Source organism: Pinus tabuliformis, chromosome 3_1 (genome assembly GCF_031772625.1).
Source record: "Pinus tabuliformis cultivar Carrire ecotype Pingquan chromosome 3_1, CPIR1, whole genome shotgun sequence".
In the NCBI taxonomy this organism is placed as follows: Eukaryota; Viridiplantae; Streptophyta; class Pinopsida; order Pinales; family Pinaceae; genus Pinus; species Pinus tabuliformis.
In genome coordinates, this window is record NC_142301.1 from 860074236 (window position 1) to 860146324 (window position 72089).

Genomic DNA, 72089 nt, shown 5'->3' on the forward strand with positions numbered 1-72089 from the left:
TGCAACCGCCCTTTCCAACTCACCCACACATGTTTCAGCCCTATCCCTCGCTTCTTTCTTTTGAATCACTTTGGTGATTTCCATGATTACACCAGTCCTGTTAATGATGTTTATCACCCTTAATTCATCAACTGATTTTTCATTTAGGAGTTTGATAATTCTCTCAGCAACGCTAGCCTTCTTAACATTCTCCTCTTTGGCTTTCTAGACGCAGAACTCAATGGTTTTTACCGCAACCTTATGCTTTTCAACCAATTTTAGATGTTCCCATAATTTTTTCATTTCTGAGATTATTTCTTCCCATATTATTTGTCTGCCTTCAATCAGGGCCATATTACCCTTCAATTTGCTCTCCAACACTTTGATTTCATCCTGCGTTGCCTAATATTTGTTGTTTATTTGATCTACATTTTACTGAGTGGATTGGAGTTGTTTTTCCTTATTTTCTAGTGTGTGTTTGATGTTTTCCAAGTCGATTTGAACATTCTTCCGCTCATTTTCCGACAATTGCAGTTCTATGAGAACTTTGGTTAGCTGCTCAATGGGATTTTGCGGGTTGTTTAGTACAACCACGACACAAAGATGGGACTATATCTGTTGTTTTATCTTTGTCACCCACACTTTTAGGGTTATTGCCTCATCATTCCTCTGAATTAGTTCTTTGGCCATGATTTCCTTCTCATTTTCAACTTGAGCTAATTCCCTGGTCTGCACATGCTCTGCAACAAGCATTTTAAGTTGTTACCTGAGTGAGTGTATTTCTGAATACGAGTCCTTGATAATAGCCTCTACAATGGCTTTGTCATTAGGATCCACTCCCATCTTGATGATCAGTTCTTTGTAGTTTTCATTCTGATTTCTCTAACAGCTTCTCGACCTTGCTAACAATCAAGGATCCCTTGCTTAAATTGCTATATAACATCTCCCCTACATGCTTATGTAAGTTAATATTGTCCTGCAATGGGAAACTGGTCATGTCGAAAGACAAGTCCACAATTTTGAACTCTAGTCCAAAGGGGAGCGTCTACACTGAGGGATGATATAGGTAGAATTTCATTTTTCTTCTTTCTAGGTCCATCGCGTTCAAGAGCCTGGTCTAATATGGTACTAAGTGGGATAAAAACTGTGATGAGATTTCATCCCAAATTTTTTTGTTTCTTTCTTCTATTAGCTTCCCTTCCTCCCATTTAGGACCTACCACTGATGTGTCCTCCACAGAACCCAAGATTTCCACTTCAGTAGAATTAGAGGTGGTAGGTTGTTGGGGTCCTCTAGCTGCACCTAGAAGCCATGTTGATTCGACCTCTCTATAGTCAATTTCACCTTGATTTCTTCTTCTCCCTGCTCCTGAATTTTTTCTTTCTTAGTTGAGGATGCATCCTCCATTTTAGTATCCCCTTCCTCATCAATTCTTCTTTTCTGAGTCTTTTCTTTAACGCTCGGTGTCTCAATCTCCATCTTTGTGTTGATAGGCCATGAATCAGAGTTAGCCTTCCATTTTAATTCTAGCCTAAACTCATGCTCATAAGTAGAAGCATTGATGTCCTTTCTCTTTTTAGAAATAATTCCATGAGGATCATAATGCCATACTTCTCCAAGTTCAAAATTCAATTCCTTCAACATAATTTCCACTTGTTGGAACTCCTACCTAGAGTTCACAACGAATGGGCCCACTGTCATGGGAAGTTTAAACATAAGACTCTTTTTGGCTTGGACAAAATGGATCTGGTATGTATTTAAGCTTTATCTGATGAATTCCAAAGCAAAAATTCTCATGGGCATAAATATGGGTAATTGATAGGGAGGAAATTTAGATCCATATACTCGTATTTCAATATAATCTTCGAACCAATACCAGTCACCCACCGTAGTATCTTTGCTGAGCTGAAGGATCATTTTCTGTTGGCATAAGATTCTAGGAGGGGAGTCTCCGTTGATAATTTTGTAACCAGTGGTCATGAAAGTAGAGATAAAATGAGTAAATCCTTCATTATCAGGTTTTTTCTTCAAAGAACTATCCCAGTCCACCACAAATTTCCTTTGTTTATGGGAGTCCATGAAATTGAGGCCTAGGTACTCAAATTCTTCCGTATGAGTATAGAAGAAAAAAAACAAATATAGAGTAATAACTGAAGGAGGAAGCAAGGTGAAAATGTTCACATTGGAATTTGATGGCTTTGGCCAGGAAAGAGGGTATATCAAGGGTAACATTTGACTTCATCATTTTATGTAAAATTCCTAAGACTCCTTTGCAGACGTTTACCGTATCATCATCCTCGAATAGCCATAGGATAACAAAAAGGATAGGTTGCACAGATTCTAAAAATAGGGTGACGGGAAGGGTTTTCGAGCTGACGGGCAATTGGGCATTGGCGGCCATAATTAATTGGTGAAAGAATTATTTCTCTCCAACTGAGAGCCCAACGTATTCATATGAGAGTGTAGTCTCTATAAAAATTTTTGGCTTTGGGGTTTTTGGATAAAGGAAGACGTCATGAATTAATTCAGGGGTGACCCCCAAAATTTTCTACTCGGTGGAAGAAATACAACAATTTTTCTCCTTCACAAATGTAGCCATTAGCCAGGCTATGAATTATGGTAAATGGTACATGGTGTGGGTGATGAGGTGGTATAGCCGGTTGATTTATGGTAGCATCGGATATGCAGTCTCAAAATTTGTAGGGAAGCTTAGACACATGCATTCTACAATACCCAAAAATCGTTTTGGGGAATTGCACTGAGAGACAGTTTTATTAAAATAATTAATTATTTCTAATGGGTGCCTAAGTCTAAAAGTAGGAAATTAAAACAATTAAAGGGTATTAATCTAAATGTGGGTGAAACTTCTAGAAGAAGACGACGATCAAGCCAAAAATGATCTGAGTCATTGATTAGAATCTAATATAGGCCGTTAGTTCTCAACAGAAGGATTATAAGAGGAGGCTTAATGGGCATTCAGAAGATACATCAAGTGGAGATCAGAAGATCGAATTTCTGAAGCAGAGTAGCTGCCGGAGAGAAATTCGAAGTGACCTTTTGCAACAAGGGGCAAGGATAATATTTGGTGAGGAGTTTTCCTGGGCCAGAGAGTACAAGGCAAAGAGGACAAAACGACATCAAAAGAGAGGCTGACACTGACCCACACAGTGGCAGCGCAAAGCCTAGAGGGAGATCAAATTCCTGTTGAGGAAATCGAGTTTCAAAAGCCGAGAGATGGGGTGTGAGACCAGAAAGCTAGAAATCGAAGTTTCTGGTCAGCAGAGGGCTAGAAGGAGGAGCATCGCAGTCCCTAGAATAGGTGACCCAGAGAGTGCGTGGGGTTGACACAATTTTGTGCAAAAGATGACATAGAGGGACACAAAGCCTCTATTCTAGTGAGATCAGAGTCAGATTCTTCCAGGGACAGAGTGAGAGCATCTCACTACTTGTGTTGTCTGGTTTCTCTCTATATAGGATAGCTAGTTGGGCATCCAATGAATTGTACTCATAATTACCACTGCATAATAATAAAACCCTCAGTTGTTGCACCTGTTTTCCCACAAAGGGTTTTTCCGGGGACATTTGTCCAAAAATAACTGTGTAGATGTGTTGTATTTCTTTCTTGTTCACTTCCTTTTTTTCGCATTTTATTTAAATGGTAAAGGTTGCAGTGTATTAGTTTCAGTGTTTACTATAGGAAACAATAAATAATTTTGTTTAATAATTAACAAATAGAAGAAACATAATCAGTTGTTGCATGAGAAATTTGGGCTTCCAAATTTTCACATGGTATCAGAGCTGCAAGTGAAACAAGAGAGCATTCCAAAAGAGCCCAACGCTAAAGGAAGAAGGGAGTTTGAAATTCCTACAGAGGCAGTAATTTGAATTCCCAGAGGGATTGCGCAGTTCATGCTAGGAGGGAAAGATCTTCATGGTAAATCTCTCTTTGAGTGAGTCGACAGAGAGGCAGGATTTCCAGATCGAGATTTGTCAGCGGCAGAGGGAGAAGCACAGTAAAAGCTTCAATGAAGAGGGGTTTTTGGTGTGACGTAGTTTTCTGCAGGCAACTTCTAGGCAAAAAGAGGTTACAGGGAAGAAGAGACATTTGGGGGAATTTCTTCCTAAGAGAATTCCTAGCCAGGGAATTTGAATTCTCATTTGCTGAGCAACAACAGGAGAGAGGAGGTCATTTGAATTTTTTGATTGACAGAGATGGCATCTAGTGGATTGAGAGATTAGGATAGGTTGGATGGGGCATCCAACTACGTGATCTGGAAGGCAAGGATGTCATGCCTTCTAAAGGAGCATTTTCTCAAGATCTACGTCGACAACATCATAGCTGAGCTGCAAATCCAAATCTGCTCAAGAAGTACAAGGGAGAAATGGCAAAGACCAAGAGAATTATCCTCGAAGGAGTGAAGGATCATATAGTATGTTAGATCACTAGCAAAGACACTACCAAGGAGATGTGGGATGATTTTTTGATGCTATATCAGGGATCTTCCAAGCAATGGAAGATGTACTTGGAGCAGAAGATGAGATCTATGCAGATACAGAAGAGGGAATACATTGATCTGTTCCTCACTAAGCTTCAAGAGACCCAAGATGAGATGACAGTTGTGGGGTTAACACCTCAAGGTTCTGAGATGGTAAGAATGGCCCTAAATTCAGTTTCTGAGGAGTGGCAAGTTTTTGTCAAGAGCATCCTAGGTAGGGTGACTTTTCCAGATGGGGATGGAATGTGGGCAACTCTTAAGCAAGGGGAGCCGAGGAGAGACTTGGTCAAGTGTAAACTTGACGGAAGCAACGACAGTGGGTCGAAGCAAAAGGACGAGGAAGAGAATACAACCCTCGCATCCAAGGGGCAACATGAGTAGCATAAGAAGGAATATGTTTCAAAGATCAAATGCTTAAGGTGTGGTGAATTCAATGACTACACAACACAATGTCCTCTAAGGAAGAAGGACAAAGATGAGAAGCATGATTCGAAGATTGCATCCGCGAAGATTGAGGAGGAGGAGTTCACCATGGCAGCCTAGGCATCTTCAGGAGGGAGGTGGGGAGATCTAGAACTCTAGTTCGAAAGGACTGCAGTTGGGTAGGATCCTTTAGGAGCCCACCTCCCGGATCAATACCTTGGGAACCTAAATTAGTGTCAGTTGGTACAAAGGAGTGTTGGAGTGATAATTCAGTGGCTAGGAGCTCCAGAGACTGAGCAACACAGAGCTAGAGTTGACAACAGTGCAATTGGCATAAAGCAGAGTCAGCAGCAACGCAGAGGCTTCAGAGGGTCAGCGTAGAGACTAGCAACAGTCAGAACTCCAGCAACGAGACGCATCATACTGAACGCTTGTTCAGTAATTTAGGATGCTTTTCCGTTGCTGATCTAATAGCAGCAAAAATTGGAGGAGATTGCAATGCAGATGCAGCATTGGCAGTGGCAATGCCAGCATCAACACGAATGCAGAATTGAGAGGGAGTTGCAGTGTTGATAGTGGTAGGGTCAGTAGCAGTACAAATGCACCATTTGCGCAGTAGTTGGTGGACTGGATGTCAGACATCAACAACGCAGAAGGAGATGTTACAGAATAAAGTGATGCTTCAACGGGTTGCATTGTTAGAGCACATTCCTCGCTAAGAGGGAGTGTTGATTTCTGGTAGCATCGGATGTGTTCTAAGTCTCAAATTTTGCAGGGAGGCTTAGACACATGCATTCTACAATACCCAGAAATCGTTTTGGGAAATTCCACCCGGAGGCAGTTTTATTAAAATAATTAATTATTTTTAATGGGTGCCTAAGTAAATTAAAATAATTAAAGGATATTAATCTAACTGTGGGTGAAACTTCTAGAATAAGACGAGGATCAAGCCAAAAATGATCTAATCCATTAATTAGAATCTAATTCTGGCCGTTCGTTCTCAACATAAGGATTATAAGAGGAGGCTTGATGGGCATTTGGAAGATACAACAAGTGGAGATCAGAAGATCAAATTTCTGAAACAGAGCAGCTGTCGGAGAGAAATTTGAAGTGATGTTTTGCAGTGAGGGGTAGGGATAGTATCCAGTAGGGAGTTTCCCTAGGTCAGAGAGTACAAGACAAAGAGGACAGAACGACATCTAGAGAGAGGCTGATGCTGACCCATGCAGTTTTGACGCAGTGACAGTGCAGAGCCTAGAGGGAGATCAAATTCCTATCGAGGAAATAGAGTTTTAGAAGCTAAGAGTTGGGTTGTGAGACCGAGAGGTTGGAAATCAAAGTTTTTGGTCAGTAAAGGGTTAGAAGGAGGAGAAGTGCAGTCCCTAACAGAGGTGACGCAGAGACTGCGTGGGGTTGATGCAATTATGCGCAGAAGGGATGTAGAGCCTCTATTCAAGTGAGATCAGAGTCAGATTCTTCCAGGGATAGGGTGAGAACATCTCACTAGTTGTTTTGTCCAGTTTATCTCTATCTATGATAGCCAATTAGGCATACAACAAATTGTACTCATAATTACTACTACATAATAATAAAACCCTCAACTGCTACACCGATTTTCCCACATTAGGTTTTTCGGGGACATTTGTCCAAAAATAACTGTGTAGATGTGATGTATTTCTTTCTTGTTCAATTTCTTATTTCCGTATTTTATTTAGATGGTGAAGGCTGTAGTGTATTAGTTTCGGTGTTTACTGTAGGAAACAATAAATAATTTTGTTCAGTAATTAACAAATAGAAGAAACATAATCAGTTGTTGCAGTAGAAATTTGGGCTTCCAAATTTTCACACAGCCCAGACTTAATAACATAGAAAGCGTCTTCTTTGTTCAGATAACAACCATAAAATTCAAAAAGAAGGTTAGACAGATTTAGAGGGCAGAAGGGGTCATGAATTTCCCCTTCGGTGTCCATGAGGGGTTCAAAATGGCCAAAGGGTTTTGGTTGTTGTTGCTTAGAGATTTTTGATGAGTCCTTTTTTAATTTAATCATGGTTTCCAATTTTACAGGAACATGGTACCTAGGAATTACCTGGCGAGCAGAGGAAGTTGAAAGCTGATGGTGCAACAAAGCTCTTACGATATGGGTTTCCAGTCAAGGATAACTCACGACTTCAGGTTCTAAAACATGGAATGGCTTGTGCATGAGAGTGTTTTAAATAGAAAAGTTGTTTTTGTTTTTTAAATTACAACAATCAGCGTGCATATTATAATGGTTAGTTCATGGGGATTTTAGGCAGGAAACATAATTAGATGGTGCAGGGAAGATACATGGTAGAACTAGATTGGGCAAAGGACAAGGGTGGAAAGGAGATACATCAATTTATTTTCGCGCTTCTTGACAAGCTCGCTTGATAACGGTCTTCATTGCTGATGTTCTTCGCACGTTGACCTGACATGTGTCGGACCCTTTTAATCTTCCTAGTGGGTTGCCTAGGTGGAGTTGGATTGAAGGCTCATGCCCCTGGAATTAATAACGACCATTGATTTGTAGATATTGCTTTGTTGACTCTGACCTTTCGGGGGGTAGCGTTGGCTTAAAAACCATGTTTGTCCACCTACCGGAACTCCTTTCGAATGCTATTGATTTATGATGGGAAATGATCCTTTTAATAAATGTCCGCTCTTTATTCGTTGATAACTGTGACATGTGGAAAATTCACTGCCATTTAGCGGCTTCCCCTTACTGGAAGCAGTGTTTGTCACCACTGAGCTATAACCGGGTAGCTCAAGCGCCTTGCCCCCCTAAAGCCTGGAAGCCTGACTCCCTTTAGAATTCCATTAGAAATGGGGTTCTTACTCCTCTGGGGTCTACGACCGGGATGGCGCAATATTGATGCTCGCTAAGCCACATGTCGACCCATGATTGTTCCAAATGTCGTTTATATCTAGGTCCTTCATGTTCCTGAAAACTTCGAAATTGTCAGCCATGTGTTCAACTTCCATTGAGCAGTTTGTTGACGTTATCTTTGCTCCATATTGTGTTTCCATATGTATGTCGAATGAGAAAATGCCTGGTCCCTGACTATGAATGGTGCAATCTTGACTTTTTTTAGGATTAAGTTAGCAAAAAGTTACGAGGATACGAGATTGCTAGGTCTCCATTCTCTGTTGTGGGGTTCTATCAATAGATGCTCCCGACTTTGACAATTGACAAATTTCTGATCTCTGGTCCCTGGAGCCTTTTATAATTAGTTTCACGAGGAGAAGCAGGATTTCAGGGTTCCAGGTTTTCGACTTTTACGTACTCATCCATTGTTCTGAAAACATGTCTAATCTCTGCTATGTTTTACACCCCATTGCTTCGGGATGTAATACTTAGGAAATGAAAAATGAGAGTACAATAGAATGTAAGTGAAAAAAACTATAATTTGCTTAGGAATTGTTCCCTAAAAAACATCCTTGATAAATGTAATAGACAAATAAAATTAGGGAATATATTTTATTATGATAAATTACATGTTATAACCATTCAAAATATACATCACACTACTTATCCATTAATCCATTTATATTCTAAAATTAATAAGAAGGAGAACATTTAGCTTATTTAAAAAAACTACATACCCATTCATCTCATTACTAAATTGTTAAAATATTCAAAACATAAATTTACTATAGTGCATCTACTAGTCATCCAAAATTCTTTAACACAATATTTAGGATAGGGTATGAATAAATTACCTACACTTCATTCTTCATGTCGATCCACTCTATGTTATATACTCAAATAAGTTGATAGCTACCATATGGGGAGCTTTAGTGTTATCATTATTTATGCTTTGAACATTCAAGCTAAGATTATGCTATATTTTTGCATTTCATTTAACAAGATTAATAATCATAAATAAAAGGAATAATATGCATTGGTAAAACCTCTTTATGAAGTTCCAAACTAATAGTGTTCATCAAAGTTCCAAATTAATATTGTTCATCAAAGTTCCAAATAATATTGTTCATCAAATCTAGGAAAATAACTTTCAATACATTCAATGAGATAAGTGATTTTTTTTTTTTTTTAATACATAAGTGAGTAGTATTGTATTAAAATCTGTGCCTAGATGTGGCATATACTCAGGAATTGGAGTAACTGATTGCTCTTACAAACTGATCCTCTAGAGAGGAAATGTCTACTGATACCAAAATCCTAACTTGAAGACATACAAAAACAGAGTGTTGATATGATAATGATTTACAAAACTGCCCAAGAAGGAAAACATATTTGAATTTTGAGCTCATCCCAAGAGAGAGTTAGGATCCCCAACTAAAGGCCTGTTGAGGTCCGGGAGAAGAGTTCCTTTGCGTTTACTAGAGGCACTAGACTTAGCATTGGTGTTTGTCCTGGAAGAATTTTAGGTTTGAAGAGCTTCGATCTGCTAGCGTAGTGTGTCAACTTCATTTGCCTAGTGAGCCATGTTGATTTTGAGCTCTTGTATTTCTTCCTCTAGGATGGTGATGAGGTTCATCTATTCATGCAATTTCATTTTAGTTTCCATGATATCCAAATTCAAGGTCTCTTCTTGATGGGAGCACAACAAGCATGAAGGGTGACCCCCATAACCTGAATAAGTCTATTTGTGAATCTTCATTGCCACCTGAATAAGATAAAAAGGCCAACAAATCCCAACTTCCACATACATGAAGAATTTAATTCGAGGTCAACTATATCACAAGGGGAAGGTTGAGAGCCTAAAATACAGTTTTCTCTAAGGAAAGAGAGGAGAACAATCATATTACATAGGAGTAGAGTACTAGAAGAGGCTTGTAGGTTACCAATGACATACAGGGATGGGAACTCAGGTGACATACCAAAAAACAGACAAAAAGGAGGAGTAAATGGTCCAAGTATGAAAAAGAGCCAAGACTGGAACCCAATAAAACCTTGTTTTTTTGCAGAGGGGAGATAGGGAACCACAAGAAGAAAAGAGACATGCATTAATGTAATTTCATTTCAAGTGATTTGGACATACTTTTCCTTATTCACTTTAGTAATTTGAGATGAAGTTTAAATATCCATAATTTAATATGGTATTAGTGTCAATTGAACTTATTATATTATGGTGTTGTGGAAACCGAATTCTTTGGTCCTATTGTGAGATATGAAATTGAGAAGGAAATGACAAAATTTTCAATCTTGTTTTCATGATTAAAACATAACAATGATAGTATTTCAAGGCTCATTGAGGTTTTTGAACTCTTTGATTAATCAAATAGATATAATCAAAGTGTTTTCATGAGTATGTGTGATGTTTTTATAGTTTGATGTAGAATTGTTCATGATAAGTGATGTGTCTTGACATCCAATGGACCCCTTCATTCCAATGCATAAGAACCATTTTTGACTTCACAATCTCTTTCAAGGTTTTTCTTAAACAATATTTAACATCAATATAGTGGAGTGATTTGCATAGTATGAGTTTTTTTATCACGGGATTTATGTTATTTCATCTTGCTTTTTAAATTACTATTATTTAGAATTTTTTTATAATAAAAAATACATATTTTATATTTACATTATAAGGGGTAATAGAGAAGTGTGACATGTATAGATTTAGGGTGGTGGTATTGGAAATTATAAGAAAGCACAAATCCTCTCTCAAACACCACACTTGTGGAACATTGCATATGTATCATTATTTCACATAGGGCACTTCTCTACAGTAAATATTTCTTTATGGAATAAGTGAAGAAATTGAGCTTTGTTATAGAATTTAAACCCTTTCTCTGTGAGATGGATGTGTTATCTATCATTCACAAGCCAATCATTTCTTAACATTTTTGATAAATTAAAAAGTAAAAATGATTGCAAAATTACAGTTGAAAAGAGTTACTTTCATTCATTGGTCCTTTGCTTTCTTCAATGTTCCTTAACAAAAAAGGTTTGAACAACAAAACAATGTATCCTAGAATGCGTCTTAAGTACAATTTGACCAAATAACTTGATTGTGAGCCCACAAACATAGTTATTCATAGTATTTTTTCTCATACTAAATTCATACTTTTATAACAAATACAAGAGGCATGAATCTATTCAATTATTCATGTCCTGAATATTCTATATGAAATTTTGTGAAATAGTTTGACTACAATAAGAAATAATACAAAGGGTACATGAGAAATTTGGTGCTTCAATAGTTAACTCAATTATAAGGTTTCTCGTTATCCTTTTATGGATGAATTTCATATGAATTATGGTTGGAACCCTATTTTATATGATAAATCACTGACTCTTACAAATTGTTGAAGTGAAGACTCTCTTGTGCACTTTAAAATATAGATCTCATATAAACCAATGATTTTCAACTTTTAATTAAATTATGCATATGACTCACAAAAATATCAATACATAATAATGAAACTCCATTTCCTCCTTATCCAATAGTCCTTAACATAACCTCTTTATATATCAGCACAACATTATCGTTGAAAGCTCCCTTAAAAACATCCAAAGAAATTAATTTAATAATAAACATGTATTTAACTACCCTCCAAAGCACACTCTCCCATCATACATCCATTCAAATTTACCCTATCCTTGAAAAAAACATAAACGCCTTCGGTGTTCCCTTTCCCCATTTGGGATTTGGGAGTATGCTAGTATTTAATTAAAAGATTGTATTAAAATATTAATAATTACTTAAAAGATGCGATTAAAAGATGACATGCCTTTTTTGGCCGCAAGGTTTTTGACAAGCTTTTTAGTTTTGTTTGCACATTTGTAACAGGTGTGGCTTTTGGTGTGCGCTTAAAACATGCTTCATCAAACAAAAATACCATAAATTCAACGTATTAATCTTTAATTGAAAAAATTATTAAAGTATTAATGATTGGATTTGTCTATAATGCACTTTTTGAAGATTCCGGTGACGGAATCCGGCGGAAGAATTGAGGTCAAATCTTGATTTCTTGCAGTTAAAATGGTTTTTTAACTGCATATTTGGATTCAGCACCCTTAAAAACTCCTGGGACGCTTTCATTGTGCAGAAACTAGCTATCAAACTTGCGATTCCAATAATTCTTGCCGGATTTTGACCGGAAAAATCCGCCGGAAAGACTTTCAAAAAGTCGCGTTATAAACAACTCCTTAATGATTACTTAAAAGATGGGATTAAAAGATGGCATGCTTTTTTGGTTGTAAGTTTTAAATTGGAGATTTGACAAGCTTGTTCCGACTTTTAAAGTGATCTGGTACATTTGGAATAGGTGTGGCTTGCTGTGTGCTTACAACATGCCTCGACCGCTATTACTCTCAACCCTGGGCTCTTAATGCCTTTAAGGATTCGGACAGGAACCACCCTGAAATCCTGCTCGCTCCAATTGGAGTTGTCAAGGAGTTGTCTAGCTAAGGGCAGTACCCTTAGCATTCTGTATATCTCTGTAAATAAACCAATGCTGCTCCTCTAAAAGGGATTTTCCAGAGGCAGGTGCCAGACATCTCTATAGAGCAGCATCTGGAGAGGTCTGAAGAAGTATGTCAACCTATGCTTACATCGACCGCCTCATTCAATTCCATCCGCAATTCCGCATTACGTCTGTGAATGCCCACAGACTGCTCATCACCACCGTCATGTTCCTCGAAGACTTGTAAGCGAATTCTCTAATTCAATACTTTAGTTACCATCTGCGTTCTCTATTTCCTGTTTTTCAGCAGTTATATAAATTCCATTATTTTCATGAGTCTCAAGATTTTAATATCGGTTTTGATTTCGTGAACAGAAATTATAGGAACAGGCTGCTCATCACCACCGTCATGTTCCTCGAACACCTGTAAGCGAATTCTCGAATTCAATACTTTAATCACCATCTACGTTCTCTATTTTCTGTTTTTCAGCAGTTTTATAAATCCCATTATTTTCATCCGTCTCAAAATTTTAATATCGGTTTTGATTTTGTGAACAGAAATTATAGGAATTCGTATTACGCGGGTAGGAAGCGTGAGCAGCGAAAAAATAAATAGAATGGAGATGGAATTCTTATTTCTGATGGGTTTTGGAATGGCGCGTGGCAAGTTCACCAGTCTTCCATAATTCATATTCTTTCTATCAGGTATTTAAATGTTTCTTTTCCGAGCATGTTTGGATAACCAGAAGATCTAGAAGTGATCAAGGTTTGTCAGGTGTTTAGTTGTGTTCTTATTTAATTATTAGGCTTGCATTTTTCCGTCCATGTGTCAATCAACATCTATAAGGCCCACTGGTACTTGATTATTTTTCTTTTTTTCCAGATAGAGTAACTAAGGGAATTAGGGTCTATGGTTCACCTGCACATTTCTTACATGTTCACCCCGAGTCTTTTAAAAGAGTTGGTTTATTGGTTTCACTAGGTTTCCAAGTGCTAAAATCTCATGCTCAACAAATTTTTGCTGTATAGGTTTGTCTGTCACCCAATTCGTAACAATATGATAAGCATTACACGAAGGTCTTATCTCTTATGATGTCCATCTATTACACAATTGAAGGGAAGTACTGCCACCTTCTACAGGAACTTGAGAGTCTCCCTCACTACTTTTTTCCCATAACCAGACCAGAGATGCCTAGCATTTTTTATAAGGAAGGTGTTAGGGCACAAATCTCAGCCTCTTTAGGGATGTACTCAGACATACCCCATCAGATGCATCACTTGTTTCTTCTGTTCAGTTTTCTGGTGGTGCAAGTAATAGGCCCTATGTGGCCCATCGCATCTAGACTCTTCCAGGTGGATCATTTCAATCTTGTTTTCCAGCTTCCTACTGTGGGCTGGAAATGACAATTAGAGATTCATACTTTTTTAGCTATCAGATTGGTAAGGTCTTGAACCTCTTCTCGACATTGTCCTGACAGGTTGTCATTCTTTGAGAGACTCTTGAAGAGCTCTTGTCCTAGAGCCTAGATTGGACGTCATAGAACTAATAGATAGTGTAGCTCTAGTAGAGCGTAGAGACACATATAGGTTTCCTCTGTCCTAAGTTCCTGTCTCCATGCTTCTTTTGAGTAGCAAGTCATCAATTCAGAGTTTCTTTTCCTTGACCTTGAGTGGTAGGACTCATGAGTGGTGGACTCCTTGCATTGGAGCGCACCATATGATCTTGCCGAGGATTATGTGGAAGGGGCACTACTCCAGTGCCTTTGTTGAAATCCATGCTACCCTAACTCTGTTCTTACAGATTTCATTGGAGCCTGCCATCTTTGTGATACCTTAGATTTTAATCTTTCATATTTCATGTTTGGTTTTCATATCCCTTAATGTGAGAAGCATTATGAATTCTCGTTTTTCTTTGGTCCTGTTGCATCATTTTCCAGTGAGCCTCAATATTCTTCTTGCTTTGTTTATGAGTAACCTAACTGGAAACCACCAACGAAACCAGAATTGATCCCTCCTTGGTGGTTTTGGACCTTCGTTCTGATATGGCTTGGAATCTGGTAGTCACCACATGCCTTTGGAATAACCATCCGAGTTGGTCATTTGTAATTAATTGCAATTCTGATATAACTGGCACTGGATCTGGTCACTAGAAATGATTCTGTCAGGTCAGAATTAGTCAAGAAATGATTCCAATATGACTATCAAACAGGAAGCACCTCCTGCACCTGGAAATTCTGCTATAGAAAATAGAGAAACTTGCTCTAATAAAAATGTTATACGTTATCTGAACACAGAGGCATCTGCTTTATATCACCTAAATTTTTTTATACTGAAATGGGAGATATCTCTGAATGGTTTGGGGGATGTATGTATGTTGGATGTCCCTTAACCTGACATACGTGGCACCGGTTTTGACACTTATATTCAAGATTAAAGAAGTTACATCTTATACTTGCTTCTGAGAACAAAAACTAAATAGACCATAACCGTCCCTAATACTGTCCAAAAAAGGTTTAAAACCAACATTCTGTATAGCATGATTCTATTTTATACATATCAAAAATGCCTATTATAATGCTGAAATAAAGCTATTTGAAAGATCAAATGAAAAAAGTGCTATTATCATGAGATAAGCAGAACACCTCCAGAACAGGCTATAAAGAGCAAGGAGAAGACCGGTGCTGTTGTCATTTTGATCCACAGTGAAAAGCAAGGTTATGTAAGAGAAGCCCAGGTTTCTTGGGGCTGGTCCCCATTTGTCCTGTTGACTGCCATTTTTAAGAAAATTTTAGCAACATGAACTCCCAGGTTTGAAACCTTGTCTGCCCAGTGCCAGATCATAATGTTCCCTATATATGTGAGTGAATGATATCTGATTGGAATTTCCTTTAAGAAGACTGACCTGTTCCATCACTGGGTGGAGGCAGATATTATGCATTTCTGTTTTCCCATTTATCCAATCAATTGACAAATTTGAATCTTTAAAGACTTGGAACAGTTCACCGCTTGCTCTATAGCAGTTCTTAACAAGGCTGCCAAGGCTTTCAGTTCTGTCCAATTATTTGAGCCCCCTTCCCAAGAACCAATTTGAATGAGAAGTAAAGTAAGTTAGAAAGAAATAAAGCACCTCCTGCACCACACCCCCAAGGGTTTCCTTTACATTTACCATCAAAGAAACTCCAAGGTGTCTTTATGTGTATTTCTAAAGTCCTATTCTGTCTCACAGGCTTTGGGCTTGGAACCAATTTAATCTCATCATAAACAATACCTAATTTTATAGAAAACTTTGGGGTGAAAGAGTGTTCTTCAACAATAGTGGCATTCCTTGCCAACCAGGTTCTTCATGCTGCAATACAAGGAAGGGCCTTATGATCTGCAATTGAAGTGTTTTCCACCTGGAGTTTAAGTACACTAGTGAGGTATTCTCCACACTTTCCATTGTCTCCTGCTAGAGTTATAAACTCTTTCTATACCTCAGTAAATGGGCAGTTTGTAACAATATGCTGTGCAGATTTTTCGTTATTCCTCCAAACAATTTAGAAGCTGGGACCTTGCCATGATCTCCTCTGGAGCACATCCTAAAATAGAATCTTGTTTGCTAAATCAAGCTTGCAGAAAATCCTAGATTTTGGAGGATCTTTGAGCTTCCAAACAGGCTTCCACTACCAGGTTAGCCACTTGTGGATCAACTTCTGAGCATCCAAACAGGCTTCCACCACCAGGTAGCCATTTCTGGATCATCCAAAAAGCTAGTTGAGTATCCTGATTCCTAACTTGGCAGTTTAATCTCCACCTGCAGGATCTTTTGACCAAAAAGTTTTCATCTATGTCCAGCGTAATGAAGTTTCTTTGCAAATTTTTGATGAAAATGTACCACTCTTCTAGTATTGGACCATCTAAACCAAGAAATCTCTGATAATCTATGTCGACCCTCACAAGTTACAACCTACCTTTCAACCAAACCCTAATCTGATACTTCTTCCATTGCCAAATTTCTGGCAAAGCCAATTTTGAACAAGGTGGGCCAATGCGAGGACTTTCCAAGTAATAGATACATTAGCAGTAGGTTTGATTGTTAGCGTTATACAATCTTCTATCAACAGGGGGACAATATAGTTGGCGAGAATAACATGCTTCCAGAGACCATCATTTTAATAATCCTCCAAATTTTCTTTGTTGTGAGGGCCCTGCCAAATTAATGTGTATTCTGCAGTCTCCATCCTCCAAACAGCTTTGGTTTAGCCAGTCTATCCCATTGTAACACAGGTATTGAGTTCTTTCCTTTATTCTTTTTCCATAAAAAATTGAAACGTTTCTCTTTGAATTTTTTCAAAATTCCCACAGCAATATATGACAAAGAGAACCAATATAGCAGGTTTGCCTCAAGTACACATTTAATAAGGTCAATGTGCCAACTAAGGAAGGCCACCAAGAACAAATCCAATAAGCGTTTTGAGAACAAAGCCAAGGTACTTCATATTTGAACCCCAATTTATTACTTGAAATGGGAGTAGGTGCAAAAGATCCCTTTCTCAATATGGAGATAGAGAGCCAACTAAGACTGTTATTTTTTTTTTTTTTAAATATCTGACAGACCCATATCCTTCGGATGCCCAATGAAAGATCCATTGGATATCCAATGAACCTTTTGACAAACATTCATCAGATATCTGATGAACCTTTCAACAAACATTCATTGGATATCTGACAAACATTCTGAGAAACACTTGCTGGATATCCGACGAACATTCTGATGAAAATTCATCGGATATCTGATGAACCTTACAAGAAAAATTCATTGGACATTTGATGATAATGTGTTGAAAATAACAACTGTCGATGATGATCTCCAATGATGCAATGTCCAATATCAAACGATAACAATGGTCGGAATTTTGACGATTGTTTAAATGTCAATAGTACAACAGTACCTGAAATGACATTTAGTGAGACCTCCTTTTGTCGTTATAGTGTGGAAACTTCACTGAAAGAATGACAAATGACCGTAAAAAATTGGCTCAATTTTTATTAGTGCCAATTCTGTTGGCATTATGATTCAGGTGTTGTCCTTGATGGCAAACTCATTCAGGTGGTAAATCAAGAAGGACGCAGGAAATATGTTCAGCAAGTGCGTCCCCGCAGGTATACCATACAGAACCCACGTCCAGGGACGCAGGCCAGCCGTTCAGGAGGTGCGTCCGCCCAGTGCACACATTTCAAGGCGGAGAAAAGCACGTGGGGGTTTCTTGTGTGGTATCTAGCCGACGGTTTTGTGCTTCTATGGTGTCGGCTCGTGGTATTGTTCCACGCTTTGGGGAGAAGCTTGCCTATATAAAGCAAAGGAGTTCATTTGGATTTAGCATCATCTTGGTTGAACATCTCTTGGTGAGATCTAGTCCAAATCTATAAGGGCAAATCTTCTAATGGACTACGATCTATATGGCGCATGATCAGATCTGTGGATCTGAGTGTTTGGGTTGGTTCTGAAGTCCTCTTATCTTCTATATCTGAAGGGACGCAGATTCAGTGAAGGGAAAGTGCGCCGGGACGCAGTACAGTAAAAACTCAGGTGCGTCTCTGAGGCAAAGGACGCGGCGCGACTGTGGTATTGGGTGCGTCTCTGAAGCGAAAGACGCGGCGCGATAGTGTTTCTGGGAGCGTCGGTCGCAGAAAAGCGCAAAGGAACAGTGCGTCTGCACGCAGAACAGCATAAGGTATACTGCGTCCAGTCGCAGGCCACAGAAAGAAAATATGCGTCCCTGTCTTAAGATGATCTGTTGACTGTATATTTCTGTTCATAAGGTGTTCTGGGTTGTTTATGTAATTACTGATCTGATATCTGTAGTAGACTGTATCTGTTGTATACTTGTTGATCATTTGATTCTTCATGAAAAGAAGTAGGGGGTTGTAGCTCCCTTCCAGGAGAATCTGGAAAATGAGAAAGAGTTGTAGCTCTTTGCAGGTTGCAGCCTGCGTGCTGGTAAAGGACTGCACCAGTACAAAATCATTGTAAAAAGAATTTCTTGAAAGAAGATAGAGACATATTGCAGCAGGTGGTTTTTCTCCCGCATTGGGTTTCCACCTTACATCTTGTGTTCTTTGGTGTGACTGTCTATTTTCTTTATTCATGCTCATTGTTTTATGGTACTGATATGCAAGAATATTTCAAAAGATCAAATAAGGAAGATTTGGTAAATTGCTAGATAATACTGATTCACCCCCCCTCTCAGTATTATTTCCAACAATTGGTATCAGAGCAGGTCCTTCAGAAAAGCTTGATCGCTTGAAGGTAGATCGTTCATCATGAGCAACTACGAGAGAGAAGCATCAATCAGGCCACCCGTCTTCGATGGGACAAACTTCAATTATTGGAAGGTAAGAGTTACTGCATATCTTCAATCTCTTGGTACAGAAGTTTGGAACATTGTAGAATCAGGCTATGCCTTTCCTTCAGCTACTCCTACAGATCCAGCTGAGAAAAAACAGTATGAAACAAATGCAAAAGCAGTCAGTACTCTATTAGGAAGTATATCTCAAACAGAGTTCATGAAGGTCATGCACTTCAAATCAGCAAAAGAGATATGGGACAAAATGATCACTAGCTATGAAGGAGATGAACAGGTAAAAGAAGCTAAACTTCAAACTCTCAGGATTCAATATGAGACTCTCAAGATGTATAATGATGAAAGTGTGGCTAATTATTTTCTTCGGGTAGATGAGATTGTTAATTGTATGAAAAATTTGGGTGAAGAAATAAAAGAGACTATAGTAGTTCAAAAGATTCTAAGATCTTTATCCCCCAAGTTTGAATCTAAAGTATCTGCAGTAGAAGAAAAAGAAAATCTCCGTGTTCTCACTATGTCTCAGCTGCATGGAATTCTAACTGCTTATGAAATGAGAAAGGGAGGTCCATCAGACAGAAGGGAAGCTGCTTTTAAAGCATCAGGCAAAGAAGATCACTATGAAGCAAGTCATGTTCCAGAAGAAGAGGAAGAAGAATCAAATTTTGTCAGAAATCTTCAAAGGGGTTTTGGAAGGTTCAGAGGTAAGCTACCTTTCAAATGTTTTGCTTGTGGAAGAGTAGGTCATTATGCTGCAAAATGCTCTTATAAGGATAAAGGAAAGGAACCAGTTAGATGGAACAAAAAACAGAGTGCAAATAAGAAAAGCTACTACACCCATGAAGATAGTGATGGCTTATCAAACAGTGATGAAGATGAACAAGGTAACAAATATAGATTGTTAATGGCATTTGAAGATGATGATTATGAGGATGCTGTAGATGTGGATAACCTTTATGATGAAATTACTAGACTCAAGAGATGTATAGAAGAAAAGAACATGATTATTGATACTCTACAATTTCAGATTGATGAAAAGGAAAAACATCTTGAAAAATTAGAAGGTGAAATTGTTGGTCTTAGAAAAGAAATTGAGAAAACAAAAACTATTAATCTCAAGTTTGTCAAAGGATCTGAAACGTTGAATGAGATTATCAGTGTGCAACGGTCTCCACTAAGTAAGACAGGTCTGGGCTATAATGGAGAAACTTCTCAAGCATCCACTTCAAAAAGTTATCTTGATGCAGCAAGAAGAAATGAGCAAGAGCACAAGGAAGATCATCAGGTAAAGCAGGGACAAACGTCAAACAGAAACTATCAGGGGCAATCCAGCTTAAGGGTGAACAAAAGCCACAACCAGCCACAGGTAAAATCTTCCAATTTGATTCAAGAATAGATGAAAATAGAAATTACAATCAGTTGGCTGGTAGATTCAATAATCGCAGAAACTTCTTCAATGGACAATGCTTTTCTTGCCATAACTTTGGTCACAAAGCAGCTCAATGTGTTGCGTATAAAACAATCATGACTAGGGAAGCTCAAAAGCAAAGAAGTATGACAGGGATTACAAAAAGGACCTATAACAAATTTTCAGCTCTTGAAAATGAAGTTGAATGCTCTATTTGCAATAATTTTGGACATGAAGATTTTGAATGCAGAAGCAGGTTTCCGGAAAGAAGGTACAAGAACAAAAAAGGGAACAAACCTCAGGCACCAAAACATGGAAAATAAAGGAACCTCAAACAGAAAGATGTGGGATAGCATTCTATGCAGAAGGACAAGAAAATCTATGGTACATTGACAGTGGATGTTCAAAGCATATGACAGGTGATAAAGAAAAACTTGAATCTTATTCTAATTTAGAAAAGGGAAAGAAAGTCTCTTTTGGAAATGATACTCCTGCAACTATAAAAGGAAAAGGTATTGCTCCTTTAAAAGAAGATGTTAAGGCTGGAAATGTTTTGTTTGTTGATGGACTAAAGCATAATCTTCTAAGTGTAAGCCAGATGTGTGATCAAAGAACCGAGGTTATATTCAGATCAAATGGATGTCTTGTTCGTGATCTTGATACAGGTAAAACAGTTCTCAAAGGAAAAAGAATTCCAAATAATCTATACATATTTGATGAAGGACAACAACAATGCTATCTAAGCAAGGATGAAGAGCACTGGTTATGGCATCGAAGGTTGGGACATCTAAGCTTCTCACAAATAAGGAAAGCTTGCAAATATCAGGCAGTTCGCGATCTTCCAGATATCAAAATTCCTGACAACACCATATGCAGATCATGTCAGTTTGGAAAACAGACCAGAACTAACTTTCCAGAGAAAGAAGGATCAGCCAGCATGCCTCTTGAGCTAGTACATACAGATGTATGTGGACCATTCAGAAAAAGAACACCTAGAGGAGAGGAATACTTGATATTATTTATTGACGATTTCTCCAGGTTTGTTTGGTTAGGACTTATGAAGCACAAAGATGAAGCTTTCGAAAAATTCAAATCCTTCAAAGCTTGGTTGAAAATGAATCAGGTCACAAGATTAAGTGCCTCAGATCCGACAGAGGTGGAGAATTTACTTCAAATGAATTTTTCGATTTCTGTGATGAACATGGGATAAGGAGAGAATTTTCTACAGCTAGAACTCCTCAGCAAAATGGAGTAGTGGAAAGAATGAACAGAACAATCCAGCAAATGGCTCGTGCTATGCTTGATGAATCAGGAACTCCTGCAACCTTCTGGGGTGAAGCTGCACATGCGGCAGTTATTATTCTCAACAAGACAAATGTCCGAGTGAACAGCACTCAAACTCCTCATGAGCTCTGGAGTGGTAAAACTCCTTCGGTAAAGCACTTCAAAATCTTTGGGAGCAAATGCTATATCAAGAATACTGAGGAGTAGCTTGGCAAACTTGATCCTAGAGCAGATGAAGGAATTCTTCTTGGCTACTCTCCACATAGCAAAGCATACAAATGCTACAATAAAAGACTTGGCAGAATTGTTGACAGCATTGATGTAGTGGTTGATGAGAAGGGATACATTCCTAGGCAAATACATCGTGAAGACATTGAAGAAGATGAAAGCTACCCTCAAAGACAGAATGATGAAGAAGAAGAACCGCAAGAACAATCTCAAGAAGGACCTCACGAAGAAGCAGAAGAAAGAACAAGAATAGAAGAAAAGACTCCATCCAGATATGTTCAAAAGAACCATCCAGAATCTCAGATCATGGGACAAAAAGAAGCAGGTATACAAACTAGAAGAACAGTTGCAGAAGCTTCAAGTTATTTGGCATTACTCTCCTCTACTGAACCACAAAATGTGAAAGAGGCATGCAAAGATGAATGTTGGGTGAAAGCAATGGATGAAGAACTTGAGCAAATCGAAAAGAACAACACTTGGGAGCTGGTTCCTAGACCAAAGGATAAGAATGTTATCGGAACAAAATGGGTTTTCAAAAATAAATTGAATGAAAATGGAGAAGTAATTAGAAACAAAGCCAGACTTGTTTGTAAAGGGTATGCACAGCAAGAAGGAATAGACTTTGAAGAAACTTTTGCTCCTGTTGCAAGACTTGAGGCCATCCGAATGTTTCTTGCTCTCTCAAGTTGTCAGAACTTCAAAGTATTTCAAATGGATGTGAAATCAGCCTTTCTGAATGGAGACTTGGATGAAGAAGTGTACATTGAACAGCCAGATGGTTTCATTCTTGGAAACGATCCAAATCTTGTATGCCGATTAAAAAAGGCTCTCTATGGTCTCAAACAAGCTCCAAGGGCTTGGTACTACCGGTTGGACAAATATCTTCATCAACAAGGTTTTTCAAAAGGTTCAGCAGATAACAATCTTTATATAAAAGTTGAAAATGACAAATTACTAATACTTGTTGTGTATGTAGATGACATTATTTTTGGCAGTAATGAAGAAGCTATGAGTCAAAGCTTTGCCTCGGTCATGCAGAAAGAATTTGAGATGTCCTTGCTAGGAGAACTGACATACTTCCTTGGTTTGCAAATCCAACAAAAGAAAGGAGGAATCCTTTTATCTCAAACCAAGTATCTCAAGCAGATTTTGAAGAAATATGGCATGGAAGATGCAAAACCAGTATGTACACCCATGGTCAAAGGATGTAGTCTCAGTGCAAATGACGAATCTGCAGCAGTACATCAACCAACCTACAGATCTATGATTGGAAGTCTACTATATTTGACAGGTACCCGACCAGACATCATGCATGCAGTTGGAATAGTTGGAAGGTTTCAGGCAAATCCAAAGGAGACTCATCTTCAAGCAGTGAAGAGAATCTTCAAATATCTTCAAGGGACTCAAAATTATGGCCTATGGTATCCTAGAGATACAGATCTCACTCTTCATGCTTATACAGATGCAGATTGGGCCGGAAGCGTGGATGACAGGAAAAGCACAAGTGGTGGTGCATTCTTTATGGGTCCCAGACTGGTATCTTGGTTCAGCAAGAAACAGAGTTCAATTGCCTTGTCTACAGCTGAAGCGGAATATGTTGCTGCTGCATCTTGTTGCACCCAACTTCTTTGGATGATGCAAACTTTGCAGGATTATCAAATCACTTGTACACCTCCTATTCCTATCTTATGTGACAACACAAGTGCAATCAACATCTCAAAGAATCCGGTTATGCATTCAAAAACCAAGCACATACCAATCAAGTACCATTTTCTCCGGGAACAAGTACTTGAACAGAAGGTCAAGTTGGAGTATGTTCCTTCTAAGGAACAAGTTGCTGATATTTTCACCAAACCATTGCCCAGGGACACTTTTGAATACCTCAGGCAAAAGCTGGGGGTTGTTGATGCATCATCTCACTGTTGATCATCTTCCTATTGATGGTATAGGCTCAGGGGGAGCACATAATGCATTGTTGGCATTATGGAGAAGGAGATCTTGGAAATAGCTGCAATATGTCTCTGTCTCCTTCATGATGGATTTCTGGTTACAGATCTGGAGAAGCATGAGCTTAGGGGGAGCATACCCTTTGCCCTTGATGTCAAAGGGGGAGAATGATGAAGCTGAAGATTATGTGGTTGCCATCAAGTCCAAAGGGGGAGTTTGTTGGCATTATGATTCAGGTGTTGTCCTTGATGGCAAACTCATTCAGGTGGTAAATCAAGAAGGACGCAGGAAATATGTTCAGCAAGTGCGTCCCCGCAGGTATACCATACAGAACCCGCGTCCAGGGACGCAGGCCAGCCGTTCAGGAGGTGCGTCCGCCCAGTGCACACATTTCAAGGCGGAGAAAAGCACGTGGGGGTTTCTTGTGTGGTATCTAGCCGACGATTTTGTGCTTCTATGGTGTCGGCTCGTGGTATTGTTCCACGCTTTGGGGAGAAGCTTGCCTATATAAAGCAAAGGAGTTCATTTGGATTTAGCATCATCTTGGTTGAACATCTCTTGGTGAGATCTAGTCCAAATCTATAAGGGCAAATCTTCTAATGGACTACGATCTATATGGCGCATGATCAGATCTGTGGATCTGAGTGTTTGGGTTGGTTCTGAAGTCCTCTTATCTTCTATATCTGAAGGGACGCAGATTCAGTGAAGGGAAAGTGCGCCGGGACGCAGTACAGTAAAAACTCAGGTGCGTCTCTGAGGCAAAGGACGCGGCGCGACTGTGGTATTGGGTGCGTCTCTGAAGCGAAAGACGCGGCGCGATAGTGTTTCTGGGAGCGTCGGTCGCAGAAAAGCGCAAAGGAACAGTGCGTCTGCACGCAGAACAGCATAAGGTATACTGCGTTCAGTCGCAGGCCACAGAAAGAAAATATGCGTCCCTGTCTTAAGATGATCTGTTGACTGTATATTTCTGTTCATAAGGTGTTCTGGGTTGTTTATGTAATTACTGATCTGATATCTGTAGTAGACTGTATCTGTTGTATACTTGTTGATCATTTGATTCTTCATGAAAAGAAGTAGGGGGTTGTAGCTCCCTTCCAGGAGAATCTGGAAAATGAGAAAGAGTTGTAGCTCTTTGCAGGTTGCAGCCTGCGTGCTGGTAAAGGACTGCACCAGTACAAAATCATTGTAAAAAGAATTTCTTGAAAGAAGATAGAGACATATTGCAGCAGGTGGTTTTTCTCCCGCATTGGGTTTCCACCTTACATCTTGTGTTCTTTGGTGTGACTGTCTATTTTCTTTATTCATGCTCATTGTTTTATGGTACTGATATGCAAGAATATTTCAAAAGATCAAATAAGGAAGATTTGGTAAATTGCTAGATAATACTGATTCACCCCCCCTCTCAGTATTATTTCCAACAAATTCTTGATCTAAAGTGATTTCTCCAAAGAGAAGAACAAAAGCTCAAGACAAAATTCTCTTCATAGATCACATTTTTCCTATTAGAACAAGAGGTCAAAAATATCAAGAGGTCAAAATATCCAAGACCAAGTGATGATGCTAAACAAGATGATCTTCTCTATTTATATGAGGAGGAACAATGTCTAATTAGCCTAAAAGTCCCTAAATCTCAAGTAAAATTACAATAATAAATTGGGTTACAAGCCAACCCTTTAGCCAAAATATAAAATCAAGTGAAATTCCCACACGTGTGAGCCGAATGCTGATGTCCTCCATGCGTAGGGCTATATGAGGTATGTTGAGGCTTTAGAGTGCAATGAGTGGTGTAGAAGCTCTCTAAAATCATGGTGTGAAGGTTTACCTTCACATTTATGTCAAATTCTCTCTGTGGGCCCCAAATTTCACCTTGCGGGTTAGAATGTGGTCTCTTGAGTTTCCAACAGGTTAATGTGCCCACATCTGCTCCAACGTTGAGGGCTTTCCAGGTGCTACTAGCCCTCCCATGTCTTAGAAGGTGAGACCATCGTCATATAGGCTATGGATCAATTTCTATATCTCTAAGAGTCCTGTGGCCGACCATGGGCATGCTGGGTTTTAGTGTATGTCATATTGAAGAATCATCAGATAGCCTGCAAAGTGGCAGAACATCTTGGTGCAAGAGGTGTCCTTGGGTGCAAAAGTCATGTTGGTATGGCTTAGAGACCCAAGGCTCTCAACGCCTCACCTGTGGGTGTCAATATGGTCCTCCAATGCCTTGAGTACTTGTGATTAAGGTGCCCAAGACTTGGGCTACTAAACCAGTTGACAATCACAACATAGAGTCTAGTGAAAGCAACCAGTCATTAGGTACAATAATCATTTTTTGCATCCAAGTGAACCAAGATTGAAAGCAAAGGGCTATTTAACACTTCAAATAAGACTTTCCTTCCAAAATTAGGGCTTTGAACTCGTAATGGTGTTACCGCCCTAGGCAGGAGTGGGTAATGGATAACCCTATTAGGCGTTTTCAGCCCCTAAGGGGAAGTAACATTTCCCTGGTCCAGCCTTTAATTGATAGGTGTTAGTGAATAATAATGATGAAACAGAGGGGAGAAGACTTCATGGTTAAGTGCGATGGTCAAAGGGACTAGCATGATGGGGATCCTCATCCTTGGTGTATAGGTGTGAGGAGGGAGCAATCATGGATGCATGAGTTAACCCCTCTTATTCGCCCTTTACTATTTCTTGATTTTCTTTGTATTATTGCTCGTATCTCAAAGGGTTAGAGCTTCCTTTGTATGATGTATGATAGTTATTACCTCCTTAATGACGAGGCATCTTGTTGCCCATCAAGGGTTGGGACATGCAAGGGTTTCTTTATGGCGTGAAGGAGCAACATGTGTTCAGGAATTAGGTGATGGCCATAATTCGTAAGGTAGAGCTCATGCTAGGCTTTTTCCCATGTGCTAATGTGTATGTCCCAACCATATTTTTGCATTTTTATATTCTTTTGTTTTACATTGTGGCCATTATTTGCTCTTTCCTTTTCTTTTAGCTGCATCAACCTCTTAGGGCAATGTTTTGGGCCCTACCTAGGTATGAGGATGTATGGGTGCCAATCCTAGAGAACCAATGGTTAGTTGTGTTGTCGCTCAGATTGTATAAGCACTGCGACAATGACTCAGGTCAGGGGCTGTCACTTTGATCCCCGACCTCTTTGTTCTAGCTGTTTCCCAACAACAGGCTATGGGCGGTAGTCCTTATGGAAATGTGAAGATAGAAGACAAGTTGGCAACCAACAAGTTCGGGAGACATGAATGAATGGCCTAGCTACTTGGTTAATTTTAGCAAGACTTAACAATTAGATTAGATTTGAATGTCAGACCAGTGCCTTATCAAGTCAACTTCTTGCTTTATATTAATTAGAGGTCAAGTAATCGGATGAACGACTGATGCTTAAATGCTCAACTAACCTCAATGAAGTGCAAATCTTATCAACTAGGTGAAATGCAAAATCTTGGTTAATTTTAAGTTAGATGCCTATTCTAGGTGTAACCTTCCTCTTAACTGTTTCGGAACTAGTCTCTAGAGTAGGTTGTGATACAAAGGCCAACAAGAAGTGAACAAAAGCTTGATTAACGATACCTTTTGTTAGGTTCTATTCACTCGATGCCTCCGGCACTGCAGAGATTGTGGCTCTAACGGCTGCAAGGTCGCTGTGTTAACCACTAAAGAGGCGCTGAGTCCCTCAAGTTAAATTGAGAAAGGGTTATCCTATTATCTCTATGAACCAAGCTTATGCTTGGAGGTAAATTATTAATGCAGCTAGACTCAGGATGCAATGCAAGATGGATTGAGTGATTCTTGAGTTTAAGTTTGTTTAAGTTTAAGTGCTTAGTTAAGATTCAATCTTTAAATTATGACAATAAGTACTTATTAATGAAAACTAAGAGACGATCTTTAACCACAAGAGAATGTGCTAAACTATCAATTGCCAACGATAAACAAGATATGCCAATGATATAATTTGCTCAAGATACCCCCACAGATATTCACCCAAATAAATTATAATTAACCAATTATGACATTTAGCCAACACAAGGTGCCAATACTTAAGATGATCAATGAGATTAGAAACCTTTCAAGATATTTAGACAAGGTAAATGCCAATATACCAAGGATTTAAAATGACCATAAACCAATGATGGCAAAAGAGAAAAAGAGCTATTATCCAATGATTCCTTTTGAGATTAGCAATGTTCTTTAGACGATTACATGCTCAATACAACTCGAGAGAGAGCTATTTCAATGATGCACCAAAGAAACTTGAACCATTCAACATGATGTGATCTAAGATTAGAGTGAATCTATTAGATGTGATCTTATGAGGAATTTATCAGAGTCATGACCACAAATGTGTTAGTGCACTTAAAACAACTAGAAGCCAACTTGCTATAAAACCATGAAACGAGAACAATTATGATTTATAGAGCATGAGCAAGGAAAGTTCTTATGTTACTTATGTCCCAATCACATTCAAATGAGCAATTATTAAACCCTTTAGGACAATAGTATGTAAATTCTAATTCAAAGCTCTTTCAAATGCAAAATGAAAAGCATATACTTAGCCAGATATGAGAAATAAGGACCCAAATGAAATTATGATATCTTAGCCCTCTTAAGATGCGCTTTTCATCGTTATATCAGATCTGATTACACTTTTTATGTAGAGATAACAGTCATTAAACAACTAGATCTATGCCAAGAGATTAATGCCTAAATTGCTTAAATGACTCAACAATGTGCTAGGGATCTTAGATATGAATTTTATGCTACTTAAATGTGTTTTTTACCACTGTTATGAGTTATTTAAATTGCTGAGGTAAAACAATGAAAGGTAAAACAATGAAATGAGCAAGGGTTTAGAGGTCAAACCAAAGGCCTTACGCCTTGAAGATCACTTGCCAAAATTTTCCAGCACTTGAAAACACAAATTTTCAACTTCTCTGCAATATTCACCGATGATTAGCTTCAGAAAATCAAAATTTACCCATAGAGGCAAGGGGAGGGAAATGAGACAAAGGGATGAGGGCAAATGAGGGGGCAGCAAACCTCCTAGAGGCTGAGGCTAAGGTCAAAGACCTACTACACAAGGGAAGGAGCCCAAAAGGGCTCACGACATGCCCAAGAGGGCTGCCCCTTGGTTTGAAAAGGGGGTTGAGAGTCCCTAAGGGTATGTGGCCTAGGGTTGGGGCCTCAAAGAGGCCTGTGAAAAAAGGCTTAGGGGAGGCCGAGATGCCTAAAACCCACGGCAAGAGGAGACAGAGGGATAAGGAGGAGGAAGTAGGGAAGAGAAGGGCTAGATAGAAGCAGGGTAGGCCGAGAAGAGGGGAGACAGAGGGCTGGAAGGAAGGCCGAGTGGCCTAGAGGCCACGACTAGGCCTACCAAGGCCTAAAAACACCATGGCAAGGGATCAAAAGGCAGGCTGAGGCCTTTAGATCCCTGCTGCTAACCCTAGGAGGCTAGAAAAGGTTGATACTGAGGCCTGGAAGGGTGGACAGCTAGGGAAAAGGAGGACGCTGGGCCTAGGAGCCTTGAAAAAAATTGAAACCCTCGCCAAAATTTGAATCTTGCTTTAGATTTTCAATTTCACCGCACAATCTGCAATAGCTGGCCCTGCAAAAATTATAGAGACGATCTTACCCATCCAGGGCCTAGATCTAGCTCTAATCCAACAAATTTCCTTGGATCTCACTTGCACAAATAAATTTACAAGTGCCTAAAACCCCAATATATACAAAAATTCAAAACATCCGAAAACCCCAAACCCCAACTGCAAACAAGGGTTAGAAAAATAAAATTTATTTACAAAAAAATACTATACAAAATATAGTTACAAAATATACAAGTGTACAATGTTTAAAAAGACTTTTGAAGAATAGAAATTTTATAGACCTTGGTAATGGCTAGATGTATTTCGAAAGATAAATGTTAAACATAAAATATTCATAATCGAAACATGGTTAGCTTGTGCCCATAGCTTGTTAACTTGGAGCCCAAGGGCCGGGGAACCTGCAAACTCTATATATTTTCTCAAGAAGAAACCATTAGAACATACAATGAAGCAGATACCTAAGATAAGCCCAAAACTTACCAATAGATTGTTTCTATCATCTACAATGAAATAACGATTTAATTATTATTTAAAGTGCAATATAGGAATGCAAATACCTAGCACATACCTCAAATCAGCGAGACAAAGACACCATGAACTGCACCCCAAAGTCTTTTATTATGATGATCAAAACGTTCCTAGCGAGATAATGGCTTTACACCAGCATTTACAAAGTTACATTAGACCAGAGCTCAAGATCCAGATGAAAAATAGAAGCAAAATGCCTTCTATTTATAGAGAAATTCTTCCAAGTGGAAAATAACGGCTAGTTGGTTTGATCCCCGTCAAAAGAATCTCTACCGCTGATAAAACTCTAATGATTTTTTAATCTACATTGTCGAAAATATTTATTCTTGAGGAATTTTCGAATTTTTCATTAAAACCATTTTTTATTCGTTCAAAAATAATTATTTTGAGCTAATTTCTTAAAAAATTGATTTTGACTTAACCACAAAGGTCCAAGGGTCCAATTTTTCTTGAAATTTCCAATATTCCCTTGGTGGGGGACCTCCAAAAATTAATTTCTTTTAGACCAACAACTCTTTCCACTTGGAGAATTTTATTTCTCTAACATTTTAATTTTTGACTTTAATTAATTAATTTTATGGCTTAGGATTTTATTATATGAGGGGATTAATTATTTTTCCACCCTCTAATATTTTAGCCATGGTGTCTAAGTATGAGGGACCATCTGCTAAAATATTTTTAACATAAGATTTTACGAAATCAACCCTCAAAGGGGGAATACCCGTTTGTATAGACTCTCAGAATACTTATCGAATTCTGCGACACTATGATCTAGTAGACCAAGTGATCTGTAATAAAATAATTTAGCCAAATAGCTTACATTATTCCCAAATCACTTTACAAAAGCCTCTACTAAAACACTAGGACTCACCTAAGACTTCAACGATAAATTCCACCCTAGCTTTGGGGTGAGGCTGGAGGGAAAAACTCTGCTAATCATCCGTGTTTAGAAACACAGACGAATCAGTGAGACGAAAAACTTTTTAGAATGAAATTCGTCGTCAACTAGGTTGTTACATAAATACATGGTCTTACTAGCATTATTTACATTACAAACTTGTAGAATGGGTTTACAATGACACAGAACAAATTGTTGGCTAATGATTCTGACTTTGAAAAAATTCCTTGAAGTCCTCAAATCTTGCTGCCTTGGAATGTTGAAAAAATGGGTGCAACAAGTTGAACCTGAAGAATGGAAGTGGAAGAAGTACTTGTAATGTAAGATGGAAAATGGTAAGTATGGAATAGGGATAGATGGGACTACACTATCTCAATCAAGGCTTCCCAAGTAGTGCCCCTCCTATACCTATTAGACCATTAGGGGAGGTTCCATTGGACTAGGATCAAATAATAACACCCCATTTAAGGTGAGGGAACGAGGTCATGGTCAAAACCATTCTTCCTTCTAAGTCATCCCATAATCCATCTTAAAAGTCCAAATACAGACAAGCATAAGCACCCGATTGCAAAATGAATAAAGCACCTTTTGATTGGAGGCTCACGTTCGTTCATGTGCTCTTACCAGATGGGTAACTTATGACTAATGCATGTGGTGTAGGTACAAATGGCACATCATCATCGATTATTGGTGGTGTCAGAGGTTGTTGGCTGGCCGACTGGAAGAGATGATGGGAGCAAATTTTTCCTCTATAGGGTTACCCATTTCGATGGGTAACATCTGGCTCCAATTGGGACATGAGCTCACTGTAGAGTGCATGATCCATGTACTTGAACGGGGAGTTCATGAGAACTCCAACAATCCCTGGGATTGCAGATCTGTAACTTGCTCGTTGCAATCAAACTGTTTGGGGGCATGTGCTCTTGGTGTAGGGTATTGCCCATCTTTTATATGAGAGTATAAGTCCTTGCAGAAAATAAAATCCAATCTAAATGCAAGCTAATGTATATGATACATGATATGAATGATATTTAGCATGCTCACACAATATGCAATGCACCTACACTAGTATGCTTGGTATGTGAAAGTCAATCTCCAATAAATAAGGTGAGGCGGCTCCCTTTCACCAGTGAAGAAAAAAGTTCACCATCAAGTTTGGCAATGTAAAAGTGTCCGACACCTACTTTTCCATGGATCTTGACAGGAATAAGGTCCTTATTGATCAAAACAAGATCCCCAACTTGGAAATATCTCTTTGGTTTTTGAACTCATTGCTTCTTAAGAATGGTTGGCCTTGAATTTGGCTTTTTGATATGGCAAAATTCTTGAGAAGTGGGAGGCTTAATAGGTTTTGAAGGTTTACTTAAAGGGTTTTCACTAATAGTTCCATGGCTACGATGGGTGGGAGATGGAAAGGGGTCCACATCTTATATATGACTTGAGAGTTGGGGCTCCCTATAGAGGACAAATAGGGTACCATCAGGCTCAAGAATGGTGGCATGTGATAGATCCATTTGCAATTGTCCACCAATCGAGGCCCTTTGCTTCCTTGATAGTATCATCCCCCAAGCATCAGGTACATCAACGACAACAATATCCATTAGCACCAACATATCTTTGTTAGCTGCCAGAGAGACCTTTAAATCTTTGATAAGACAATTGATGGCAATTGATCTAGAATCAAAACCACACACATTCTCATATGGCCTAGTGATTCCCAACTCTAGTTGGTGCATGACCTTCAATGGCATGACATTGGTGGATGGCCTTGAATCAAGCATGCAATTGTGAAGTATAAGCTTATCAATCACTATGGGCAATAAAAATGGCTGATGACCCTCATTCCTCTTGTTAAGGTATACATTTTGTAATATAACGGGTGGGCCATTAGGCTCATCATCAAGACCTAAAGCCTTTTTGTTTTGGTTCCTATGGGGAGGAAGCTTAGCCATCTCTTTAATGGGAACCTGCACATTAAACTTATACAAAACACTACCCATGTCAACATCTAATTCAATTTCATCATTTTTGGGTTTCGACTTGGGTTTGCTTTGAGGCTGCACTCGGGGATTATCTTTCCCTTAGATGGATTAGAGCTTGCTTGGGCTTGGTCATTATTCTTTCTAGAGTATTGCAGACCCCTAAATCTCCCACTATTCTCCACAACTAGGACATGATCCATTTAGGTGGCATTGATTTGGGCTTGGCTAGGCTCTGAGTGAAAGTAGGAATCCCCAAGAAAGATGTTGAAAGGATGAGTTTCACCTACATATTCATATGCTCAGGATTTTCCTCCTCTTCATCTTGCTCATAAGGAATATCCTCTTGAGGCTCCTCAGAATATTGATCCCAAGGTGACCCTCCTTGCCCTACCAGGTTGGTTTGAGCAAGAGTTTTCGGAACATTCTGTTGCATGTTACGATGTCCTTCGATGGTCTTCCTAGGGAAGGATTTGTTCTTAAATTGGTTCTTAGGTGGAAAATCAGACCTATACCCTCACTTTCTTTCTAATGCAGTCATTCTATTCATAAGAGTCTTTTGACCTTGTGTGATTTCAGTGGTAAACTTTTCTATCTTTTGGGCAAAAGCTTGAATGATAGGGTCAATTTGAGAGCTTGGCTTTGCCTTAGGTTCAATTCTAAATGTGTGGTAATTGAACATGTTAATTGTTTCAACATTCACATTTTTTTCAACTTTGACCACTATCTTCTTAGCGTTGGCTAGGGTATTGGGGTTTTTGTCCTTGAGGACATAAGTTAAATGTCCTCGACAAGCCTTGATATACCTATCAAGGATGATAGTTTCAGAGGGTTTAAACCTATTATGAATTTCCCTAAGAAGGCTATCAAACCTTTGAGTGAACTCTTTGACATTCTCTTTGTTAGTTTTTGCTATAGATAGGAATCTATGAAGGGCCATGCTTCCATCTACCTCTGTTGCCAACCTTTTTTGAATGTATCGTGGATTGTATCCCAATCAGTGATGCTTCCTTGGGGTAGGCTAAAATTTGAGTCCCTAGCATCATTATCAAGTGAGAGGGCAAAGAGCATCATGATAATATCGTCATGCTCAATATGCCTAGAACCCACTGCGCAATAGAAATTGTGAACATGTCTCTCAGTGATGGTGACATTGGTGCCGTTGAACATGGGTATCCACTCATGATATTTAGCAGACAAAGGATGAGGGGCATCAAGGTGGTTACTGAAGTCTAAAGGCCTAAAGGTAATGAAATTCCAAGGTCTACCCATGGATATAGTAGGATTGGGATTAGTGCCAAAGAGTTGTCTAGCTATAGGGGTAGTTGGTTTGACAAGGGAAGTGCTAATGTTAACGACTCTTTTAGTAGTGTTCCTTGTCCTTAGAGCTATGATTCTTTGAGGAGGACCTTTCGGGGATTTAGAATGGGTTGGTTTAGGAGCTGCCAGAAGAGGATCTATCTTCTCGTTAGATATTTTCCCTCTTCGAATGAAAGAAGCTAAATGCTTCAAGCTATGGGACTGTAGACTTGCTTCCTCCTTGGCAACGATGCCAAAAATGTTGCCGCAAAATCTAGTAGGCCTTGTAGAGGGGTATTGTGCAAGGCAAATTGTAATAACCCCAGTCATCTTGTAAGTAGGTAGAAGTTGTGTTGATGGTCTCAGTCATGGTACATTCAGTCGATCACCTTGCATTTGGTAGAATCATTGTAATTATTTGGTTGTCAGTGTATACATATGGAAGAGTTAATATATGTGACTATCCATATATGTATGTATGAACATGCCTAAATGCTTAGTTATTAATTGGAAACAAGGTAAATACATATAAGTCATGTACATGGTTTTTGTAAACCCTATATGGCTATATCAAGAAAATGTATGTATTTGGTTACTTTATACTTCACAAGTGAATAATGTGAATGTAGTTGGTTATTTTAGATTACATATAGCTAAGGTGAACTTCAAGAAAATAACTACACTTGGCCTTTGAAGATGCCATTTGCCCTCAAGTTTTTTTGGGGTGGTTTTTGTTTTTGATGCGAGACAGTTGGGGCTAACTAGGGAGGGAACCCTAATTAATCAAAAAAGGGGATTCAAATGGAGAAAAAAGGAGAGAGGGGAGTGAGGAGAGGAGTAGAAAAAAACGGTGGAGGAAGAGAAGTTATAGGAGGAGAACTGGCACCAGGAGCGCTGGAGGAAAAAGATGCATTAGCGGGGTTAGGCATATTGTGACACCAAGCAAAAAAGGGTGAGCCAACTTCTCTGTGAGGGCCTAGTGTAGAAGGTTGGAGGCATACTCAAAATCTGAAGCCATCTCATTGCGGGAGAAAGGACGAGTTCTGCCATAGATTTTGATGGTTGAATCTCCCAAAACTATGACCGAGTTTTTAGAGAAGAAAAAGTGACGAGTTCAAGGAGTTTAGTAGCACAAGTTTACTGATTCCAAGCTTAAGGTATTTCTGGTGGTGGGTCGATCTATATAGCCAAAATAAGGGCCGAAATTTTGTGTTGAAGTGTTTGCTTACGTTTGGTGTTTAGTCGTGTATGCCAGTGGCCCGATTTGCTTGTAGAAAGGCAATTTGAATCTCCAATCAAGGCTAATCTTCATATTCCATTGTCGGTCGAAGTATTTTCACCTCCCTGGGTTGTATAATGGTTGATGGACAAGATATACACTTTGCTAGAACCTCACCTCTCTCAATTTAGAGTTGCGTTTTTGTTGCTGGACGTTACAGAGGCTTGTAACAAGGCATTTCTCTTATGAGTCCTTGGGAATACAGTGGAGTTGCTATCTAATACCAGGTGCCATCTTTCCTCTCTGTTCTTTTATCTTCAAGTTTTATATGAGTAGGAACTATAATATGGGTGACATCTCCAAATGCCAATATGTATGACTTTTCTAGGTCTAAAATATAATGCATTTATATTTCACATGAGTATATGGAAGAAGCATTGAGCATAAAATTGGAAACCCGGAGAGCTTTGTTCGATGGTTAGGGTTCATAGTGTTCATTGTGAAGTCAAACTTGTGAAGAAAAGGGGGGTACCTGCAACATTCTACAGTCAAACTGTTTGACATAACCTGCCACTGAGAAAATTAACAATAAAACTCGGGAAAATTCCCAAGACCGTGGAATCTCCAGGGAGGGATTTTATAGTTAGGACATATTCAACTCAACAAGCTTTGCAATGCTTGCTTGCAATGGTGTAGGTGGCTTGGTTGGGCAAACCACGTGTTTTCTTAACTTAAGAAACCAACTGTTGCGATTCTAAACTGGTTGTGTGTGCATCTAAATCAATTGTCATTGCATTGATGTTGTTCCCTGTTGGAACTATCATTGAGACACTGTACTGTAGGAACAGACAACTGTATAGCCTTTTCATTGTAGTAGCTAGGATATCGGGCTTTGATTTCAACGAGACAACTTGACTGACTTTTGTGATTGCGTCTATGGAAGTGAATGCCCAGGTACTGCTTCCTGAACTAGGGTTGGTTAATTTATGGTCAATGGATAAGTAGATCTGGAATTGATTGAGGGTGGAGGCCTTACCTATGGAATCGCTCATTGGCTAAAGGGTGGAGGCCATTGACTGCCTTGGATTAGCCTTCCTCAATGAGGGGGTTAGTAGACTTCAGATTCGCTATGTAGGGTGGAGATTGGGCTAGATCTCTGGACTCCCTATCCCTGAACACTGTTATGCTAGAAGGATGGCGATTGGGTTAGATCTTTGGACTCCCTGTACTAGAACACTGTTATGCCAGAAGGGTGGAGATTGGGTTAAATCTCTGGACTCCTTGTACTTGAACACTCTTATGCTAGAAGGGTGGAGATCGGGTTGGATCTCTGGACTTCTTGTACCTAAACACTATTATGTCAGGATGGTGGAGATCGGGTTGGATCTCTGGACTCTGTGTACTTGAACACTCTTATGCCAGAAGGGTGGGGAGCAGGTTAGATCTTTGGACTCCCTGTACCTGAACATTGTTACGTTAGAAGGGTGGAGATTGGGTTAGATCTCTGGACTCCTTGTACCTGAACACTATTATGCCAGAAGGGTGGAGATCGGGTCAGATCTTTGGACTCCCTGTACTTGAACATTTTTATGCCAGAAGGGTGGAGATCGGGTTAGATCCTTGGATTCCTTGGATCTGAACACTGATATGCCAGAAGGGTGGAGATTGGGTTAGATCTCTGGACTCCCTGTATCAGAACACTGTTATGCTCGAAGGGTGGAGATCAAGTTGGATCTCTAGACTCCCGATACCTGAACACTCTTATGCCGGAAGGGTGGAGATTGGGTTAGATCTCTGGACTCCTTGTACTTGAACACTGTTATCTCAGAATGATGGAGATCAGGTTGGATCGCTGGACTCCGTGTACCTAAACACTGTTATGCCAGAAGGGTGGAGATTGGGTTCGATCTCTGAACTCCCTGTACCTGAACACTGTTATGCCAAAAGGGTGGAGGTCAGATTAGACCTTTGGACTCCCTGTACCTGAACACGACTATGCCAGAAGGGTGGATGTCAGATTAGATCTCTGGAATCCTTGAATGTTGGTCATTGGGATAGTCTTCATGAGCTCGGGGGCGACAACTGCAATAGCAGCCTGTCAATGGTTGGGAGGAGAATTGTTGGCTATGTTCCAGTGCCCATACTAAATTCCACAATACGGGCTGATGCATTGACTATGATAATCAAACATGCCTGGACTGTTTTCTAGTTTGAGTATGCATGGTAGGTTGATATAGACTAATAGCACAATGAGTGTTAAATACAGCCTGCCATTTCAAAGGACAATATACTCTCACCAATGAGTATACCATACATACTATGGCTAGATATTTTACAAGCCTCTTTTGTTGCACTGTTATGCGTTCAGTGGAGTTCAGATATTAGCTACTGTATCAAATCAATCATATGTACAGTAGGATAGCTTACTTATGGTTGAGTATTTTGTTTATTGAGATGTTTTAGTTAGTGCCTCTGTTACATTCTCTGTCCATTGTAGTCATCCTTATTGACCCTACTAAGCTTGGGGTTAACTCCCTCCCATGCTTGGATTTCTTTTATATTAAACCCTGTCTCTATTGAGCCTATTGCTCTCAATTAGTAAATTGTAAAATACACAAGTGTCAGTGAAATGCACAAACACCAATTACTCTGAAATTCTACTCGGGGCAAGATTCACCTCAATTCCTTCTTGGGAAAAGGAATCTTCCATGTTTCCCGCTAAGTAAGAAGATGGTGACCAGCCGAAAAGGATATTGACCAAAAAGAGGAGCTGGCACAAGCTTCTTCTATTGCTGAGAAGTCCTCCACTTGCATTAAGTTGCTCAATGTTCCTTGAAGGATTTGCTAGCTAGGGAAGAGCTAAGGTTATATCATTTCTCGCAAAGCATCTGAGACATTGTTCTTTGGATCCTAGACAGGGTAATACCATCACACGCTTTGGCTTTAAGTTTTACAGGAAGACAATGCAGCTTGTGAAGTTGCTTCCAACAATGGTCTTGTTAATGCTTTCCTACAGGGAAAAAAAAATAAAAATGCTTACCCCATTCTGTAACCATATCACGAATTTGCATCTGAGACATTGTTCTTTGGATCCTAGACAGGATAATACCATCACATGCTTTGGCTTTAATTTTTACAGGAAGACATTGCAGCTTGTGAAGTTGCTTCCAACAATGGTCTTGTTAGTGCTTTCCTACAGGCAAAAAAAAAAAATGCTTATCCCATTCTTGTAACCATAACACGAGATTCGGGCGATTTGGTGACCACCCTCCTTGAATTAGATTGGGTATAGTATTGGTGTGTGTTACAAGTAGTATCAAGGTTCCAACACTGGACATCGGGGTGCAAATGAGTTTTTAGGGCTATGTGCCAAGTGATGGATTTGGTTGTTGCCTGACTATGCATGGTTGTGATTTGTATATGCAGAGACAATACGTTGATATGGATTCTGTTGAATAATATTATTATATATGAACTAACCTTCTAGAGAGATCTATTCACTATCACTAGATTCCATATCAGAAACTTAGAAGGGGCTATTTTCACCAGCATATAGGGCACACAGGTTGGTAACAGCTAAAATATATTACATAGGATTGGCATGTTGGCAAGAAGAGGAACATATCACCCAATTCCAGTGACTCCTTTATCCTTGTAAACACGCACATGGTTATTAGTTGCTGTGGGTGCCTGATCCAAATGGTATAACCAATGACCACAGACTCTAACCCAGTTTAAGGAGGAATGTTTGATTCCTGTTCTGTTTATCATTGTTAGGGAAAGCGTTCTTGGATTTGACACAAAAGTATGTTGTTAGAATGCTGCCTTGGTGGATCAAGGCCTGCTGCCAAGTCTGGAAATAAAGCTGAAGAATACAAGCACAGTAATGAAGCTAGGAAATTGCACCTAACCCATATTTTTTTATTCTTACTGTCCTGATGCCAAGTCTGAATGCACCAGAGACTATTTTTATGAGGAGCCAATTTTTTTTTACCCTCTGATGCTCTGGCCTTTTAGTGTCTAGAAGTCTTGAATGAATGATTCTATGCTGGAATTGGTTGGCAAATATGGCGCAGCAAGCAGGATTTGCTAGAGGAGCTTGTATTTCACATTAATTATCTCGGAATAGCTGAACATGCTTCTCCAAGTAATTAACTCAAGTAGCGTGCCACATTTATGCTAAGAACCTATTCTACAAATTTTTAAGCAACAACATAAGTAGTGTGCCTTCCTAGTCCAACTAACTCCAACTGTCAACAAAATAGATAAGGGGCTATGAGGCAATTCATTCTCATGAGATCGCTCCCGCTGGTTGATCCTTCTAATAGCCAAAGTCAAACATTCTCTGAGCAGCAAGTAACTACCACGGTATCACAGAAATATATCATTGAGTTTGACCAGTCCCAGTATTGAAGTCACTAATTAAGAGAATATCCCCTTCTGCAAAGAACTTTATGAGTTTTAGATGCAAGTCCACAGAGAGATTGACTCCATTTATTGTCAAGGCATAAGAATATACCAGATGAAAGTAGCAAGCTGCAAGCTGCAACATAAAGTTGATTCAAGGGAGGGTTTCTCTTGACAGATACCCAAAAGAATTTATCATAATATTGGGTCCCATAATTCATATCAAGGGCAATAGGCTATCCTGGAATAGACAAGAAATCCCACCTGAACCTTTAATCCCATGACAGAATGGCAGTCTATGTATTGACAACCATAAATAGTATCTCAAGGGGGAAGTTTCTTTTGTTTCATAAATCTCTATGAAAAAAAAATGATGGCATTCCCTTGTATAACATCATCAAATGACCATGGGGAAAAAATCTAGTGAACCACTGCAGCCAGAATTGATAAAGTATACTGAAACCCCATTGCTCAGAGTCTATTTGGGGCAATGTTAACAGGAAGTCATGATGAACTATTTTGGTTGCTGTGGGGTACCTTAGAACTGGACTAGCTACTAAATTGTATGGTGTACATTGTTTTGTTGGGTACTTGATTATTAGATTCCAAATATTACACCAGGATAAGGATTCACCAGCCTTACCTCTGTGCACAGTTTTATGTATCTAAGATTATTCTACTCAAAAGCATTTCATGGCATCTTGAGAAATTCTGGTTATTCCATGCTGAATAGTTGCTAAAATTCTCATTGATCTTCTTTTCCGTAAACTTTAACTTGTCCTCATCACGACTTTTCATGTCTGCAACAAGTCTGTGGTGATTCCATCCATGAAAACTGCGTGAATCAGCTTTAAGCAACTGATCTCAAGAGGAATAGCCCATGTTTATCACCCATTTGCGGTGGTGCCATGCACCATATGACATATGGTTTCTTATCAAAGCTCTCTCAACCTACTGCCACTCTGAACTTTTCAAGAGCCATTCTTTTTGTTAGCATGTTCATGAACATGTTAAATCTATGGAATTACTTTTTCCAACTTTAAATGTTTTGCGTGTTTACTTCTTTACTAGAGGCAAGACACATACAAATAGAGGTAATAAGGAAAATTGGTATTGCTACGTTCACAGATCTTAGGTAAGGCCTTAATGGACCCTAACTTGAAGAAATAAGGCAAGTTATTTCAATTACGCTAAACGATCAGTTGGGCCAGACTCTTGTTCAGGGCTGCGTTGTTATTGCATTCTAGAAACAACTTACTTTGGAGTTTTTCTTCTCCAATTGAATTGTTGCTGGTTCTTTTTTAATATAGTTAGGCAAGATCACCACAAGACATTTTGAGTTGCTAGTTCTAATCTCAAGGGTATCTGCAAAAAGCCCAAGAACATTTAGGTGGATGACTCCATACTGGTCTTGTTACAGTTTCAAGGATATCTGCAAAGAACTCAAGACTTTGTCGGTGGATGAATTAGTGCTACTCTCGATGGGCTTATTGATCTATGCATTTTTTGTTTTTTTTTTCTCTGTGAAATGTTCAGAGTGATAATGATTGATTCCCCTCTTCAATTTTATATGTAGGTAATGTATCAGTTGAAATCAAGGAGAAACATGTAACTAAGTGTTTGAGCCCCATGTTAAAATATTCCAGAAAAAATTATATTTCACGACAATCCAAAAACTAAATCAAGTCTTTTTCACTACTGAGGCAGCACCTCTAACAAGTCAGATGGTGGAAATAGTGCAGGCAATCATGGTGTGGGTGCATGTGCAATTTCTCTTATTCTTTTAGGACCTGGAAAGAATGGCGTCCCTGACCTCCATTATAATAACCTTGTGGATTCTCTGGTATGGAATTGATCTTTGGAACATAACTACCTTCTTGAAAGATGGAAAACCTCATAGAAATCTGATCGGTGACCAAATTGCTCTGGAAATTTATTATTGAATCATTTACATACTCCACATTTGTAAGTGGTTGTTTCAAACCTCTGAAACCACGTTGAGAAATCGGGTACTCAATAAGCATTGAGTATATTGTCTAAGCTATGGGCTTCACCAGCCCCCATTTTTTCCAAACAAAATGTAATGACCCCAGTCATGTAACGACAAGGTCAAATGTTGGCATGGATTGCAAAGTTTAAGGGCAGGGAATGTAAACCCAGCTATGAACGTGCAACAACTGCTGTAGATTTCGTTGAGGACAACTAATCGTATGGTCTGAAATTCCTGGCTGTTGTATTAGCAAGATAATGGCAAGACTCGATTATTAACAGAATTGACATCAACCCTACACAACCTCTACATCAGACCATTAAAAATCTGCTTGGGATAAAGATATGTCAAGCTGTATGATTAAGTGTGCAACCTAGGCTATTGCTGGCAACGGCTCTTTTGTTTTAGCCATAGATTATATCATCTTGTGATTTGTACACACAACGATGGTTCACTTAATTTATTTTTAGTAAAGATGGCATATCCAATAAGTTGCTAAAATCTTCTTTAAACATCATATGCAAGCAGCAACCTATTAAAATTTAAGATTATTTCCATCTCAAGTATCAAAGAAAATCCCAAATGCCATGCCAATATAAACAGCATAGCAATAGGCATTTCCCTTGATCCAAAGCAGTGCCTAATAGCTTCCTTAGTCTTCTACATTCAACTGCATGGATACCATATTTTTCACTGTCACACTATCCACTTTTGTCCACTATTTCTGATATTTCTCTTGTATAAAATATTCCACCTTGCACAAATATAAATATATTTGTGTGTCTGTGTGTGCACATCCTACATACACAGTTTTGTTAACATGGAAGGAGGATATTAAGCAACCTGATCTAGATAACAGAGTAGAGCATTCCCTTATAGCGGCAGGATGCACCTGTTAGAAGTGCATCCAGCACATCATTATCCTTATTATCCCAAAACATAAGGGCATTGTGGTGTTACAATTTATCATGATTCCTCTAAATGGGAATTGAGCAAACTTTATTTTAATTTAAACAAATTCGGATATTGTCATGCAAACATTGCCCAAGACGTTATGTGTGATAAATTCACGACCTCATTTAAAATGAGGTGGCTGTTTTTTAGAATTTCTACAAATGTCATTAAGACAGTGAGCTAGGCGATAATGCCCCAAGAAATAATTCCAAGTGGCATAACCTACTCCCCACATGGTAGATGTAGAAGGGAGATGTTCCCTGACAAGCAAGAGCATTGCCCCGCTAGAAGAGGTGGAACTAATGATGCATTGAGAAAATGTGCGACTCTTGCCCAATTGGTGATGCATTGGAAGTTTTCGAGTAGCTCTAAGCATCTCTCCCCTGCCCCCTCCCAATTATAGAACTTGGTTTAGCATGTATTCCTGTTTTGGTCTAGTCCTTTACAATCTACTCATGTCACAATGAGTGTGTATGACCACCACACCTGGTGTCTTGGAGACCAATTTAAACATTGCCTTCTTTACAATGGAAGACAACAAAGAACTAATGAGACACAGAGAAGTTAGGTCAATGACCAGGGCAAAACCCACAAGGGGAAGACCCAACCAGATTCTTCTTCTATTAGAAATCAATTGTTCAACAAAGATACAAAGTACAATGAGAGAATGAAGAAGTTCACCCAATTGCCCACAAGGGGAAAACCCAACCAGATTCATCTTCTATTAGAAATCAATTGTTCAACAGAGATACAAAGTACAATGACAGAATGAAGAAGTTCACCCAAATCTAAACATCTCTGATAGTAGTAGTTGATGCAAACACTAAATCACTTTGGCTCTCCAAGATTTGCTCTTGCTCTTCAAGACTGTCTTTCTCTCTCTCTCTCAATCTTCCTCTAGACCCTCAAACTCTCTCTTTCTCAAGTTCGAATTCTCCTTCCACAAGCACAAGTGAGTGTGTCAAGTGAGGATGAGAGGCACAAATATATAGGAAGGGCAAGGAGGTTGAAATCATGAAGGAGTAACTCCTATGCCTTGAAGAGGAGTAACATACGCCAAAACAAGAGTGTAACTTATGCCATAAAGGAGAGGAGTGTAACTTATGCATTTAGGAGAGAAGTGTAACTTATGCATTAAAGGGGTGTAATAAGAATCTTTTTATGATGAGTCATTAAAATGTGTAAGAGGTGCACAATGTTGAGAAATCTAGGGCATCAAGATTAGGTGATTTATCTTCTAATGATAACTGCTTGTGAGTGCTTTTTAGTTCTTTAGATTAGGATCTTCTCTTATTATTATTGAGTTCTTTTTCATCAAATAACGACCAATGCATAAACAATAAATAGATAAGAGACACATAATGTAGGTGATCAGCTAGGGCCAAAACCTCTCCAACTTGAGAGGAAAACCCAAACAAATTCTTCTTCTTATAGAGACTTCAATTGACGAATACCAAGACCAAGACCCTTGATTCAACAACCTCTCCAAGACCAAGTCAACTTACTTCAAGTGAAAGTTAATCATTTGATGATTTAGCTGCAATTTCTTTTTCAATGTTTAGCCTTCACTCCTCCAACACAGATCTGAACTTTTCAGCCTTCTGCAGCGGACTATTCTGCTCGCATGTGTGACATATTTAGGGTAAATTTTGTCCTTTATTTCTTCACCTAACCAAAACCCAAACGAATTCTTCTTCTTATAGAGACTTCAATTGACGAATACCAAGACCAAGACCATTGACTCAACAACCTCTCCAAGACCAAGTCAACTTACTTCAAGTGAAAGTTAATCCTTTGATGATTTAGCTGCAATTTCTTTTTCAATGTTTAGCCTTCACTCCTCCAGCACAGATCTGAACTTTTCAGCCTTTTGCAGTGGACTATTCTTCTCGCATGTGTGACATATTTAGGGTAAATTTTGTCCTTTATTTCTTTGCTTAACTAGAGAGGATCTCTATGTGCACTTGGCATATTTTTTTCTGCAATTCGACTTCTCTGCAATATGTGTATGCCCTAACCCTTCCTTGCATATGTGACAAACTTTTCCCAAAACAGACCGCAATTTCTTCGATTTTTCCCTTCGATCTTGATAGATATTTCTCCTTCACTTGGATATAAGGCTTCTATTGACCCCTTGATCGAACTTCTTCACACCTTTTCTCACTCAGATTGCCTTAACCGAAAATGTGATGTTCAAATGAAAGTCGAGCTGCCTTATTTATAGTGATCTGCCCATCAATTAATTCGACATCTCCTAGAGCCAAGGCCGACGTGCCTTTCTAGAGATATCTTTAGGCTGATTTGAAGGAGGTGCTTGAGCTTGGTCTTGGAGGATTTCTTAATGACTCATTTACATAGGTAACATGCCCAATAAGGGTCGTCCATACATGACATTGAATGACTCATCCTAAAGGCTCACAATGGGAGCCTTAACTAAAAATAAAATTCCTTGACCATGATACCCATGATTCAAGCATTACAAAAATAATTTTATTTTTCTTCTTTACATCCATTACATAAAATCATAATTACATTTCATTACGAAAACCGAACCTAGTTACACTTTTCAACACTCCCTCTTAACTAGGGTGGTATTCATAATCCACACCAAGTACTTGTACATTCTCAATCTGAAGAATTCTCATAAGAAGAGTTGGATTGGTAACCCATTTGTATAGCATCATATCAACCAATAGTCATATAGCAAGGCCTTGACTAACAACTCTATCTCTCCACAAGATTTGAGCTCAATGCTGGGAAGACCAATGATGTATAGACACCTTGATCGTCTCTCTCGGAACATACCCCACCCGGGTTCTCTTAGAGTATGTTCCACCAGGACTATTCTTATCTTGGATTCCCAGTGCTCAAAGAATATTAGTCCTCTACAACTACCCTTATCTTGGATGCCCTAACTCATCCTCAAAGAGCATCGGGTGCCAAATGTTTACCCAATCCTCCATTCTGTCTTCCCAAGTGAAGACAAGAATGACGTGTCTATCTCTCCCTCTCAACTTAGGGAGGACATACCTATTCCAATAAAGGAATGTACTCATTCCTATAGAAGGAATGTACCTAAGCTCCCTCTTGGTTTAGGAATTTTCTTCCAAGTTTCTACTGAGTTAGAAACTTGTTTCTAGGCTCCCTCTTAATTAGGGACCTACAACAACTCTTTAGGTGGAGATGATGGGACAACCAACTGCTTGAAGAACAACTCCTCACGATGTCATGAACTTCTTTTTTTTATTTAGGAGTCTTCATGTTTTGGGACTTCTTCGTAGGGCATAGACCATATATCACTTTTATCCATGAGTTAGTCATGTCATTATACCTTTCATCAGAAAGTGATCGATCAGTTCATATCTGGCCTTCCTTCATGCCATGTTGCCTTCTTCATGCCATGTTTCCTTGACATTAAATCAAAATTACCTTTGTGATGGTCTTTCATCATGACATCTTCTAGTTCACATCAGCATCCTACATACACATTGACACATCTCCAAAAGATATATACTGTCAAGGGTCTCTTTCTTTTTCAGACTTCATCAGAGTCATCATATCATTCATGGAGATATCCTAGTCAAATCTTCTAGTTCTCGGATGTTGATTTCCTTCATGGTTGCATATTCCACGATCTCTTTCCTTCTTTCTTCATGCATTTCTCTTCCCAGGAACTTTTAATCATAGTTTTACGAAACGGCCGAACCGAAACGGAAACGGCCGTTTCGTTCCGTTTCAAAAGCCTCCACATTGACCCGGCCCTTGACCCGGCTCGGTTGACCGGGTCAGCTATGACTCGGCCGGGTCATCCAATGACCCGGCCGAGTCATAGCTGACCCGGTCAACCCGGCCGGGTCCCGTCATGACTCGGCCGTACCGTTACAAACCGGCTGTGGCAGCGTATTAACCCAAAAAAAATGATTTTTTTGCTGTTTTTTAATAAAGTTAGTTAGGGTTTGTGGAGCTGAAAGGGTTATTGTGATTTGTTTAATGCTTTTGGGGTCCATTTCCCCTCCCAAACTCTATTTAAGACAGCCAAATGCTCTCATTTCACTCACAGCAGTCTTATGCATTTGAGTGAGAGTCTTCTTTGAGAGTTAGTGAGCAGTTCTTGAGCTTGTTTTGGAGCAGCAGTGAGGAGTCTTGGAGGAGCATTGTAGCTGGAGTGAGGAGCTTCTTGGGCAGCCATTTGGAGCAGCATTGAGGAGCTGATTTTTGGAGCAAGCTTGAGGAGGCAGTTTGTGCCTGGAGGTATTTTTTTCCACCTCTATAAATCTGTTTTTACTTAGTAAATTTTAGGTGCATATCAAGATAGCTTAGAGAGTGTTTTTAGTCAAATAAATGAACATTGAATCAATTTTTTTTTTTTTTTCATTTTCAGATTGTTTTCCTAGTCAAAAAATGGCACCTAGAGCAAAAGATCCTGCTTGGGCATATGTTGAAATGGTTGATGATGAGATGTGTTGCAAGTTTTGCCATAGGAAAATTAAGTCAGGTCCTGGGGGGATTAATAGGCTGAAACAACACTTGGCAGGGATTAAAGGCAATATTACTGCATGTAAATCTAATGAAATTGGGGAGATTAGAAAGAATTTGTTGGAAAGCTTTGAAAAATTTAATGCAGAAAAGACTAGGCAAAAAGAGATACAGGCTGAAATTGGGAGGAAGAGGGAGATACAAAGAATGATGGCTGCCAAGGCCAACCCCCACTATGAGTTTGAGGGTTCTTCCTCTATCCCTCAAACTGATGCATCAAACCCTTTCCGTTATGTTCCTCCCTCTTTTGCTTCTGTTCAAGATAAGGGAAAGGGTAGAATGAAGGGTGATGGGACTATCAAAAGTTTTTTCACTCACTCAGGCTCCTCTCCATCAGATGCACATGGTCCTGAAGTTAGTAAAGGTCTTGCTCAGCCCACTTTAGATGACCATTGGAAGAAAGAATTGAGGGAGACTGCTTGTGACTACATAGCTAGATGGTGGTATGATGCTGATATCCCCTTTAATGCTGCTCGTTCACCATATTATGAGCCTATGTTTGAGGCCATACATGCTGCTGGAAAAGGCTTCAAAGGCCCTACTATGCAAGAGCTAAGGGGGTTTCGTTTGCAGAAAGAAATTACATCAATTAATGAGTATTTGCAAGATTTCAAGGAATCATGGGCAAGAACAGGGTGTACCATCATGTCAGATGGATGGACTGATCAAAGAAACCGTACCATCATAAACTTTCTTGTCTTCTGCCCACAGGGAACCATGTTTTTAAAATCAGTTGATGCATCTGATAAGGTAAAAGATGGCCACTTGTTGTTTCAGCTATTGGATGAGGTTATTCAGGATGTGGGGGTGGCTAATGTTGTTCAAATCATCACAGACAATGCCTCTAACTATGTTCTTGCTGGTAGACTGTTAGAGGAAAAACACAAGACCATCTTTTGGACCCCATGCGCTGCACATTGCATAGACCTCATGCTTGAGGATATTGGAAAATTAGATTGGGTCAGAAACACTGTAGATAATGCCAAAAGCATAACAAAATTTATCTACAATCATACACTGGTTTTGAGTCTCATGAGGAAACACACTGGAGGCAAGGATATTATTAGGCCTGCCATCACTAGATTTGCTACACATTTTTTGACATTGCAATCTATGCTTTCCCAACATAGAAACTTGCAAAAGATGTTTTCCAGTGATGATTGGAATCAAAGCAGTTGGTCTAACAAACCAGAAGGCAGAGAATTGAAAAGGAAAGTCCATGATGAAACTTTTTGGAGAAAGGCAGCAGAGATTGTGAAGGTTGCTGAGCCACTAGTTAAGGTGTTGCGGTTGGTGGATGGGGAAAGGTTGGCTATGGGCTTCATTTATGAGGCTATGGATCAAGCAAAGGAGCAAATAAAGACAGCATACAAGGATAGAGTGGCAAAGTATGGGCCCATTTGGGCAATCATTGATGAAAGATGGAACAATCAACTCCATCGCCCTATACATGCAGCTGGGTATTTTTTGAACCCACGGTATCATTATAAAGCTAAGGAGTCAGGAGCTTTGAGGGGGGAGGTCAGAGATGGACTGGTTGATTGCATTGAGCGCATGGTCCCATCGGAGTCTGATCAGCTGCTGATACATCAGCAGGTCACATCCTTCAGCAATGCAACAGGTACCTTTGGGAAGAACCTAGCAAAGATTGCAAGAGAAGCAGATGAGCCAGGTAAACAAAAATTTCAATTTTCAATTTCTTAATGGTTTTACTTTTTTTATTAAAGTTTGTTAAATCATTTATAATTTGAAAGTTAGATATAATTTGTAATTTTGTTGAGCTTCAACCTTCATCTAACTCATAATTCATTACACTCCTATGTTTTTTGCAGCACAATGGTGGGAGGCCTTTGGTGGCCAGTGCCCTGAATTGCAAAGGTTTGCAATTCGTATTTTGAGTCAAACTTGCAGTGCATCTGGGTGTGAGCGCAATTGGTCTGTCTTTGAGAGGATTCACACAAAGAAGAGAAACCGTTTGGAGCAAAAACGGTTGAATGATCTAGTTTTTGTCCAATACAACCTTCGGCTCAGACGGAACCAATTGCTGAACAAAAGACCTGATTCAGATCCCATTGTGTTGGAAGACATTGATCCAACATCAGATTGGGTAGTGGAGAGTCGTCTACCAGAGTTTGATCCTGATGAGGATCTTGATGAAATTGATGTTGAAGATCCACTGCAGCGTGTTCAGTTGAATGCAGATCCCGATCCACCAGCCTCAGTCTCACAGCCAGCTAGTAGGACTCCAGTTGTAGGTGCTTCGCCTTCCTCTGCTCAGCCACGACAGAAGCGCAGCCGCATTTGTACTCTATCTCAGCTTGCATCTGCTGCACAGCCTAGTGGTACTGGCACCACTTCTACAGTTGCAGTTGGAGACGATGATGATGAGGAGGAGCCATGGGGCCCCTTGTCTGACTCTGATGATGATGATCCAGAGATTGGTCGAGATGATCTTGGCTCCTCTGGCAGTAGCTACTAGCCTCCTTGGTTATTTGTATTTTGTTTTGACTCTTGAGTCTTTGATCATGTATGACAGACTACAGTTGACTATGTATTTACTATTGCCATTGGGTACCACCGTACCATTTTGATATAATGGATTGGTTCATGACCCTACTTTGATCATATGTTGTCTTCCATGTATATTATAATGTTGTGTGTTTGGAAACTTGAATGAAAATCTTTAAAATTATGTTTAAAATATTTAAAATTATGTTTTTTTATAAAAAAATAAATATTTAATGTATTTTTTACAACGACCGAGTCATTGAAATCGAGCCGGCCGAGTCATTACCGAGTCCGAATCCGAGTCCGAGTCGATCCTCGGCCGAGTCCGAATCCGAGTCCGAGTTGTAAAACATTGCTTTTAATCAGAGTTCCTCAAATCACTGTCAACCACCTTATATTTCATATGAGGACATATTATGTTGATTTTATCTAGACAATGTGTGACCCATGCTTTCCTGCATCCTTTCAAAGGAGGAGATCCTTTCTTTTGATCATGCTCTCGAGATAGAGCATTTATCAATGTTACCTGCAACCATATGACATGACTCTACAATATCAAATACAAGCATACATACCTCATTTTCCTTTAGGTCATCTAGACTTCTTTCAACAGCTTCCTTGATTGAAAAAAATTCAATCCCTTGATTTTCTTCACCTTTTTTTTGTCATCATACCATCATCCCAAGAATTCCCACAAGATGGAATTCTTGATGAAACACTTGCTTCCTTTTGATTGGTGAACCTTCTGATGAAGATTCCAATAGAGGATCTTGAGTATCCTCATCCAGCAAATGTTTCCTATTGACTGTTGTATGATGAGCTTTTGTAGGAGATGGCTTTTTCTTTTCCCATAAGTACCACTTATGCTTCTAATGAGGTCACCAAGAGCTATATCCTTCCAAGGGTGACTATCATAGACTTCTATTTCAACTATTTTTCTCTATGATCATGAGCTCTTGATTTTAATGCTTCTATGATGCCATAATGCATCCTATCCTTAGTGAATCATGATAGCCATATCTTACAACAAAAAAAATTAAAAACATTAAGGCAAATATTCAGAAATATTCAGAAAATATTAAAGCAAATACCCTGCAACCTACACCAATATACAGATCAAGTACTGAAAAATAAATGAGACAATCACACAAAGGACACACTTATTTTTGGACTAAACGTCCCCGGAAAAACCCAAAGCGGGAAAATCAGTGTAGAAGATATGAGGGTTTTATTATTAAGCAGATTTCTGAATACAACTAGGGTTCCAAATCTGGCTCACCCAATAGAGAATAAACCCATCAGAAGTACCTCTATCTGGAGACAGATATTTTGACGAATCCAACAACTGGATGAACAAACCCCATAGGTGACTGCGTTGTCCCTAGTGCTGTGCAGTGATGGCTGCTCCCAGCTCTGTGCTGGAACTGTGTCACCTCCTCTAGGAGTTGCGTCACCCTCCCAGTGAGCCTTCCCAGCTCGGAAAGCGATCTATTGAATTGATGCCTGTTTTGCCTCACAGAAACCCCAGCACTTGCCACTGCCTCTGCGTGATTGTGTTAGCCCCTCTAGCTTTTGCGTCACCCTCCTGGAGCTGCGTTGTCTCTCCCTAGTGCTGCATTGTCTCTCTATTATGTATTCTCGGCCTTGGACGAAAGTCCTACTGCCGAACTGCCCCTCTTCGCACTAGAAGCTTACTTTGAAATTCTCAGCAAACCACGCCCCAAAATTTCGATCTAGCTCAAGTGCTGCTCTCACTGTGTGTGTTCTCTAACTGACCCCAAGCCTTCCTTCATACTTTTCCCGTCGAGAAATCAACGACTGTGATATAATCTCCAATCAATGGCTAAGATTAAATTAGACTTGATCCTTGTCACTTAGAACCTTCTCACCCATATTTACATTAATTCACTTTAATTATTTTAATTTCCTAAGTTTTAACTTAGGCACCATTAAAAATAATTAATTATTTGAATAACATGCACTCCGGGTGGAATTTCTCCAAACGATTTCTGGGTCTTGGAGATCTCATGTGTTTTAGCCCCTCCACAAAATTTCGGAGCTAGAGCACATCTGATGCTACCCAAAATTCAACACTCCCTCTTAGCGAGGAATGTGCTCTAGCAATACTTCCTAGTAGAATTATCACACTGATCCATGACATTGGTCCTCTGCGTTGCTGATGCTCGGCCCGTTGCCCTTCATCCACTGCGCTATTGCAATCTGTACTGCTGCCCATGACATTGCCACTGTCACTGCTGCATCTGTACTACAACTCCCTCTCAATATTCTTCATCATGCTGCCCATAGCAATGACACTGCTAGCTGCTCCACTGCAACTCAGTTGCTGAGAAGTAAGCAACTGAAAATCCAACCCAAAAGCTGACATGTTGGTCAGTCTGGATGCCCCTTGACGTTGAAGCTACCTCTGTTGCTAATCTGTGCTGACCTTCTGATGCTAGTACGTTGCTGTTGTATTTGCTCTGTGCCTTCCACATTGCTGCAACACTCCACTGCGCTGCTTTAGACTTTAGCACTCTAGCTCTGTCACTGTTGCTCCATCATCATTCACACCAACTGACACTGTTGGTCCATCATCTGATCTCATCCTATCGAAGAGCCGCCCACATCTCCTCCCAACTCAAAAGAGAAGCCTTGCCCAAGATGCTTTGGACAAAGGTTTCCCAGTCTTCAGTGACTACATTCAGAGCTGTCCTGACCATAAATTCAGCGTTTGGTGTAGCCCCTGCAGAAGTTAGGTGGTCAGGGATCCTTTGCAACCTGAGAAGGAAGGGATCGATTTCTTCTCCCTTCTGCATCTGAAACTATCTCAGCTGACTCTCAAGCAACATTTTCCGCTGAACAGAAATTCACTTGTACAATGTGGTCAAGGCCTCCCACATTTCCCTTGTTGTGTCTTTCTTAGCAATATGTGGGATCACATGATCTTTGACCCTGTCCAAGATCATGCACTTTGCTTTTGCCTGAGCCTCCTCGTACTTCTTGAGATGATCAGCATCAACCGGAACAACAACCATCCTCAAGGCATAATCCTTGATGCGATTTAAATCCAAAACTGCCAGGATCCTGGCCTTCCAGATGACAAAGTTGGATGCTCCATCCAACCTATCCTGATCCCTCAGTCTGTTAACGACCATCTATGCTCAAATGAATGTCGAACTGTTTCTCTTCTCCCTCTTTCGCTGCTGCCCCAGCAAAACTCGTATCTAGATTTCTTGGCAAGAAATCTTTTGAGGAATTGATTCCCTCTGCTTCTGCCCCATTAGGTACTGTTCTGCACCAACAAAATCAACACCCCACCAGCAACTCCAGATGAAATATGCGCTGCACCTCTAGCCACGATAATCGGAAAAACGAGACTCAACAGTCTTCGCCCTGGCCCAGTAACCACTGTGCTGCCCTCTGCAGCAACAACGTCACCCAATCAGGCTGACACAGGCTCTACGTGAGCCAACCCTGGTGACTGCGTCACCCCTCCTCTGCTATCTTGGCTTGAAACTGCGCTGTCTATCAGGACAACTGTCTTCACGCACAGATTTTCCTTTGTCATTTCGCTGATGGCTTCAATCCTCCTTGATCTGCAATTGCTCTGATGCCATGTGAAAATTTCTGAATCTAACAAACCAGAAATCCTACTGCAGTAAACTGATTTGCGTTACCTACTTGTGTTCTTCATTTTAACAAGTTATTTTCAGAAATATTCAGAAAATATTAATGCAAATACATTGCAGCCTACATCAATATACAGATCAAGTACTGAAAAATAAATGAGACAATCACACAAAGGACACACTTATTTTGGGACTAAATGTCCCCGGAAAAACTCAATGCAGGAAAATCGGTGCAACAGATATGAGGGTTTTATTATTAAGAAGATTTCTGAATACAACTAGGGTGCCAAATCTAGCTCACCCAATAGAGAATAAACTCGGCAGAAGTACCTCTATCTGGAGACGGATATTTTGGCGAATCCAGCAACTGGATGAACAAACCCCATAGGTGACTGCGCTGTCTCCAGTGCTGTGTAGCGATGGTTGCTCCCAGATCTGTGTTGGAACTGCGTCACTTCCTCTAGGAGTTGCGTCACCCTCCCAGTGAGCCTTCCCGACTCAGAAATCGATCTACTGAACTGATGCCCGATCTGCCTCACAAAAACCCCATCGTTGCCTCTGCGTGACTGTGTCAACCCCTCTTGCTTCTGCGTCACCCTCTTGGAGCTGCACTGTCTCTCCTTGGTGCTGCACTGCCTATCTGTTATGTATTCTTGGCCTTGTACGAAAGTCCCGTTGCCGAACTGCCCCTCTCTGCACTAGAAGCTTACTCCGAAATTCTCAGCAAACCACGCCCCAGAATTTCGATCTAGCTCAAGTGCTGCTCTCACTGTGTGTGTTCACCAACCGACCCCAAGCCTTCCTATATACTTTTCCTATTGAGAAATCAACACCTGCGACCTAATCTCTAAGCTTCTCACCCATATTTACATTAATTCACTTTAATTATTTTAATTTCATAAGTTTTAACTTAGGCACCATTACAAGTAATTAATTATTTGGATAACATGCACTCCGGGTGGAATTTCTCCAAACGATTTCTGGGTCTTGGAGATCTCATGTGTTCTAGCCCCTCCACAAAATTTTGGAGCTAGAGCACATCCGATGCTACCGAAAATTCATCACTTCCTCTTGGTGAGGAATGTGCTATAACAATACTTCCCAGCAGAAGTATCACACTGCTCCACGACATTGGTCCTCTGTGTTGCTGATGCTCGGCCCATTGCCCTTCATCCACTGCGCTACTGCAATCTGTACTGCTGCCCATGACATTGCCACTGTCACTGTTGCATCTATACTGCAGATCCCTCTCAATATGCTGCATCATGCTATTGACACCTAACTCCCACTATTAACACCTAACTCATGACTCGATTATTCTAGACTTTGACAATTTTTCCTAATAACTCACAACAACTTTCATGTTTTTGACCAGACTTCTGGATGACCACACCCATGGCGACATTTTGGATAGTGACACTCGAACTTATGACAACATCTGACATTAAGTTCGACTTTATTCAAACTAACCATTGTGTCATTTGGAGACATTTGACAAATGCAAACTTACTGACCCTAACATTGACTACATTGGGGATGACAGCCTCCCCGTGAGGCACCAAGAACAAAAACGCAAACCATGTGCCTAACCATTGGGCAATGGAGTCAACTGATATGCTTAAAATATGACTAAAAATATGATTTACAGACTGAAAAAAATAACTATTGGCTGACTGACTAAACTTACATATGGCAGCAGATCACTAGAATCTCAGGGCCTTCTCCTCGGGCTTCAAACTTTGATGATAGTTTCCCACACATGCTATATTGCTTGCTCAACTAATCCACAAGCTACTTGATTGAAATAACCAATGCAACCATGCAAGCACCTTACCCATTGGTTGAATTCTATGTTGAATTCTATGCATGTGCTTGCTCCCAATCAAAAAAGGAAAACTAATGAATGACAACTCCCATAAAAACTCACTAACAATTTCAACTATGATGAGATTTAAAAAACATGGGCCCGCTAGCTGACTTCAAGAACGCTGCAAAAGCATCATCATAGGAATGCACACTGAATTCTAGCTCCTATGGTAGATTGCAATTCTGTTTGGATAAATCTTGATCTGCGACATTACTTTCCTACAACTTCAACTTATATCTGTCCTCATAGGGCTGCAAATTTTTCTGTGACCTTTGTAATGAATATGATGGAACCGCTGCATCATGTATAATGGCAGTGTTAAGAGTTAACCTTTCATGTATATCAACAAAAATATGATCTTGGTCTTCAACATACTCTGTGTTTCTTACTTCAAGAGGCATATTTTCCTGAATAAAGTCTTCATTTTCAACACACTCTAGATCAATCTTTTCTTTTTCACTGCTCTCCTCTTCTTGATCATTAACAATCTGTTGAATACGTTAATCAGGCTCAAGAGGATACACCTTTTGCATTTCTTCATTGACCTCAAGAAAATGAACATGAACATTTACATCAAATTCTTGATTAGTTTCATCTTCAGCTAAGGAAAAAATTGTTGCCTGTCGGGAATCCACTTGAATATCATGGCAACTGTCCTCATCATTTACTATGTCCTTCTGCTCTTTAAAATAATTCTCATACTTTTGATCATAAAAAGACTGACAAGGTTGCTGCAAATTTTCATCAAACTCGAAAGCTGATTCATAACTATCTGCATTAGAAAGTTGATTACTTCATTTTTGGGCAAGAGAGAAGTTACCATATCTTCTTTGTGATGAAAAGGGTTCTCGTGCAAAGCTTCCAAAATCTCTTCATCCATGAGCTCTTCATCGCCATAAAATTTTTCTAGATTTTGAATGAAATTCTCAACATGGTTGCAACGATTCTCAAAAAATGACAAAAAAGGATGAGATTCTTTGTATTTCTCAAAAAATACTAAATGAAAATCTTTAAGTGAATACAAGCTACTAGATGGCAAACCTTCATACCAAGACCACGCTTTTCCTTCCAGGGTAGCCGTGAACATCTTCATGAGACAATCTTCATGAAATTGAACCTTCAAATTGCGTGCATGCATATGAAATTTAACCAGATGTAGAGCAACATCCTCTCCGTCATCATCTTTGAACCTTGGTAGATAAGTCTGCCAATCTACACAAGTCATGCGGTTTGGAAATCCTGGGATGTGATCTCAATTCATGGGAGCATATCTTGCAGTTGAATTCATTTTGAAGATGTGGAGACACTAGTGGAACTTGAAAATCTGAGTTCTGCTTGATTGGAGTCGCCAGGTGAATGGTTCAGCGTTCCTAACTGTGAATGCTGTTCACCATCAACAACCAAATCTGAAACTTCAATTTTTTTTCTCGGGGAAGATGAAACTGTTCAGCCCCCGACAACGACGCCAATATGCTAGCACTCTATAATTTCCTTAGGCTATAGGAAGGAAATCCAGAGGTAATCACAAACTACTTGTAAGCTAGAATCTAGCCCTTCTAGCTTTAGAGAGGGCTCTCTCTATATGATTTCAGTGAATGAATTGGCTGAGTATTTTGGATTTCAGGCTAGCTATGATGATCAAAGGATAATTTTAAGTGGTGGCTTGAAGGTAAGTGAAGGAAGGAAAACCCACTTTGAACAGGCTCATCTTTTTTAATGATTCAAGTGAATAAGGGATAGTGGTGATATCAATACACTCTCACCAATGAGTAAACCACACATACTATGGCTAGATAGTTATACAAGCCTCCTGTGTTGCACTGATATGCGTTTGGGATCATGCATGTCAAATCCTATCCTTGAAGTTGGTCTCAGGCTGGGCTTTAGATGTTATAAGGCTGAGTTGGTGTCGTGTATGACATTAAAAAATACAAGAATACAATGGAGTTAAGATATTAGCTATTGTATCAAATCAGTCATATGTACAATAGGATAGCCTACTTATGGTTGAGTATTGTGTTTATTGAGAATGTTTTAATTAATGCCTCTGTTACATTCTCTGTCCATTGTAGTCAACCTTATTAACCTTATTAAGCTTGGGGTTAACTCCCTCCATGCTTGGATTTCTTTTATATTAAATCCTGTCTCTATTGAGCTTATTGCTCTCAATTAGTAAATTGTAAAATATGTAAGTGTCAGTGAAATGCACAAACACCAATTACTTTGAAATTCTACTTGGGGCAAGGTTCACCTCGTTAGTTCTTGGGAAAAGGAATCTTCCCTGTTTCCCAGAGCAGGGTGGAATTCATTACTTCAATTTGTCCCATAATAAAGTATGTCTATCCATGAGTTGATGACAAAAATCATAGGAGGCAGTAATGCATCCACGCAAGCTGTTATACCAACCCTTGATGATTCAACCATTGCAATAATTTTTGAAATGGGATTCTCAAAGGGGAAGGGTAAAAGAAGCCTAAAGAATGTACACGCAAATTGGTTTGAGTCAGTAATGGAATGGCTAATTACTCATGCAAAAGAACCCTTGTAGGAAGATGATGAACCTTTTGGGGCACTGGCTCTTTCATTGGAAATACAAAACCTTTAGCTAAGGAAGAGATGGTGACCAACCAAAATGGATATTGACAAAAAAGAGCATAAGCTTCTTCTATTGTTGAGAAGTCCTCCACTTGCATTAAGTTGCTCCATGTTCCTTGAAGGATTTGCTAGCTAGGGAAGAGCTAAGGTTATATCATTTCACGCAGAGCATCTGAGGCATTGTTCTTTGGATCATGGACAAGATAATACCATCACACGCTTTGGATTTAATTTTTACAAGAAGACAATGCAGCATGTGAAGTTGCTTCTGACAATGGTCTTGTTAGTGCTTTCCTACAGGCAAAAAAAAATGCTTACCTTATTCTTGTAACTGTAACACAAGATTCGGGTGATTTGGTAACCACCCTTGTTGAATTAGATTGGGTATTGGGGTGTGTTACATAAATACTAGACCAAGTGAGAACAATGGGGTGATGGTCCACTATCATCACAGCCAAAAGTACCAACTCTTTATGGACTTTCAACAATGGGAGGAGTCTTTTATATGAATAGGTCACATAATAATTATTCTAAGGTTTTAGGGACAAGGTGACCCAAAAGGTTTTCAATGGAAAGACACAATTTAGGCATAAAGCCTCCAAGAGGAGGTAATATACTTTCCTTAGAGAGACCTAAAATATGTGACAGAAGACCTAGGGAGGAGGCTATATACTTTCCTTAGAGAGACCTAAAATATGTGATAGAAGACCTAGGGCTTTATTGGTGAAATGATAGTTGGATGGCCAAAGGTGATGGTGTAGAGAAAAGGGTTTCCAACAATGTATTCCTACAAGGTCAAGGCACATGAAACCCTCAAGAAGCTCCAAGTTGAAGCTAAAACCAAACTAGGGTTTAACCTAGGGCAAGAAAATCTATGCATAGAATTGAAGTGAATTCCTATGAAGGGTGTTGATTTTGAGGCAACCAACTATATCCTCAACATTAGACTCTCTAATCCCGCAAATTCCTCTTCCCTAGGAATTCACATGAAGCCCTAGCTTTGCTGCTTGGCCTTATAGGTGATGAATTGGATACTGGGCATTCTCAATCAAGGCTTCCCAAGTAGAACCCCTTCTACACCCATTGGACCATTAAGGAAGTTCCCATTGGACTAAGATTGAAGAAAACCTCCCATTTAAGGTGAGGGAGCAAGATCATGGTTAAAACCTTTCTTTCTTCGAGGTCGTGCCATAATCCATGTCAAAATCCCAAATATAAACAAATACAAACAAGCATAAGCACCCAATTGCAAAATCTTTTGATCGGATGCCTACCTAACAAAACTACTAAAATTTCTTTATGAGAGAGAGATTGTTGTAAAGTGCAAAGGAAGATACAAAGGTAGAGGTGTGCTCTTTTTTGGTGCGGAATTTGTGTATGATTTGTTAATAAATCCTTCTCATTTAAAATACCACATTTCTCCTCCCTCTTTATCTATTTAGGGTTAACGATTTTAGTGTTTGCATAAGTTGTACTTTCTAGTGCATAAGAATAATAATATTGTTGGTCTCTAATTAAGATTATTCATAAGATGACGTGATATTTGTTTCATGTGTTTCAAAACATTTTGTGTGTATTTAATATTACTCATAATATTTTCTTGGTGTGCAGGGTGTGCTTGGTTGGCCATTGATACATTTTAGGGTTGCAAATCATTGTTCGTACCTATTGTTTCTCTTTGCTTGTTTTCTTTTTGCGAGTTTTGTTGTTGGTTCCTATTTGGTGTAAAACCCATGTATGCTTTGCAATATAAACCTATGTTGCTGCTGTATGTATGGATGGTCCCGTATGTGTTTTTGTTTAAATTTGAGCCATCTTACAATATTCGTCATTTGTTTGATTATCGAATGTAATGCCATGTAGGTAAAGGAATGTGGAGGATCACTGATGAAACTACTGAAATATTTTTGTGACAGACACATTGTAGTAGAGTGCAGAGGCAAAGGTAGAGGTTGGTTTTCTTTTGGTATGAAATCCATGTATGATTTGCTATTTAATCTTTCTTATTGCAAAAATATAGTTCTTCTCCCTTCTTATTTAGGGATTATGATTTTTGTTGTTTGCTTAAGATGTACTTTTTAGTTCATAAGATTATTCATAAGATTTTCATTCTCCATTTAAGATTTCTTATAAGATATTTTGATCTCCGTTGCATTTTTTCACAATATTTAATGTGTATTTAATAGTTCTCATAATATTTTCTAGTCTCTATTCAATACTTATTTATTTTTTGATGTGCAGGGTGCCCTTGGTTGGCCATGGGTGTTTTTTGTAGTTGCAGTGCAGAGTCTACCTCTTATTTGTTTTTTTATGTGTTTTTTTGATTATTTTTGTTCCAATTTTCTATTTTTAGTCATATATTTTTCTATTGTTGTTTTATTTTGTTTTTGTTTTTTTTATAATGTTGATGTTGTTATATCTTTGTATTTGCGAGCATGGCCATGCTATTTTGTGGTTTGATACTTTTTTTCCTTGTATGACTTTTGATCTATTTTTCTCTTATTCACATTTTATTCTAGGTTCAATGGGTGGGGAAATTGAAGAAGACTTTAACAACCCATAGTGTGGGTTTAGCATTGATGCGGAGCTCAGAAATGTATTGGGCAAAGGCGAAGGAGGTACATGCATGGGGAAATTACTTCTTTATGGGCAAAGACGGAGTAGGTATGTATGGGGAAGATTTTGTTTGTTATTACATAATTATATGGTTTCATGCCCATTCTTATTTAAGTCATTTGTTGCTTTATCTTTTGTTGAAAGTTATATGTAATGCAAATTAAAAAAGTTGAAGGACCACTAGTGAAACTACTGAACACCTTTCTGTGAGAGAGATAGAAGGCACCATAGCAAAGGTAGAAACAAAGATAGAGGGTGGGTTATTTTTTGGTGCAAGATTCATGTTTAAATTAAATGTGTTTATTTATATAATGAGTGCTTTGCAAATGTAGTTAATGTGGAGGAGCATTGATAAAGCTACTAAAATATTTTTGTGTGACTATACTTACAGATTTGTAGGAAAGTGTAAAGGAAAAAGTTGTGTTCTCTTTTGGTTCTGACTTATATCTTCTTGTTTCAATACAATGGTTCTTCTTCCTCCTCGATTATGATTTTTGGTCATTACATAAGATGTGCTTTATCATAATATCATTCATAAGACTTCCTATCTTCATTTATGATTTCTCATCATATATTAAATTCTCTATTTTGATTTCTGTTTGGTACATTGAGTGGGAAATCAGGGTAGGTCTTGACTACACATGATTTCAGTGTAGTGGATGAAAGACAAGGTTAAGGAAATAGGTGTGTTTAAATTTGAGGTGTCTTTAATATCCCTAATAGAAAATTCTAACAGTAGATACTAGAAATGAACTTGAACACCATAAATGAACTTGAACAACAAAATAATTGCATATAGACAACCAACAATTTGATACACAAATAGACGCCAATAATATCGTTGAGCCATGTATTAACAATAGATACGAGAAATGAACTTGAACAACAAAATAATTGCATATAGACACAACCAACAATTTGACACACAAATAGATGCCAATAATATCATTGAGCCATGTATTATTCCACTGGAAAGAGTACATCAACTTGAAGGAAGTGGAACTTGGGCTTGCCAAGCAATTGAAGCAAACCCGGAAACAGATCTCTGACCAAAATGATGTATGACCCCTGGTAATGATGTAGACGACCCAGTGAGAAGACTACTGCAAACCTGATCTCTCCAAAAATCCGCTGAAGCATTGTGAGATTTCTGGGTGAAATCTCCTCAAGAGTGCTGGGTTTTCGTCCAACACCCAATAGCAAACCCGAGGGTTTTCATCGTGGGGCTATAGAAGCTGGGAACTAGGTTCTCCAAACCTTGTCAACAGAAAATATCAACAATCCAAGATGTCCTCAAATGGTCTCCTCCTCCTCTTTTAGAGATCTCATGGATTCCTCTAGAAGCCCTTATTTTATTATTATTTTAATCACTTAATACCTTTTCCCTCCTTTTATTTAATTAAAATACCCTTTTAATTTGGGAAAATGGTAAATCGGCCACCATCTTTCCTCAGGCCACTGAAAGTCATTTCCCACCATCTCATCCTGTAGATCTATTTGTTCTGGCTCCAATGAGCTATTACACTAAGGTATTTCGTCAAGTATTCCTACCAGAATGCCACCTTAAGCGTAATTGAGTTAAGTTCAATAATAACCTGATTTCCAAAAGTTGTTGGAATGCAACAGAACAAAAGGCAAGCTTTGCGGATGATGGAATGTGCTAAGTGAATGCTGTCAAACTCCATAAAAACTCCTTAAAACCCCATAAATCCCCTCCATAAGCCCCTAGGCCCGCTAATGGAGTAAACTTGCTCCTGTGACCTAGCTGCCACCAACGCTGGAAGTCCATCCTGATCACACCATAAGGAAAACTAGAGAAAGGAACATGACAAATCCTCTCGCCCCAAGATTGTTTGCTGTCTAGCAATTCATATCTGTCAGCCAATCTGGTGGTCCCGTGCAACTGAGGACCAATACCTAGATCCCATACAAACCACTGGATGTTACCGTGCCTCTGTGCCACCCAACCATGAACGGATCCCTTAGTGCCTGGATCCCAGACTAAACTCTGTCTCGTCCTACCATCAATAGATCCTCTTGGATCCCAATGCCACCATGGCCAATCATCATCACCCCTATCCCATGGCTCCAATTGTGCTCTATCTCCTGCTCCAAAATCGAATACCAACTCATCACTTCTCTCCAATCCAACCCTTGACACAAACCAATTCCAACCCCACTCTGTTGATGCTGGGATGGAATGTTGGAGAGCTGTCGACTTGCAACTCATTGCCAACTGGAGCATGTAGTACTCCTCATGTCTAAGTGCCCCTGCTGTACTATGCCCCTGACTAAGAATATCACACCATCAACAGGATACCAACTCATGATCTCCTGCTAATCCGACTTGTGGGAAAGATTGGATGCATAGGCACCTATATATGGGATAAGTTCCCTATGCTACACTATGCTTAAATCATGTGACTTTGCCTGGACAACCAACTAGATCTGTCTAAGAAATCCTGTGTCTCTCTTTGTAATAGTCCAAAGTGGATAACCTGTGTTGCAAGCCCTGACTATGTACTCTTGGAGAGGGTTGTTCCCTGGAAATACTACAGTTCCGTTGGCTACCATTGCATCTAGCTGCACCTCATTAATGGGTAAGTCTAAATATGGATGCACCATTAACTCCCTTGTCTGACAGGAAACTCCTCGCTCCTCCAGTTTACCAACCTCTTGCAAAGCTGCCTTGTTAGGCTCTAGCACCTCTTGTTGACAAGTTTCGACAACCTCGCTGGTTGCCTGTGTATTTGTTTTCTTCCAGCTAATGGTTGGTCTCAAGGATGGCTGCTCATCCTCCTCCATCATGGTCTCAACATGCGCCACTAGCTTACTCTCAACAAATGGCCTGTCACGCACACTGTGCATATCATCCTATGACTCATGCCCCGCCATACGTTGCTCATGTTGAATCACCACAGATAACTCATCTCCTTAAATGATCCCCATGGGGTCTATCGATTGCTCATCATACACCTCTGTCAAACGTGGTTGCATATGTGGGCTGCTGTCAACGTTATCACTTGTCTGCTCACGCTCTTCAAAGGTATCCTCATAAATACCCACAAACTCTGCTATAGATGGAGAATCCTCATTCGGAAAGTAAGAAGGAATCTCCTCCTGACCCCCCTCTTTCATCTCCTCTGTGTTACTCAAGCATGAGTGGTTAGGCCCCCAAGTTTCCTTGCAAATGAAGTAAAGACCCTTCCTTTTCAGCTCATGCTTGCTACAAGCTTGGCTCTTTGTATCCTTCATCGTCGTCAACTCCTCCTGGGTTAGCTGCCTTCTGAAAAATCTCAAGTTTTGCTCAACCACCCCTTTGGCTAGCTCATAGGCATCTGGTGGGACAACCTCTGTCTTCCTCCAATGACTAACAATTTTGTTCGCAACTGTTTGTGAATGACATCACCTTCAACTAGTAATGAAGATAAGATATCTTGCATGTTGGCTTTTACCTCATGGTGATGCTCTATGATGTTGGTGGAGAAGAATTGGCACATTTGAAGGATCAGGTCATCCTGCGCTAGATAAAGCATGACTACGTAGGATCTGATTTTGGCCATAGTGTCTAGGATCACACACCTTCTATCAAAGTTTGAGCTCTGGGTGTCATGCAACCTTGAATAACATTCTACAATCAATTGAAGGGCTTTCTTCATGATGACATCATATTCAACAATCAATTGAAAGGCCTTCTTCATGATGACATCATCATAGGGAGGAAAGGGTGCTACTATCCTCAAAATATCGCTGAAACAAGAGGCAATTATAAGCTTGATTCTCTCACCCAGATGCTCCAAGAATCTAGCTTGTACCAATGCAAGCATTGTTGGCTCCAGAGCCCAATTTAAAGTTTAAACTGTAATCAGATTGCTCCACCTTGCAATGTTAGGATTCCATCTCTTCCAATGTGAGGTCATCTCCTGATTTTCCAGCGTTTAAGTCTGACCCAAGTACAAAAAGCCAATTCCTCACTTCCTTTACCTTTTGTAAGTCCCTTGGATGCCTCCGTTGGAGCAAATTATGTACCTTCCTAGAGAAGGGTCTGATGCTCTGTTTGGATGCATGGTATTTCACGGAACTAACTTCTGCATTATTCAATATTTTCAATTTGTTTAGGAGTTCCCGTGGCTTATCCCAATGATGACAACAACATTTGTGATTATGAAGCCATGGTTTTCTGAGTAATGAACTCTTTCAGAGGCAAATTCCATCAATCATGTTGTGGGCATGCTACAATGGGTGTATTATTTTGTTTGTTTGCTTTAAGCATCAATGCACGATGATGTGTTTGTGTGACCAAACTCAGATCATCAATTTTGATAGCATATAGTATTCAGAATTACAACAAACTAGAAGCTACCTACTCATAATAACAAGTCTGATAAAGGCGAATGCATTATAATAGCTCAATAGAGAAACCTATTATAGATATAGTGACATTTCCTCAAAATGGTTGACAACCTCTCCTATACCTCTGCTATAGGAGACTTTAGGCAATTGATCTCTCGTTCCTCTTTCTTAAACCTTTGCTACATCCCAGTGGAAGGTACCGGTGAACGTTCAATTGGAGGATATGTGCACAACAAGCCCAAACACAGGAAAAACAAGTACTTGACTCCTTTCCAAGGAAGTTTGGTCTGATAAATTCGGCCTTCAAATTTATGATGAAAACCAACCCACCCCTTGTCAATATGCTGCTACAGGCCTCAAAAGAGAAGCTGCTATAGGTGCAAGATATGTCTTTAACCCACAGATCAAACTTCCTTCCAACTGTGACTTGGCGTCCAAACCTTCATATAAAACCACTCGGTCTTCAAGAATTTGATTGGAATTCTGATCACTAAGCTTCCTTGCTACAACACCTCCAATAATGCTGATAAAATGACACGTACAGGGAATTCAGCCCCATGAATTCTGGGCTAGAAATTTTCCAATTTTTACACTGTTTACTAAGTTTGAAGTATTATTTCATGTGCATGTTTGGGTCAAACAATTCCAAGATCCATTACTGTAGTTGTATATTTAATTTTTCTCCTTCAAATATGGCACACAATGATAAAGAAATAAAAACTAGAATTCTTGATATTCACTGTCTAAGTGCAGAACTTTGAAGATGACAATAGAGCATGGATTCATATTACTGCTGAAGTAAACTAGTTAGCACATAAACTTTAGTAATATCGGTCTTTAGTAAGGAAGCACATCATTTGAGCATATAGAGGAACCTGACTTCTTTTAGAAGTACGAAAGGGTCTTCAAAATGAGAGCAAATATACACCAGTAGTTAGGACCAGTGTTGTTAAAATCGCGATAAAATCGCGATTTTATCACTATGCCGCTTAAATCGCGATTTTTATCCCAAAAAATCGCGGACTTTTTTTTATAACGATTTTTTTCCGAAAAAATCGCGATTTTTATTGAAAAAATCGCCGAGGCGCGGGGCAGCGGGCTTATAACTTATGAAAATCGATTTTTATTTAGTCATTTCTGACTGTCGCCGCGCGGAGGAGGAGGAGACGCCTTGTGGAGGAGAGCTGAAGGGTTTGGGAGCGAATCCAAGTGGTTTTAGGAGAAATCCAAGACAAGATCACCAATTTGTCCATAAAAACAGTATGTAGATTAAATTTTTTTTGTTTTCCTTGTTATAAACTTTGTTTTTCATTGTTTTTGGTTGAGAAATTTCATATGGGCACCATTTGTTTTCAATGTTCATTGTTTTTAAAGATTTTTTTGTAATTTTTCATTGATTTGGGATGGGTAACTTGGTATGACTATGGGAACCAATTTTTTATTTTTTTTTTTCATTTTTTTAAAACATTGTTTATGTTTTTTGATTTTCATTGTTTTTTGGCATTTGCCATTTGGTTGGGTAACTTGGGATTTTGTAAATTTGTAACTTGTAATTTTGTAAATGCTAAATTGTAATTTGTAATCCTAAATTCCTATTTCCTAATCCTTATTTTTCCATAGGTTTGCAAATTCAAAATTCAAAAACAAACATGCCAAGGAAATTGGATCCTTTCTGGGAATATGGTGAACCTAAAGCTCCGAATGATAGACAAAACTTGAATTGCAAGTTGTGTGGAAAGGAGATATTCGGGGGGGTGTACAGGTTGAAGTTCCACCTTGCACAAATCCCTGGATGTGATGTGGGGCCCTGTACAAATACAAATCCTGAAATTATCCAAAGAGCCATGAGAGCATTGGGAGAATTAGAGCACACTAGAGAGGCCAAAGAAGAACTCAAAAGGCAACTAAAAAGGTCAGCTGAAGGAAGTGGGCCAAGTGGCACTGGTTCTACTGCAGCGTCAGTCAATCCGGTAGCTGCATCATCATTTTTTGTTCCTTGAACCACACCTGGTTCACAACCAACTATCGGTTCAATGCTAAAAAGAACTGAAAAAGAACAAGCTGATAGGTTGATGGCAAAATTTCTCCTCTGGAGTGATATTCCTTTCAGCATTGTAAGGAATAATCCATTTTTCCAACCTGCTGTTGATGCTATTGCCAGTGTTGGCCCGGGGTACAAAATCCCTTCTCTTCATGATTTCAGAGGCCGGATTCTTCAAGAGGAAAAGCGTGACTGCACCCAAAGATTGGAGGATTTTAGGGCATCATGGGCACAAACAGGATGCACTGTTATGTCAAATGGTTGGACTGACCAAAAGGGGAGAACCCTTATAAACTTCTTGGTTAGTTGTCCCAAGGGGACTATGTTTATCAAATCTATTGATGCAACTCATCAAATCAAAGATGCAAGAACTTTATGTGATTTGCTGGATGTGTTTATTTTGGAGGTGGGTGCAGAAAATGTTGTCCAAGTCATAACGGACAATGCTGCAAATTATGTTGCTGCTGGTAGAATGCTTATGGATAGGCATCCTACTTTATTTTGGACACCTTGTGCTGCCCATTGTATTGATTTGATGTTAGAGGACATAGGGAAAATTCCCTTTGTCAAAGAGATTGTTGACTCATCAAAAAGCATCACAAAATTTATTTACAATCATACATCTGTGCTTAGCTTGATGAGAAGATGCACCAACAACAAAGAGTTGGTGCGCCCCGCCATTACACGGTTTGTGACGAGTTTCATATCTCTTCAATCCCTCTTGAATTCTATGTGGGATTTGAAGAGAATGTTTCTTTCAGAGGAGTGGCGTGCTTCGTCAATGAGCCGCAAACTAGAAGGAGAGGCCGTGTGCAGACTAGTTTCATACCAAGAAGACTTCTGGGCGGGAGTGCAGGAGGTGTGCGCCGTTACTGAACCTTTGGTAAAGGTTCTTCGGTTGGTTGATGGTGAGAAGCCCGCAATGGGCTATTTGTATGAAGCCATGGACAGGGCCAAAGAAGCCATTCGGTCCTACTATGATGATAAGGGAGATGATGGGTTTCAGAGACAACTCCTTCTATGGGAAGTGATTGATGAGCGATGGAACAACACACTCCATCGTCCCATTCATGCTGCTGGGCTTTTCCTGAACCCTGCATTTTCTTATGCATGTGGGTTTGGTTTTGATGCTGAGGTCGTGGAAGGATTATTAACCTGTGTCCAGAAGATGGTGAGATCTCCAGAACAACGTATAGAGATCTCTAGACAAATTGAGACATATAAGATGTCAGGTGGCACATTTGGCTTTGAGATGGCTGTCACTGATAGGACGATTAAAATGCCAGGTATTTTTTAGTTTGTACTTTGTAACTTTGTTTCAAATTTCATTGTCTCTTCAAATTCCATTTTTTTCTTATGTTTATTTAAAATTTTATTTGTAATTTTGTTGTAGATGCATGGTGGAAGATGTATGGTGGCAGAGTACCCCTTTTGCAAAAGCTTGCCGTACGCATCCTCAGCCAAACATGCAGCTCCTCGGGATGTGAGCGCAATTGGAGTGTATTTGAAAAAATACACAACAAGAAGCGCAATAGGTTAACACTTAAACATTTAAAATATTGCAAATTTCCAAATAAATTTTTGAATTCATTAAAGTTTTAAACAATATTTTTTTTATAATATTAATTATTAATTATTATTTCATGAACTTTGTACAGGTTGGAGTCCCATAGACTTAATGACATGGTCTATGTCTACTACAATCTTCGATTGTGGGTGAGGCAACTAGAGAGGACACCTGATACGGAAGCCATCTCATTGGATGGGATTGACACCACTGCTGAATGGAGGGTTGAGACCGAGAGGCCTCTCATGGATCCCACTGATGATTGGTTAGTGCAGGAGGAGGGGGAGGAGGAGGAGGAGGAGGAGCAGGAGCAGGAGCAAGAGGAGGAGCAGGTGGAGGAGGAGGAGCAGGAGGAGGAGGTGACACCGCCTACCCCGGCTACCACTACCACTAGTAGAGGACGTGGTATCCGTCCACCTCAGCCTCCTGTAGCTGCTACTACTAGTTCTTCAGCTTCTAGAGCACGTCAGACTCCACTTCCATTTCCACCAGCACAGGCACCAGCTTCTACATCTAGAGGGAAAGAGAAAGCTGTGCCATTTTCTCGTAAGAGGGGCAGAGGAAATCAATAGGATTAGACTTTCATTTTATTGTATATGACATTATGACATGATGAGATACATTATCATATTTTTTGTTGATATTTTGAGGCTGAGTTGGGACTCAGGACTTACTATTCAGGACATGATTCAATGTTATGTGTGATTTTAGCGCTAGAAATGATATTAAACATCTTATATATTAGTTTTTTTATCATATTTATGTGTCAATGTATTTATTTTATGTTGTAGATGGTTTAGATATTAAAAAAATTGAAAAAAAATGAAAAAAAATGAATATTTTTGTGCCAAACGCTTTTTTCCGCTTTTTTCCCGCTTTTGCCGATTTTTTCCGCTTTATTCCCGGCGCCGATTTAATCCCGATCGCGCTTTTAACAACATTGGTTAGGACGCTTTCCAGTAGAGACCACGTATACCCATGAACCATACCCATACACTCTAGGTATGTCCAGCAGAGCTACAAGGGACAATGTTTACCCTCCATTCAACAAGCAATCTAACAAGTAACTTGTGGCCCCAACACACCCTACCTCAACACAGTTGACATTCATCTAGGAAACTATGATCACTTCCAGCCAGAATGTCCCACAGCAAGCACAAGAATTGATGAATCTGGTCACCAAATAGCAAGTAATCTTGTCTTTGTAATGCAGGGAAACAACCCAGAAATCGATGGTTCTCCCAGTCACAAGTTTAAGGAAGCTTGTTCCCTTTTATTATGAAGAAATCTGCCCTGGTGACGGAGTTAATGTTGAGCTCTGTTCACGCTTAAGCTTCACGTGAATCCTGTCCTCGATCTGCAATGGAAAAAATCTCTCGGCTTTCAGTTGTCTCCTTGAAACCTTTGCCGCCTTTCAAATAATTAAACCTGCAGTGCGGTAATAAAACTTTGGCCTCTACAAATAACCCTTGGTACCATGATCTGGTATCACACTTGGATCTCAGTCTTCGGAGGATGATTCAACTACTTCAATCTCATGCAGGCAATCAACAATAGATCAACACAAATTGATATAGTTGCTCAAGATCTCTGTCATATTGGTTGGGAGAATGAACGCTACTACAGAAATAAACCAACTATCTCATGCAGGCAATCAACAATAGATCAACACAAATTGATATAGTTGCTCAAGATCTCTGTCATATTGGGAGAATGAATGCTACTATAGAAATAAACCACGACCCTCGGACAAAATTTTAGCAAGATAACTCATCTGAAGGAAGAGGTGCTCACGGTGATGTAGCAGCTTGAATATTAGACTCGGACTTGGGAACAAATTTTGCTTGAATTCCTTTTACCCAAATCAACAATTCAAACAAATAACATTTGGCTCCCGTAAAATTTGCCATGACCCACAATAATTTGCTCACACTAATTTAATTTGGCCACCCCTTTAGAATAGTTCCTCGGGCCCAATTAGAAATTAAAATGACTTTATACCTTAATGGCCACCGTATAATAAATTTTGTCCAAGAATTAATATTCATGCAACAATCTCACTGAAATTTGTTGCACATTTAATAAGAAAAGTTGTTGGGCTTCTTTTAACAAATTCTTATTAATTCATGCAACAATCTCACTAAAAATTGTTGCACATTTAATAAGAAAATTTGTTGGGCCTCTTTTAACAAATTCTTATTTTGCTGCAGGAACAGGGTTTTTGACATCTTCGGCAAAACCATTTAATAATAGCTTCAATTGACAAACCCATAGGCTGAGCCAAGGCTCTGATACCATTGTAATATCCTTAATAGAAAATTTAAAGAGTAGATACCAGAAATGAACTTGAACAACAAAATAATCACAAATAGACTCACAACTAGCAATTTGATACACAAATAAATGCCAATAATATCATTGAGCCATTTATTAATCCATTGGAAAAAGTACATCAACATGAAGGAATAGTGGAACCTAGGTTTTCAAAGCAAGCAAAGCAAACCCCAAAAATAGATCTTTGACCAAAATGATGTATGACCCCTAGTAATGATGTAGACGACCTAGTGAGAAGACTGTTGCAAACCTGCTATTGCTACTGCAAACTTGCTCTTTCCAAAACTCTGTTGTAGCATCGTGATATTTCTAGGTGAAATCTCCTCAAGAGTGTTGAGTTTTCATCCAACACCCAACAACAAACCCGAGGGTTTCCGTCCTGGGGCTATAGAAGCTGGGAACTAGGTTCTCCAAACCTCGTCAACAAAAAATATCAACAATCCATGATGTCCTCAAATGGTCTCCTCCTCTTTTATAGATTTCATGGACTCCTCTAGAAGCCTTTATTTTATTATTAGTTTAATCACTTAGTACCTTTTCCCTCCTTTTATTTAATTAAAATTCCTTTTTAATTTGGAAAAATGGTAAATCGACCACCATCCCTCCTCAGGCCACTGAAATTCATTTTCCACCACCTCTTCCTGTAGATCTGTTCATTCTAGTTCCAATGAGTTATTACACTAAGGTATTCCGTCAAGTATTCCTCCCAGAATGCCACCTTAAGCATAATTAAGTGAGTTAAGCTCAATAATAATCCGATTTTCGAAAGTTGTCGAAATGCAACAGAACAAAATGCAAGCTGTGCGGATGATGGAATGCGCCAAACGAATGCTGTTGGACTCCATAAAACTCTTCAAAACCCCATAAGCCCCTCCATAAGCCCTTGGGCTCGCTGATAGAGTAAACTTACTCCTGTGACCTAGCTGCCACCATCCTTGGAACTCCATCCTGATCATGCCATAATGGAAACCAGAAAAAGGAACATGATAGTGTCTTACATTATTTGTCATTTATCTAATTATTGACCACAATGTAAAGCAGATAATGTAACATGGAGAAATCACTAACTAAACTTTTGAAATATACTTGTGAGGGAGAGGTTGTAGCAGAGTGCAAAGGCATATGCAAAAGTAGAGGTGAGTTTTCTTTTTGTGAAAATATCCATATATAAAGGTAGATACAAAGGTAGAGGTGTGCTCTTTTTTGGTGCAAAATTTGTGTATGATTTGTTAATAAATTCTTCTGATTTCAAATGCCACATTTCTCCTCCCATTTTATCTATTTAGGGTTGATGATTTTTAGTGTTTACGTAAGTTGTACTTTCCAGTGCATAAGAATAATATTGTTAGTCTCTAGTTAAGATTATTCATAAGATGTGATATTTGTTTCATGTTTTTCGAAACATTACTAGTGCAGAAGAATAATAATATTGTTAGTCTCTAATTAAGATTATTTATAAGATGTGATATTTGTTTCATGTTTTTCAAAACATTTTGTGTACTTTCTAGTGCATAAGCATAATAATATTGTTAGTCTTTAATTAAGATTATTCATAAGATGTGATATTTGTTTCATGTTTTTCAAAACATTATTAGTACATAAGAATAATAATATTGTTAGTCTCTAATTAAGATTATTCAGAATATGTGATA

At 39.3% G+C, this 72089-nt stretch overlaps 1 protein-coding gene and 1 long non-coding RNA gene across 2 annotated transcripts; both read left to right on the top strand.

Annotated features, from left to right (window-relative positions):
- Positions 1–12669: 12669 nt before the first annotated feature.
- LOC149190294 (uncharacterized) lies at positions 12670–59478 on the top strand. The gene is made up of 3 exons (XR_016256480.1): positions 12670–12720; positions 12853–12999; positions 59390–59478. It is a non-coding gene; the product is annotated as an uncharacterized LOC149190294 (long non-coding RNA).
- On the top strand, positions 46355–49531 carry LOC149190295 (uncharacterized). Its single transcript, XM_089413387.1, has 2 exons — positions 46355–48599; positions 48760–49531. Exons 1-2 carry the CDS (start codon positions 46733–46735, stop codon positions 49404–49406), a joined length of 2514 nt encoding a protein of 837 aa, XP_089269513.1. The 5' UTR covers positions 46355–46732; the 3' UTR covers positions 49407–49531.
- Positions 59479–72089: the final 12611 nt, after the last annotated feature.

Coding starts and splice junctions, on each gene's coding strand:
- LOC149190295 (XM_089413387.1), top strand. CDS start 46,733: ATGAACATTGAATCAATTTTTTTTTTTTTTTCATTTTCAGATTGTTTT. Junction 48,600..48,759: donor AAGAGAAGCAGATGAGCCAG/GTAAACAAAAAT, acceptor TGTTTTTTGCAG/CACAATGGTGGGAGGCCTTT.